At 33.5% G+C, this 72,089-nt stretch overlaps 3 protein-coding genes and 1 long non-coding RNA gene across 9 annotated transcripts in view; 3 read left to right on the top strand and 1 right to left on the bottom strand.

Annotated features, from left to right (window-relative positions):
- The window catches only part of LOC120082441 (uncharacterized), a 10,914-nt gene extending 9,875 nt beyond the window's left edge, over positions 1-1,039 (top strand). The window contains exon 15 of the mRNA XM_039037612.2: positions 617-1,039. Coding sequence (XP_038893540.1) covers positions 617-889 — 273 coding nt within the window. The 3' untranslated portion in view covers positions 890-1,039. The remainder of the gene's footprint in view (positions 1-616) is intronic.
- Positions 1,040-35,968: 34,929 nt separating this feature from the next.
- LOC120092264 (uncharacterized) lies at positions 35,969-37,656 on the top strand. The gene is made up of 2 exons (XR_005485978.2): positions 35,969-36,986; positions 37,383-37,656. It is a non-coding gene; the product is annotated as an uncharacterized LOC120092264 (long non-coding RNA).
- Positions 37,657-40,014: 2,358 nt separating this feature from the next.
- On the bottom strand, positions 40,015-43,602 carry LOC120070196 (delta(24)-sterol reductase-like). 6 transcript variants are annotated; one of them, XM_039022057.2, is made up of 3 exons: positions 43,419-43,602; positions 40,939-42,211; positions 40,015-40,680 (listed from the first exon to the last, which is right to left on the bottom strand). In XM_039022057.2, exons 2-3 carry the CDS (start codon positions 42,184-42,186, stop codon positions 40,225-40,227), a joined length of 1,704 nt encoding a protein of 567 aa, XP_038877985.1. In that variant the 5' UTR covers positions 42,187-42,211; positions 43,419-43,602; the 3' UTR covers positions 40,015-40,224. The 6 variants fall into 6 exon arrangements, with proteins under 6 accessions (XP_038877985.1, XP_038877986.1, XP_038877988.1 ...); XM_039022058.2 differs by having other exon boundaries at positions 43,208-43,584; XM_039022060.2 differs by having other exon boundaries at positions 40,939-42,208; positions 43,419-43,575.
- Positions 43,603-50,717: 7,115 nt separating this feature from the next.
- LOC150038544 (serine/threonine-protein phosphatase 7 long form homolog) lies at positions 50,718-51,763 on the top strand. The gene is made up of 4 exons (XM_090313567.1): positions 50,718-50,724; positions 50,808-51,172; positions 51,251-51,337; positions 51,428-51,763. Exons 1-4 carry the CDS (start codon positions 50,718-50,720, stop codon positions 51,761-51,763), a joined length of 795 nt encoding a protein of 264 aa, XP_090169693.1.
- Positions 51,764-72,089: the final 20,326 nt, after the last annotated feature.

The following is a 72,089-nucleotide window of genomic DNA, read 5'->3' on the forward strand; positions in this document are numbered from 1 at the left end:
GGGAGAAAATTTGGGGGCGAGAATTATTATAACTAAAAAGAGATATAGGTCATAGGGGTGTCAGGAAGAGAGTAAGGGATACAAATACTATATGATACATCAAGAAGAAGGTGGGAAGCTAAGTATCTCTTCTGAACAACCTTATTTATTTAGTTACAATGGTATGAGTTTCTTATCAGGTTGTTGTGAGTTGTACCTTTTTATTTTTTTAGTACAACAACTAATGGGATTGAGAATCGAACCTCCGATCTTTTGAAAAGGAGGTCATATCAATTATCATTGAGCTAAGCTTATTTTGACTCTTGTTTTTGAAGCTTTATACTGTTATTTTAGATTCAGAGTGTTATGTATCAGTTGTATTTTAATGTATAGTATCAGAGACACTTGACTCGCGTCTTTTTTCCTCTAAATGGCGTCTTTGTTCTCTTCCTCTGCTTCTTTGTCTACAATAAACCACTACCTCTTTTCTCAACCCTAATTCTCTTCCGATTCCTTTACTCTCCCATGTCTTGAACCTGGTATCAACCTGACATTTCTATTTTCAGTCATGTCAGATGTCACTGCCTTCACTCTGTGATTTCTGAAATTTAATTTTGATTTGTGTTTCATTTTGCAGCCTACAATTTTCTACGACCACTTCTATGATTTTGGTATTCGTGAAATGATCAATGAGTTAATAGAGGTTCGACAACGTGCTGGGATCCATTGTCGGAGCTCGGTTAAGATATATCATGCAAACAATGAAGGATATGTTGCACAGGTTGGAGATACTTTGGTAATGAAGCTTGGACATTTTGATTGGAATCCCTCGAAGGAAAATCATTTGGATGGGAACTGGCAGAAATTTGTTGACAAAGGATCAGATTACCAATTGTGGCTGAGACAATAATACTCCTTTCCTTTCTACAATGAAAAGGAGGGATAATGTGTGTCATTCTTCAAATTGTACAAACATTGTACTTCAAGATATATATATATGCTAACCTCACAAAACTCAAAGATATATTGAAATAAGATTAGCAAATCAATTTTAATTTAATTATATTATAAATTTTTTATTTCCATAGCGTTTAAAAATTGTTTTAAATAATTGGTGGATGATAAATAATCTATCAAATTAAGTAATTAAAATAAATATATGTATTTTTAATTGTCTTGAAAGTAAAAAAACATACTTTTTAATATTAATAATAAATTCATGTTAGTTTGAGTTGACTCGATTATTTTTTGTGAATCCATAAGTCATTCCAACCAATAAAATTTAAATGAATTAAATAATGCAACAAAACCCAAGTAAATTGACAAAAGGCCCAACCCAACTCACATGAAAAACCACTCCCTCACTACTCACGCAAAAGCAACCGCACGTTGCAACCAAACCACGATTAATTGTTCGTTGCTAATGGGAAAAAAATGCGCAACTCCTTCATCTTCAACCTTCATTTTCAAACGCCTGTTCTACATCTTCATCTTCTTCTTCACCAATCGATTCTTCTCCATCTTCATTCTTCTTCTTCACCACACGCACAACCCGTCTTCTTTGTCTCACCCACGATCATCTCACAATAAGTGATCTGAAAATGGAAAAAAGAAGCGAAAGAATGGAATCGAAAAGGAATAATAGGTTTGAATTCTCACCAAAGGATCGAGCAATAAACGATCTAAAAATGGAAAGAGAAGCGAAAATGGGGAAGAGGAGGGATATGAAGAAGTTGGAATCGCATTTGAAAGAGATGGGAAACTCAAATTTGCATCGCTATCAAAAGAGATGAAATTGAGAATGGGCGGGGTTGGTGCATGCACTATGGTTGGGAGAAGAAGCAAAATGAAAAAAAATTGAAATTAAGCAATGAAAAATAGTGATAGATAATGCCTATCGTTATGTATCGTAGATAGACAATGATAATAGTCTATCATTGTCTATCTTAAACTACTATCTTGTCTATCGGTGGACATTAACATTTATTTCTTTTATCATTCAACAACATCAAATTGAATAACGTTATAGCCTCATCCAAGCAATTGTTCATTGTGTACCCACTGATCATAGTCTATCATTATCTATTAGTAAAGAAAGCAATAGTTTTCAATCATTATCTATGTTTTCTATTATTATCTATCACTAATAGACAGTGATAGACTACTATCGTTGTCTATTAATAGACATCAACATTTAGTTTTTTCCACTCAGCAACATCAAATTGAATAACGTTATAGCCTCATCCAAGCAACTGTTCCTCGTGTACCCACTGATCATAGTCTATTACTGAAAGATAGTGATAGATTACAATCGTTATCTATCAGTGATAAAAAGCGATATATTTTTATCGATAGACATCAACATTTAGTTTTTTTCCATTTGACAACATCAGCAATTGTTCCTCACGTACCCATTGATCATAGTCTATCACTAATAGACAATAATAACTTAAAGAAGATAATTAACAAGGTAAACATACGATCAAGAGGAAGAAAACGTTAGTCAATCAAATTCTCAAAAGTTGAAGAAGAAAAATCACTGAAGAACTTAAGTTGATTCAATTTGATTGAAATTGTGCAGAGGGCTGATGGGTGGAAGCATGTCTCGAGTTGACTCAATTTGTTTTATTAGAGTTTGAGTACTTTTCTTCAAAGTTTATATGAGATTAAAAAGGTTTTGTGAGGTTCTATCAATATATATGTTGAATGAACTTAAAACAATATCTATCAGTGTCTATTTGATGTGAGTCTATCAGTATCTACCTATGATATACTATGATAGTAGTCTATTCATGTTTATCAGAGATAGACACTGATAGAGGTCTATCAATGTCTATCTCTTATAGACCGTGATAAAATTTTATCATGATAGACAGTGATAGTAGTCTATTACTTATTGGGATTGGTGTCCTAAATCTATTGTATTTTCGTAGTTTGTAAACATTTGTAAACAAATTGTTATTAATAAAATAATTGTTATTTTATGTGCACTGACTCAATCCAATAAACTAAGATCCTAGATTATTTTATGTAACTAAAACATGTATGTGGAGACATACAGGTGAATCATGTTTAAGTAATAACCTGAACGGTTTGTAGTAGATGGATAAGGCTGGATACCTTATCCTGGTAACACTATGGATACGACCCGCTTTGTAATGATTAGAATTGTTATAAAGTGTTACAAATGATTTGATCCTGATCATTCATATGAAGACATATGAGTGGGGTTTCTTATATAAAAAGTTTATATAAAACCAGACCACAAAATGATTAGTCTCTTTTTTTAACACTGTTGCTAGAAGAGATTTACATTTCACTAGGATAACCATAATATTGGGAATGTCCTAGAACTCGCAGTTTGTGTTAAACATTCTATTTGATCAATAATAATGACTTGTTGATTTTGCATCTTATTATGAAAATCCAATAAACGCATCCTTGGCTATAGTCTAAATGCTGTAACTTTATGTAGTGATATAAACAGGATCAAGTTGACAGTATGTATATGGATGAAATTGGGTATCTCATCCTGGTAACATTATTGGATGCGACCCACTCGTAGTTATTACAAGAAGTTGTAAGGTGCTACAAATGATGTGATCCACAAATTGTTCATGTTGAGACATGAGAGTGGGGGCATCCTATGCAATGAGTTTGCATATAGACTGGACCATGAAAATAGTCACTTTTTTTGTAACGACCGTTTACTGTTAAAACTGACTATTTCATTTATTATATAACCTAGGTTAACTCAATCTTAATCCTGAGCTAGCTATGAACTTCTGTTTGTTCAGGATTATCCTTTGATCTGCAAACGATGAGAATTGTCCAACAGCACTGCTCAATAAGCTTACCATTTTGGGGATAAGACCGGATGAATAGCTGGGGACATAGCTTTGCAAGATGAAATTCACTCCTACCCTATTTAGGGTTAGCAGATGGGTTGTTCTCTTAAACACTAACTCCAGGTCTTGAACAATCGGGGCCTCGCCTTCTCATGATAAGGAAAGGATTTGATTCATAGAGATTATGAATCAGAATTGTTCATTAGAAGATCAGTAGGAACTTAAGGAACAAGATGTATTCATAGGGGTAAAACGGTTTTTTTTACCTAGCTATGATTACGAACAACCTGTGAAGGATCGACTTACTGATTATGATTATTAAGTGGACATAATATATCTATAGTGAGGGAAATTCAACTATGGGCTATAGTGGAGTGTCCCATTAGTTAACGAATGGGGGTTAGATCGGACTAATGAGTTTAGCCAATTAATCTCGAATCGTTGGAGCCCATGATCTGTAGGTCCGCGAGGTCCCCCTACTAGCTCGTAAATGGATAAGCTTTAGGGTAGCTTGAGAAATTAATTTGAAATGTTCAAATTAAACAGAACAAGAGAATATATATTTAAATATGATTTAAATATATGGAGATAACTATTGTGCAAAAAATTAATTTAACATTTGATATTAAATTAATTAATATTTTAAATTAATTTAAGAAAATCATTTTTGAATTAAAATGGTATAAAATCATTTTATGTTTAAAAGAAAAATGGAAAATCGTTTTGCATGGTTGCACAAAACGGAGATTGAATTTTCTCCATTACCTTCATCTTTATGCTCACACAAAGGCCATTATCCTCTCTACATTGATTCTCCAAGTATGAGCTACAAGCCATGCATTCCACTTCTTTGCATGTTCATCTACTATATATAAAAAAGTTTGGAGTCATTTGTGGAGGATGAATGCAGAATTTTTTAGAGAAAATTTTCTGTGAGAAGAGACTGTCTTCTTTGATCGACTGCTGTGAGTTCTTCTTGGTTCTTCACTTCTTTAAGCTGTTCTTGAGTCTCACAACTCTGCCTAAAGCTCCAAGAGAATATTAAGGAAGGCTTTGAGGTGGTTCACGATGATATCAAGTGAAAACTACTGTTGTACACAGATTTCTTGGAGAGTTTATCAAAGGTATGATCTTAAAACCCACTTTTTAGAAAATCATGCTTTAGTTTCTGCCAAAATTAGTGAATTTGAATGCTTATGGATCCTTGATACTTCCGCTGCATGTTATTTAACTTTTTCACATAGGTGACTTGATCATAATCCTGAGTGAGTTGCGAACTCTTGCCTTTGAAAGCAGACCTTTGATTTGTATGGGTGAGAGTGGCTAGATTCACAGACTCAATAAGCACACCATTTTGGGGATTCGTCTGAGTGGGAAGCTAGAAACTCAATTATACATGATGAAATTCAGTCATTCCATTTGTTAAGGAAAATAGATGAATTGCTCCTTTAAGGGCTGATTCTGGGTCTTGAACAATGAGAACTCTCACCCTCTGACTGGCCAGAGAGTGGTTTAATTGTAGTGAGACTATGACTAATTATTCATTAGAGGGATCAATGGTACTTAAAAAATTACATGTAACTACAGAGGTAAAATAGTAATTTTGGCGCAACTGTACTTACGAGCAATTTGTGAAGGTTAACGCGTTGTTGATTGGTTATATCCAATGGACACAAAAATATATCTATAGTGTGAAGAGTGCAACTGTCGATCTTTAGTGGAGTGACCGACAGTTAATGAAGGTTGATTAATTTAATGGAAGAGTTTAATTAATTAATCAACTAATCAAGTATCATTGGAGCTTCAATCTAAAGGTCCATAAGGTTTCATCATTAGCTCAATTAGAATAATCAGAATCAAATTAATTTTGAATAAATTTGAATCTTTCAAATTAATTAAAGGAAATTAATTATATTAGATATCATTAATATAATGTATATGATACATTATAATATAAACTTTTAGTGAGAGAAATAAATATTTGAATATGATTCAAATATTAATTATATAAATATGATTCATATAAAAACTATAGGTTAAAATTAATATGAATATGATTCATATTATTGAAGGAAATCGAATCAGAGATTTCCATGAGCAGTGGAAAATAGATCATTCCAAATTACAATCATGAATGAACATTACAAATTACAGTCGTAAACAAAACATACAATTATGCAATCAATACAGAAATTACATCATGAACAATCAAATAAACAAGGAGAATGCTACGAACGTTTGTCGATTGGTCTCCACGCTCCTTGCTCACGAACCTCGAACGCTTGAATGACACGACCACAACACTGCACGAACACTTCGCACTTGTCCTCAGCGATCGCCTCGGTCACAAATAGTCCAACAAGAACACGAACAACCTCCACAGAACCTCAACGGTGTCGAGTTAAGTAAGACACCACCAAGAAGGTTACCTTGGTATTCTCGATGTGAGAATCCAAAGGGTGGGCTCTGTGTGAACTTGGAATGAGGCAGATGAAGGAGGAAAGAACAATCATGTACATGATTAGGCAAGTGGGAGAAGATAGAAGCCTATCACATAGGTCGATGCCCAATCATTCAGCTAAAGCTAAGCGACCGTCTAGCAAAAGCTAAGCGATCGTCTAGCTCAGTGTCTGTCGCCTACAAAACACTACACTATCGTTTACTTTGCTCAAGCTGCCGTTTGATAAATCAGTATATACTTGACAAGCTCCGTGAGTTTCTTTTTGCGAGAGAGAAAACTCAAAAACAATTTCTGCTAAAAGTTTCAAAAACTTACTAAAATTAGGAAAACAATTTTCCTTTTAACTCATGGTTACCATGAACAACCAATAACCTCCCATTCAATTGGTTATTAGAGAAAAATATTTAATTATCCAATAATTAATATTATTATAAATATGAATGATAATCAACTTATCATATTATATTTATAACCTATAGATTTAATATTTCATCTCATCAAACATATAAACCATATTTCTTTTTCTATTCCATTGTACTTAATGTAAATCTCATTTACATCAATCCTCCACTAGATGTATCTTTCATACCGATTATATCATATATAATCAAAATACCTCTTGTCAATTTGAACATTTCAAATCAACACCAAGAACTGATCCTCAACTGAATCCATTGAGCTACCAAGGGGACCTTATAGACATGTAGCTCAAAGCTCCAACGGTACGTGAATAACTAACTAAATTATTTAGTCACGGGATCCACCTTCCATTAACTACCAGGCACTCCATTAAAGATCGACAGATGAACTCTCCTTACTATAGATATATTATGTGTCCATCTTAACCAATCAGTAGTGCGATAACCCTTCACAGACGCTCGTAAGTACAACTCGGCCAATAACTGTTATGCCCCTATAGTTACATCTAACTTCTTAAGTACCACTGATTCCTCTAATAAACATAAACTATGACTTAGTCTTCTCTTCTAAAGAGAAGTTGTGGTCACTATGTTCAAGTCCCAGAATCAGCTTTTAAGGGAGCAATCTCTCTACTTATCCCTGCTTCGGGAAAGGAGTGAATTCCATCTTGTGGATTGAGTTCCCAGCTCCCAGATCAGACAAGTACCCAAAAAGGTAGACATGTTGGGTTGACAATCTGGCTACTCTCACCCATACTAATCAAAGGACCACCCTCAAAGGAAAGAGTTTCCAAAACACTTAGGATTGAGGTCGTATCACCTATGGTCGTTTAGGTGAGATGTAAGTCTTTAGTATCAACAACGTTATATACAAAGTCTAGTCATCTCGTGGTCCAGGTATTATACAAACTTTTTATATAGGACACCCCCGTTCACACGTCTCCACATTAATGGTGGTTAGGATCTACCATTTATAGTAGTTTACAACACTTGCAAACCTCTACAAAGCGGGTTGTATCCGTAGTGTCACCAGGATCAGGTATCCCACCTTAATCCTTATACTACAGACCTATTTAGATTATCACTTAAGTCATGATCCACTTGTATATCACATGTCATGATCCACTTGTATATCACATATACATGCTTAAGTTCACATAAGATAAACAAGGAGCTTTGTTTATTGGATATGACTAAATGCCAAAATTAAATTACATTTATTTTATTCATTAAACAATGTGTATCTTTACAAAACAACAAGACTCCAGGAGAATTAGGACACCAATCCCAACAATTAATACTATAGGTTATTAATTATAGGTTATATTATATGTGATATAATATAAACTATAGATTATATGTTATATGTGATATAACATATAGTTTGATATATATATATATATAAAGTCGGTTATTATATATATTATTTAAAATTCAAAATTATATTTTAAAATTATTTTTTTGAATTTTAATTATAGGGAGGAAGTTAATTTCAATAACTACCCTCTCCCTTTATTCTCTTAACTAAGGACTAAGAAAGTGGAATGGGGTTTTCAAGTTTTTTGGGAGATAAGAGAATTATCATCTACTTCCTTCCAATTCTCTCTGTGTGCGTGAATCTCTGTGAAACTCTTTCATCACAATATTTCTCCTCTTTTCAAAAAATTGAAACATAGCGAGCCCACAACTCTGGTTCGATTCTCGTCCTAGAGAATAATGAGGAAGCCCAAGTGGTGGTGTTCCTTTTAGTTTGCTGTTGCTGCATTGGTGAGACTAGAAGGGAGAAGAAGATTCGTTTGTGATCATGTTATGGTTTGGAGAGGAAGCGAAAAGACCAATATCTTCAAAGGTGAGTCTCGATTCCCTTTCTCTTCTATAAATCACAGTTGTAAAAAACATGCTTGATGAATTTTGTTTATCAATTTTTTATCCTCTGCTTTGTTCTTTCTGTAAAATGTAAATTAGGACTCAATTGCATTCATGAGCTTCCACTATGGGTGTTTGAAATCTTTCAATTGGTATTAGAGCCATCTGTAGTCTCAATTTTTCATTTTTGAATATTAAATCATAGTATGATAGGTATTAGATATGCATTTTGATATATGTTTTGGATTTGTGCACATTGGATGTTTTCGAGATTGGCATTAGTTTTTACTGCTTTCAATTTGTTAGTATGTAAGAGCCTGTTGTATTTTTTAGCATAATTTTCTTGCCGAGTCTGTATTTAAGTCTGTGTCATTATTGATGTTGATTCAGCTTTAATTTGGAGAAATTCAAAGCAAGAATGGATGAAGAAGATGAGTATTTCTACCTTACCGCGTAGGGCTAGAGCGTCGCGACATTCACCCTACGCTATAAGACAGAAAGGCCAGGGTTGCAACGCTTCAGTCGCAGCGTTGCAACGCTGTCCGTAGCATTGTGACATGCAAACAACATAGCGCTATGCTACGGAGAATTGAATGTTAGCGTCAAAGCACTGACGGAGAGTGTTACGATGCTTTGGATGTGAGGTGCGCAAGAAGTGAACGTTCCAGATCGTGTGTTTGAGTCCCATCCGCGGAAGTTGGAGTAGTTTTTCCTATTTTTAAATTATTATTTTCAATAATTAATGAATTATTTATTTTTCATTAACTAAATTAATATGTTATAGTAATTTAATTAATGTTTAGGATACCAATTTCGGTCTAATGTTGCTTTTATATTAATTATACATGTAATGTATGGTTTTATAATTATATAGCATATTGTATGCCATAGAGTATAAAAATCTCACCATAGGATAAACATTATTTAATGTATCATTTTAATATAAATGTTATATTATAAAGTTGCATAATTTTCTTGAGCATGCTTATGCATCATATTGTATAATAGTTATATTATATGAATGCATGCATAAATAATATTTCCATGCATCATTTTATATTATAAATGTTATAAAATATAGTATGGATGAATGGTTGTATGTTATTTTATTTTCATTGCTTTACTATATAATTGTTATGTATGTTGTAATAAAAATGGAATGCATGATGCATGACACCATTTTATTATAATTGTTATAATTTTTAAAGTATGTCATTAGATGCATGTACAAGTTTTAATTGTTTCATCAAACCTTATAAGAGTTATAAGTTAAATGAAATTAGAATTAAAATCTATAATAAAGAGTTGCATACAATTAAATTAATTTTAAAATGGTTTAAAATTGATTTAACCGTTAGACCTATGTTAATATTATTTCTAATATGATTAGAAATAAGTTTAGTCTTTCATTCCGGTTAATAGGACTAAATTGAATTTGAATAAAAGATTAAATTTATAATATATTTATCTATAAAGAACTTTTGTCTAAGGAAGGTTCTGCCTAAGCTGGGTATTTAAGCTGATAGAAACGGAATACCCCTACCTGGGAACCGGCTTGGAAGGTGAATTAGATAAATATATTATAAGCATGCAATGAATGATTAATGTTTATTAAAGTGTTTGATAAACAAGAACCATTATTGTTACTATCCAATGTGATAAATTAATTAGTCGAACTTACCTAAGTAATAAACCCTAAGTTTTAAAATACTCAATGAGAGAAAAAGATGTATATGATACTGAAGGAAATTGGAACTGAGATTTCCATGTGCAGCGGAACAAGACTATTCCAAATTACAATAATAAATGAACATATATTTATAGTTGACTTCAAAACAAACGGTTATGCGATTATACAGAGAAATTACAACATGAATAAACTCAATAAACAGAGATCAAACTCTACGCACATATGAGAATGCGTCTCCACGCTCCAATGCGCACAGCTGCTCGAACAACAGCAACCTCGAACGCCCGATCTACACGACCGCAACCCAGCACAAACACTTCGCACTCGTCCTCAACGATCTCCTCCGTAACACGAATGGCCTCCACAGCACCACGAATGGCCTCAAGAAAACCTCGACGGTGTCGAGTTGAGTCTGATATCACCAACAACGTTACCTTGGTATTCTCGGTGTGAGAATCCAGAGGGTGGGCTCTGTTCGGACTTGGTATGAGGCAGATGAAGGAGGAAAATACCGATCGCATACACGACTGGGCAAGTGGGAGATGGTGGAGACCTATCGTATAGGTCAATGCCCAATCGTTTAGATAAAGCTATGCGATCGTCTAGCAAAAGCTATGCGATCGTTTAGTCTATCGTTTAGCTCGGTCTGTCGCGTACAGACTCTACACAATCATTTACCTTGGGCCAGCGATCGTCTAACAACACTATGCGATCATTTAGTAAACACTGCACGATCGTTTAGCTCGCACCTGCACGATCGTTTAGCTCGCCTAGCCATCGTTTAGTAAATCTGTATTTACTTGATGACTTCGTGAGTTTCTTTTTACGCAAGAGAAAACTCAAAAACCTTTTCAAATGTTTGTAAAAACTCATTTTTTCAAAATAGGAAACCAATTTTCTTTTAAACTCACGGTTACCATGATCCAATAACCACCCACTACTTTGGTTATTTAAAAGAAAAATAATTAATTATCTAATAATTAATATTATTATAAACATAAATGATAACCAACTTATCATACTATATTTATAACCTATAGTTTTAATATTTCATCTCATTAAACATATAAACCATAGTTCTTTTTCTATTCCATGGTACTTAATGTAAATCTCATTTACATCAATCTTCCATTAGATGTATCTTATACATCATACCGATTATATCATATATAATCAAAATACCTCTTGTTAATTTGAACATTTCAAATCAACACCAAGAACTGATCCTCAACAGAATCCAAGCTACCAAGGGGACCTCATGGACCTGTAGCTCCGAAGCTCTAACGGTACGTGAATAACTGACTAAACTCTTTAGTCACGAGATCTACCATCCATTAACTGTCAGGCACTCCACTAAAGATCGACAGCTGAACTCTCCTTACTACAGATATATTATGTGTCCATCTTAACCAATCAGCAGTGCGAAAACCCTTCACAGATCGCTCGTAAGTACAGCTGGGCCAATAACCGTTATACCCCTATAGTTACATCTGTCTCCTTAAGTACCACTGATCCCTTTAATGAACATAAATCATAGTCCTACTATGACTGAGTCTTCTCTTCCAAAGTGAAGCTGTGACCACTATATTCAATCCTTGGAATCAGCCCTTAAGGGAGCAATCTCTCTACGTATCCCTGCTTCGGGAAAGAAGTGAATTCCATTTTGTGGATTGAGTTCCCAGCTCCCAGATTAGACAAGTCCCCAAAAAGGTAGGCATGTTGAGTTGGAAATCTGGTCGCTCACTCCCATACTAATCAAAGGACTGCCCTCAAAGGCAGAAGTTCCTAAAACACTCAGGATTGAGGTCGTGTCACCTATGGTCGTTTAGGTGAGATGCAAATCTTTAGTATCAACGATGTTATATACAGAGTCTAGTCATTTCGTGGTCCAATTCTTATACAAACTCTTTGTATAGGACACCCCCGCTCTACGTCTCCACATGAATGATCAGGATCTAACATCTGTAGTAGTTTACACTTGCAAACCTCTACAAAGCGGGTCGTATCTATAGTGTCACCAAGATCAGGTATCCCACCTTAATCCTTATACTACATACCGATTTAGGTTATCGCTTAAGGCATGATCCACTTGTATATCACATATACATGCTTAAGTTCACATAAGATAAGCAAGGAGCTTTGTTTATTGGAAATGAGTAAATGCTAGAATTAAATAATATTTATTTTATTCATTGAACAATGTGTATCTTTACAAAACAATGAGACTCCGAGAGAATTATGACACCAATCCCAACAATCTCCCACTTGTCCTAATAACTCGGGAGACTAATGTACAATATACAATAAACTAGGACATACCCCAATATCATCTCCCACTTGCTCTAGACAAGATGCTGCATGTCCCGCAAACCCAGACTATCCAGGTGACCTTCGAACACTTTAGCCGTGAGGGCCTTTGTAAAAAAATCAGCAACATTGTATCCCGTAAGGATCAGATCCTTAGCTCCATACATAAGCATGAAGTCCCTCATTCTCCAAAGATACTTGAGGATTATCTTGACCGCCATCCAGTGATCAAATCCTCCATTTCTTTCTTAAAAGACAACAAATCCTCGACCCATCATTCGTAATGACGTTTTGGGCTTCAGTCAAACCCATGTAACAGTCCGGTGGGTTCATAACACTCTCACTACGTCGAGGCCGTCTCAACTCTTGAGCTGGTTGACTAGACGTTCCGACCTCAACAACTCTTATTGATCTGTCGGTCTATTTAACACTCTTGTTGAACCCTTAGCGGTCTCAGTCTCACTTGAGATCTCACATAAAACGAGCTTACTTCGTGGCTTATGATTCCTCATGTGATCTTCTTCCAAGAAGATAGCATTGATGGAAACAAACACTTTGTTCTTACTTGGATCATAGAAGTATCCTTCTCTCGTTTCCTTGGGGTAGCCCACAAAGAGGCAAACCTTCGAACGCGGTTCCAACTTCTTTGGGTTAGTCGCTAGCATATGTGTTGGATAGCCCCAAATCCTGAAGTGGCGTAAACTACCTTTACGGCCTCTCCATACCTCAAATGGTGTTTCAGAAACACTTTTCGAGGGAACGTTGTTCAGGATATAACATGCAATATGCACTGCATAATCCCAAAATAAGTCTGGAAGATGAGCATAACTCTTCATAGACCGAACCATGTCCAACAAGGTCCTGTTTCTCTTTTCTGATACACCATTCTGCTGAGGTGTACCAGGGGCTGAGAGTTGGGACGCAATCCCATGTTTTTATCATATAGTTATGGAATTTGAGGTTCATATACTCTCCATCACGATCAGATCATAATGTTTTTATCTTCTTACCTAACAAGTTTTCAACTTCAGCCTTATACTCCTTGAACTTGTCAAGGGCTTCAGACTTACGTTGCATTAGGAAGAGATACCCAAACCTTGAATAATCATCTATAAAGAGATGAAATATTCATACCCACCTCGAGCTCTAACATTCATTGGACCACAGAGGTCTGAATGTACAAGCTCTAAGGCTTCCTTGGCTCTGTAACCTTTTCCAGTAAAAGGTCGTTTGGTCATCTTGCCTTCGAGACATGATTCACATACCGGCAAGGAGTTTTCTTCTAAACTCTTTAGAAGTCCACTTTTCACCAACTTCTCAATCCTATTGAGGTTGATGTGACCTAACCTTAGATGCCAAAGATGGGCGTTTTCCTTTGGAGAAACCTTTGGTCTTTTAGCTGTTGTTGCCGTACTGAACATTTCAGTGTTAAACAAGGCTTTTATGACTAACGTCTTAGTACATATAAGTTATTTTCCATTGAACCATAACCAATCTCCATTCCATTCTTGAAAATAAACACTTTATTCTCAGAAAAGGAGATGTATAGCCTTGTTCAATGAGACAAGAAACCGAGATTAAGTTCCTCTTAATATGAGGAACTACAAAAACATTATCCAGTAACAGATAACGTTTCTTGTCAACAAATAACTTCAGTCTGCCTACAGCAACAGCTGAAACAACCTCACCAGTACCGACTCGAAGAGTCATCTCTCCCTGTGGCAACGTTTGCCAGGAACTGAATCCTTGGTAAGAGGAACTGACATGATTGGTAGCACATGAATCAAGGATCTAGGCAGAATCATCATTCTCTACAGACATGTCTCCAAGACCAATAAATCATATTTACTGTCTTGTCTCCTCTTTTGGAGAGTAGTGGGATGGAGGTCATTTGCCACAAAATTCGTTTCACACGATTCTTTCCACTGTAATAAATCGGTCATTTTTAAAAGCTTTAAACGGAAATACTAACGAGTTGCTGAAAAGAAAAACACATTGACCTACGTTAGGTTTTAAGCAAATACCCATTGTAAAACAAAACAACATCCAATAAGGTTTTAGCAAAACTAACATGAACCCCGTGTGACATCTAGTTTCGCAATGACGCTTCAAAGGTTTAGGACAAAAGCCGCCGAAGGGAGGTCAGTTATCCCTCCTCTGAATTGAGAAGATCTCAACCAGTCATTAATACCAGAATAACTCTTGCTTCCTATAACGACTAGCCATCATTGATTTGGCCAAGAGATCATTAACTTACTTAACAATCTCCCGTAAGTGTGACCCGCCATTTTAAGCCCTAGAGGTCCATCCCAAAAGGCCAATCCGAAGGGAAAAAATCTGATTGGGGCAAAACCTAAAGCAACCCTATCCATTTCTGGAGTTCACCTTGATATTGACCAACTGCACAAAACCCATCCGAAGGGGGCCACATCGAAGGCGACACGAGGGCGTACAGAATGATCTCACGGTGTGAACCAATGACAGAGACCATAGGACGTGTTCACACACCCTTCACCCACTTACTATAAATACTCTCTCCGTTCACCTTGATATTGACTCATGCAAACACCATCCGAAGGGGGATGCATCCTGGGCATCTCGAGCCAAGCATGAATCTCACAGTGTGAACATACAGGGAGAAACGTGAGTGGAATCATAGACATATCTGATATGCCTCCTCCTCCCACTGAGTATTTTATAACCTAGGGTTTAGCTTACTTAGAAAAAACACGGCTAAGGATTTTAACTAAGTGACTTTTAGGTTTTCCCAAGAGTAACTTTTACCTTGGATAGTTGAACAACTTTTGATCATCATCCATTAAACTCTTTAACGGAGTCTTTGACCAAAATCGTCGCATGCTTGTTGAAAATCTATCTAATTCACCTTTCCAGGTAGGTTCCCAGGTAGGGGTGTTACGTTTCCGTCAACTTAAGAATCCCAGCCTAGCCAGAACCCGCCTTAGACAAAAGGTCCCTTATAGATAGGTTTACAACAAATTTAATCTTTTATTCCAACCAATTTAATCCTATTAAACCGATTTTAAAAGATTAATCTAGGTTACTAAACTCTTTAGAACCACTTGAACTTAGGTCTATCTCAATCCAATTTTAAAACCCTTTTAAAAAACTTGAGTTCACCCTAAGTCCGCATGCAACTCTGAATTATTGATTTTAGGTCTAATTTCCTTTATAACACTTATAAATGGAAACAACCACAATGCTAAGCTAACACATGCAAGGCATTCATAACGATTATAAACAGCCTAAGTGTCATGCTCAATGCATTGTCCATTCATTGCTACTTCTTTTATATAACACTTATACAAAACAACAATGAAACAAGCAAAACATGCTTCCATTCACCCTTAGACTATAACACTTATAATAAAAGGATGATGCATGATAATGCTCACTGCATGCAAAATATAACTCTTATATTTCATGATGCATGCACATGCTTTCAAGTAATTTCTTCATGCAAGATTATAACATTTATAATACATGATGCATGAATAATTGCACAACCTAAGGTGGGTTTTAACTATATGACAAACACTTTGACATATAAGTACCATACATCACATGTATAAGCAATAAAAGTTGATGAACCGGGTAAAATTGCCTTAAAACACAAAAGGAAAGCTAACTATTACAAAGACAAGGAGTCTCCAGTTCAAACAGGCGAACCGGGTCTTGAACCGCTCGGCAAAGCATCGCTTCTCCAACCATCCATCGTGTACTAAGCACCCCGCGATCGTCTACATGATAAAACAAACTCTTTGCTCTATCGCTTACCAGCACTCCCAGAGTTAAACGATCGTTTAGTACTATACGATCGTCTAGAAAAATCCAAACGATTGTTTAGTTATTACAACACGATCGTGTACCTTTACTAAGCGATGAAGCCTGAAGTACACGATCGTTTAGCGCGCTCCGCACAACGCCCGCCTTCGCGATGTCTAAGCGACTACGATGCCGCGAAGCACCATCGCCTAAGCGATCGCTTAGCTAGCGTCTCGTATCGCATACGTACGATCGCATAGGTAGTAACTAAGCGATGAAGCTTGCTAACTACACGATCGTCTAGCGCGCCTTCTACTAAACGACAAGCATCGCATGCTCCCACTATGATCCTACCTCTAGCGCCTATGCGATCGCGCAACCAACGCCAATATGGTAAACGATTTACCCCATCGCTTAGCATTAGCTAAACGATCGATTAGAAAATACTACACGATCGTCTAGAAAAAAATCTAAACGATCGCTTAGTAAAATCCCTACGATCGTTTACCTGAGGCTACACGATCCGACCAATGCTTGGTCTTCTTCTTCGTTGAGAATTGCATCGCCATGCCAAAGCTTCATCACGAACGACTCGACGAACTCGAACTTTTCGAATTACAAACTCGATTGCAAAGTTAATTTCGCCCAAAAACACAGGGGCCCTTACAATTAACACTTTGTAATACGAAAGCTTTAACAAAAAGGCAATTTAAACCCGAAACGTTCATCAAATTCATCCACAAATGCAGAAAACGGTTAACTACAAATGCAGAAACCCACCGCGACTGTAAAAAGCGTTCAATTCAGATCTGTAATTTGGAATATCAGAGAACCTGGCTCTGATACCAATTGAAGGAAATCGGAAATGAGATTTCCGTGAGCAGCGGGAACAAGACTATTCCAAATTACAATCATGAATCAACAAATATTTACAGTCGACTTCAAACAAACGGTTATGCAATTATACAGAGAAATTACAGTATGAATAAACAAAAATAAGGACAAACTCTACGCACACAGTCTCCACGCTCCGTTGCGCATGAACGCGAACGCCCGATCTACACGACCGCAACACCGCAAACACAGTACGAACACTTCGCGCTCGTCCTCAATGATCTCCTCGGTCACGAACTCCTCCGCAATTGGCCTTCACGGTGTCGAGTTGAGTCTGACACCACCAACAAGGCGACCTTGGTATTCTCGGTGTGAGAATCCAGAGGGTGGGCTCTGTTCGGACTTGGTATGAGGCAGACGAAGGAGGAAACAACGATCGCGTACACGACTGGGCAAGTGGGAGATGGCGGAGACCTATCGTATAGGTCGATGCCCAATCGTTTAGATAAAGCTATGCGATCGTCTAGCAAAAGCTATATCGTTTAGCTCGGTCTGTTACAGACTCTACACGATCGTTTACCTTGGGCCAGATCGTTTAGTAAACACTACACGATCGTTTAGCTCGCACCTGCACGATCGTTTAGCTCGCCAACCATCGTTTAGTAAATCTGTATTTACTTGACGACCACGTGAGTTTCTTTTGCCGAGAGAAAACTCAAAACCTTTTCAAATTTTGTAAAAATTCTTTTTAAAATAGGAAACCACTTTCCTTTTAAACTCACGGTTACCATGATCCAATAACCACCCACTACTTTGGTTATTTAAAAGAAAAAGTATTAATTATCTAATAATTAATATTATTATAAACATAAATGATAACCAACTTATCATACTATATTTATAACCTATAGTTTTAATATTTCATCTCATGAAACATATAAACCATAGTCTTTTTCTGTTCCATGGTATTATGTGTTCATCTTAACCAATCATCAGTGCGACAACCTTTCACAGATCGCTCGTAAGTACAGCTGAGCCAATAACCATTATGCCCCTATAGTTACATCTGTCTTCTTAAGTATCCCTCTAATGAACATAAATCATAGTCCTACTATGACTAAGTCTTCTCTTCCAAAGAGAAGCTGTGGCCATTATGTTCAAGCCCTGGAATTAGCTCTTAAGGGAGCAATCTCTCTACTTATCCCTGCTTCGGGAAATGAGTGAATTCTATTTTGTGGATTGAGTTCCCAACTCCTAGATCAGACAAGTCCCCAAAAAGTAGGCATGTTGAGTTGGCAATCTGGCTACTCTCACCCATACTAATCAAATGACTGCCCTCAAAAGCAGGAGTTCCCAAAACACTCAGGATTGAGATCGTGTCACCTATGGTCGTTTAGGTGAGATGCAAGTCTCTAGTATCAACGACGTTATATACAGAGTCTAGTCATCTCGTGGTCCAAGTCTTATACAAACTCTTTGTATAGAACACCCCGCTCCACGTCTCCACATGAATGATCAGGATCTACCATCTGTAGTAGTTTACAATACTTGCAAACCTTTATAAAGCGGGCCGTATCCGTAGTGTCACCAGGATCAGGTATCCCACCTTAATCATTATACTACAAACCGATTTAAATTATCACTTAAGGCATGATCCACTTGTATATCACATATACATGCTTAAGTTCACATAAGATAAGCAAGGAGCTTTGTTTATTGGATATGAGTAAATACTAGAATTAAATAACATTTATTTTATTCATTGAACAGTTTGTATCTTTACAAAACAATGAGACTCCGGGAGAATTAGGACACCAATCCCAACAGATACATCAATTTTTCTACTCACATTCTCCCTTAAAGTTCATACCGTGAGACTCATGCTTGGCCTGGAGGCACTCTGGGAGCGTCCCTTTTTAAATGGTGTTTTCATGGGTCAATATCAAGGTGAATGAGGAGAGTATTTATAGTAAGTAGGAGAGGGATGTGTGTCGACATGTCCTACGGTCTCCTTCATTGGTTTTTATCATGAGACCTTCTTGCACGGCCTTGAGGTGCCTTGGGAGCGTCCCTTTTCGAATGGTTTGTACATTAGGTTAATATCAGGGCAAACTCCAGAAATGGATAAGATTGCTTTAGTTTTTTCCCTAATTGGATTTTCCATTCGGTTGGCTCATTGGGGCAGAACTCTAGGGTCTAAAATGGATGGTCATACTTACAAGATATTGTTAAGCAAGTTAATGATTTCTTGACCAAATCAATGGTGACTAATTATTATGAATAAGAGTTATTCTGGTCTAATAATTTGTTGAGAGTGTCTCAGTTCAGTGAAGGGGTGATTGAACACCCTTCGGTGGCTTTTATCCTAAATCACTTAAGCATCATTGCAAAATTTAGATGTTAAATATGAAAGAACTCTTATTTAAGAGTACTTACGAGCGGAGGCGGATCTTTCCAATTCATTGTGATAGAATTACCACATATACATTCAAATATACTAATATACATTCATAATGCTAAAGAGATCAAGAGATCATACCACTTGAAGATTTCTTCTTCATAGCGAGTCTAAAACCCAACCGTCTACCTCGAACAATCACCACCCGAACGGAGATGACACCACCACTTAGAGCCCTCAGTATTCTTGGAGTGAGAATCCAAAGTGTGGGCTTTGTTCGGATTTGGTAGAGGAGAAGAGGAAGAAAGACTGTACACAACGATCAATCAAGTGGGAGATGAGGTCGTCTATCACATAGACAAAATGCTTGATCATTTAGGTGAAGTATACGATCGTGTAGGAAAAAGTAAGCGATCGTCTAAATGATTGTGTAGGAAAAGGGTAAGGGATCGTCTAAACGATCGTGTAGGAAAAACTTAGCAATCATCTATACGATCGTTTAGTAAATATCGAGAGCTAAACGACCTCTTAGAAAAAAGTAAACGATCGTTTAGTAAATAGCGCGCAAAGGTGTAATCGATAAGCGATCACTTAACAATATCGTATAGGTAAGCGATCGTGTAGGCACTATCGTATAGGGACTAATTTTCTAAGCGATGACACACTATTTAACACAATGTCCGCGCATCTCATGCTTAACACACCGTGAGCTATTTATGCATCTTAAAGTGATCTTTCAACACACTCGTCCATTATTAAAATAGAAAAGACGCCGTCCCATTTCCCTTTTAACCGTCCAATGAATGTGATCTCATCATATTCATAACATATTAATTAATATCATATATTAATTATAGTATTTTTCTTCCACTAGATATAAATCATATTTATATATAATTACCTCCAAATTAGTATATCTCATACATAAAATTAATTATATCATATATAATTAACTAGTTCAATTATATCATATATAATCAAACTCCCTCTTGTCAATTTGAACATTTCAAACTGACCCAAAACTTAACTCTCAACTTGTATCCAAGCTACCAAGGGGACCTTATGGACCTCAGACGCGAAGCTCCAACGGTACGTGAATAGCTGACTAAACTCTTTAGTCACGATATCCACCATCCGTTAACTGCCAGGCATTCCACTAAAGACCAACAGTTGAACTCTTCTTGCTATAAATATATTTCTATGTCCATTAGATATAACCAATCATCAGTACGATGACCCTTCACAGATGCTCGTAATTACAGTGGGCCAATTTACCGTTTTGCCCCTGTAATTACATCTTCCTCCTTAAGTACCACTGATCCCTCTAATGAACAATACAACATAGTCCTACTATGTGTGAACACCTCTCGTGCCATGAAAAGGTGTCTGGTGCCACATTGTTCAAGTCCAGAGATCAGCCCTTAAGAGAGCAATCTATCTACTTACCCGTACTTTGGGGAAGAAGTGAACTCCATCTTGTGAAGCTGAGTTCCCAACTCCTAAATCAGACGAATCCCTAAAATAGTAAGTTTGAGTCGGCGGTTTGGCCACTCGCACCCATGCAAATCAAAGGATCGCCCTCAATGGCAGGAGTTCCCAACTCACTTAGGAGTAAGGTCATGTTACCTATGGTCATCCTAGTGAAGTGAAGTCTCAGTCATGAACGGAGTTATATGACAAGACATTAACACCTTCAAGGTTAAGTCTTATACAAACTCTTTGTATAGGACGCTCCCGCTCGTACGTCCACTACTCGAATGATCAGGATCAGACCATCTGTGACAAGTCATAACATTTGTAACAATTCCACAAAGCGGTCCGCGTCCGTAGTGTTACTAGGATAAGGTTTCCCTCCTATATCCATATACTATAGACTATTTTGGTTGTCACTTAAGACATGATCCACTTGTATGTCACTACGTACATGCTTAAGTTACATAAAGACAACAAGGGATATTAAGTTTATTGGTTTGTGGTAAAAATAAAAAAAAAATCTAAATGTGCAAAGTCAAGAAGTGAAGTAAATATCATATATATTATACATCACAAATGTTCATACAAAGTTGTTTACAAACTACAGGACACAGGACTTTAGGGCATAAACCCCAACAAATAGGGTTCATTAAAATTTTGCTAAATTGATTGGATTTATAAAAGTTATGCTAAAATCATGTAGATTAATTTGTTTCATTTCGATAATATGTCAAGTTTAGTTCTCTCATTGATGTCTTTAAATTGGACCAAAACTAATTATACAACTTGGAAAGATTCACTTATAACTATTTTCATGGTTGATGACCTACATTTCATCTTGACTAAGAAATGTCCTTCAGTCCCAACATCTGATGCAACACGAAGTGTTCATTATGCATATGAAAAGTGGACGAAGGCCAATGATAAGGCCTGAGTTTACATTTTCGCAAACACACCTGATGCATTAGCCAAAATATTTTAAGAATGGTCACTGTACTTCAGATCATGCAATCACTACAAGAATTTTTTGGGTGAGAGTCCTCGGAATTTAAGCGGAATAAGGTTGATCTTTACGAAACTAGTAATGTCAGCTCCCTATATGAACTCCAGTCCACATTGAATGTCAAGGGACTAAAAGAGGAAGCAAATGTTGCCAACTCAAATGAAGTGTATAAAAAAGATTCAACTTCTAAGGTAAAACTTAGAGTTTATAATAAAGAGTTTAAAGCTGATCCTACTCCTCTTCTTAAAAGGAAGAAATCCAGGGACATTTAATCTGATTTGCTTGTCTTGAAAACATGCTTAGTGGAGAATGATGAGTCTGCCTGGATAATTGATTTAGGAACCACTAACCACATATGTTCTTCCACTCAGGGTTTTAATACCTGATGTTGCATTCGATGTAGCTAACATAATCTGTGATAGAATTACTATAATTGATCTAACTGTGCGCTAAGTTGTAGTTAATCATGCACTGATCACAAGTTTTCTTATAGTTTGCCAAATATAAACAAACTACAAATTTCTTGATGTGAGCCGAGTTCGAACTCAGGGATTTGTAACTACGAATGTTTGGAAAGTGGCGTGTGTGCGATAAGGACTAAAGTAATTGTAGTAGAGTAAAAAATCATGCGATTAAAGAAACTATGCAATGAAACTATCTAAACAGGTAATGAACACTTCGAGTTTAATTTTGAGAAAACTTAGAGAGACAACAACTTTAACATGTGTAAAAAAAATGTATTGGAGAAGTAGAGTTTGGGGGGAAGTCTATGCCTAGTTCCTAAGTTTAGCTTCAAGGATAATCCAGGCTTACAACATTCGTTCATCACACACCTCTTGGTGGCTAGCCACATTTGTCATATCTCTATAACACATGAATGATGTTGCATTGAGCATAAGGTTGTTTTCATCTCTAAAAATACTTCTTATTTTGCTTAATGAGATCCACAACTACTTGCCCGCTCGGGCATTTGGTTATAGCTACTTGATTCAATGAGTGATCATAGGCAAGCATTTAAATAATCATATACTAAGCAAACATGATTAACCCTTAAAGAATCAACTTAGCTCATAACATTAAACTCCACCTTACCCCGATGAGATTAGTTACTCATGTTAAATGAAAAAGTGATGATAAAGATAAAAGAGATAATGAGAGTAGACATGATGATATATAGATCAAAATAGAAGTGTTGTTTACAAAATGATTAATTTCTTAAGTACACAATGTAACACAATAGTAAAGATAAGAAGAAAATGATGATAGGCTCGTTATCAACAATCTCTTGCATCAAATAGATGTAATGTCAAGGCTGTTGGTGACAAAATGGTGGTATAGAGTGGAGAAGGCCTTCTCAAGCTCGTGCTCTGACGAAGTTCCGGCGGTAGTCGGAGGTGGTTTTTAGGAGTGAAGGATTCTTAGAAGAATGCTCAATTGTGCTCTTGCTTGGGATCACAGAATTCTCAGACAAAAATTCTGATCCTTTGACATTGGCATTAAGGCTCTATTTATAGAGCCACCCGCTGATGACTTCGGGGATCCCCCAGTGATTAGTTGCTATCCCTGACCAGGTAGGTGAGAATGTCAGCGATGTTATCATAGTTATCATTCTGAGTTGTGGTAAAATATCCATTGGATTACGTCAGAGATCCCAAGGCATGCGATCAACCGCTTCTTCCTCGGGTGTGAGCTCGACACATGCAAATAGTTCCTACGATCAATTGCAAAATAAAGCACTTCGGCGTAGATTAACTCATGATATGCTTTCAATAGGGATTTTAAATGTACCTCAACGTAAATATATTTTTAAGCATGAATTTCTAGTATTATTAACACATATTTTGCTTATCTAACTTCATTATTCTAAGAAAAAGGCTACAATAAGTTGTATTTCTAGAACTTATCACCTAAAGACAATTGGAAGCTGAAGAGATGACTTTTGAATTGGTACTGGACAAGCCATGTCAATTGTTCCTGTAGGCAGGCTCAAGTTAATTTTGAACAAGAAACAATATATGTTATTAGATGATGTATATGTTGTTCCTAATATGAAGAGAAATTCCATCTCTGTCTCTTGTTTGGTTGAACAAAAGTACTCTCTTTCTTTTTTTAGACAATAAAGAGTTTATTTTCAAGAATGGAATAGAGATAGGATTTACTTCAATAGAAAGTATCTTGTATGTACTAAGTCCGTTAGTTACAAAGGCTGTCTTAAATACTGAAATGTTTAGAATGACAACAACTACCAAAAGACCAAGAATTTCTCCTAAAGAAAATGCACACCTTTAGCTTCTAAGATTAGTTCACATTAATCTCAATAGGATTAAGAGATTGGTTAAAAGTGGACTTCTAAATAGTTTAGAAGAAAACGTTTTACCTGTATGTGAGTCATGTCTTGAAGACAAAATGACAAAACAACCTTTTACTTGAAAAGGTTATAGAGCCAAAGAGACGTTGGAGCTTATATATTCAGATCTCTGTGGTTCGATGAATGTAAAAGTAAGAGGAGGGTACAAATATTTAATCTCTTTCATAGATGATTATTCAAGATATGAGTATCTTTACCTAATGCAACACAAGTCTGAAGCCCTTGAAAACTCCAAGTAGTATAAGACTGAGGTTGAAAACTTGTTAGGTAAAAAGATAAAAACACTTTGATCTGATTGTAATGGAGAGTATATGGACCTAAGATTCCAGGACTATATGATAGAACATGGAATAACGTCCAAATTCTTAGCCTTTGGTACACATCAGTAGAATGGTGTATCAAAAATGAGAAATAGAACCCTATTAAACATGATTCGGTCTATGATAAGCTATGCTCAACTCCTTGACTCATTTTGGGGATATGCAGTAGAGACAGGCGGTGGAAACTACCAAGCTGAAGTACAGTAGGGGCAGAGGGAATTTCCGGTGGAGCGGTGAAATGTACGATTAATTCGTAAATCGCATCATTTTCTAAAAATTTTTGTTTATATTTTGAACAATATTCCCTCAAAGAGTGTTTCTGAAACACTGTACGAGCTTTGGAGGGGTCGTAAAGGTAGTTTACGCCACTTTAGAATTTGGGGATGTCCGACACATGTGCTAATGAAAAATTCAAAAAGTTGGAACCTCGTTCAAAAGTATGCCTATTTGTAGGTTATCCCAAGGAAACGAGAGGTGCGTATTTCTTTGATCTAAATGAGAATAAGACATTTTTATCGACAAATGCTACCTTTTTGGAAGTGGACAACATAAGGGACCACAAACCATGAAGCAAAATAGTATTGAGTAAAATTTCTAATGAGACTACTAAGACTTCAACAAGGATTGTTGAAGAGGCTAGTACATCAACAAGAGTTGTTGATGTTGGTTCATCTAGTCAATTGCATCCATATCAAGAGTTGAGATTACTTGAACATAGTGGAGGGTTATGAATCCACCTGTTCGCCAATGGGTTTAACAAAAGCCCAATGCATCATATCTGATGATGGAATTGAGGATACATTGTCTTACAAGAAAGTAATGGAAGATATTAACAAGGATAGATGGATTAAAGCAATGGAGTCTATGTACTTCAATTATGTCTGGAAGCTTGTAGATCAACCTAATGGGGTAAAACTTATAGGTTGTAAATGGATCTACAAGAGAAAAAGGAGTGTAGATGGAAAGGTACAAACCTTTAAAGGTAGACTAGTGGCGAAAGGGTTATACCTAGGTCGAAGGAGTAGACTATGAAGAAAATTTCTCACCTGTTCTCATGTTAAAGTCTATTAGAATTCTTTTATTCATTGCCACATATTATGACTATGAGATATAGAAAATGGATGTCAAAACTGCCTTTTTGAATGTTAATCTTGAAAAGACCATCTACATGAATCAACCAGAGGAATTCATTGAGCAAGGTCAAGAGCAAAAAGTTTGCAAGTTTAATTAGTTAATTTATGGATTGAAATAAGCATCTCGATCTTGGAATATGAGTATCACGATCAAATCTCATGGCTTTGATTAGAATGTTGATGAGCCTTGTGTTTACAAGAAAATTGTCAACAATTCAGTAGCTTTCCTTGTGTTATATGTGGATGATATCCTACTGATAGGGAATGATGTAGGATTACTGACATATGTAAAGAAATGGTTAGCCACCCAGTTTCAAATGAAATATTTGGATGAGGCGTAATTTGTTCTTGGGTCTGGATCATTAGGGATCGTAAGAACAAAATGCTAGCCTTGTCTCAGGCATGTATATTGACAAGATGCTTGTCAGAAATTCGATGCACAATTACAAGAAGGGTTTATTACCTTGTAAGCATGGAATTATATTGTCTAAGGAACAATGTCCTAAGACCCTTCAAAAGGTTGAAGAAATGAGACAGATTTCTTATGCATCGGTTGTTGGCAGTCTTATGTATGCAATATTATGTGCCAGACTTGACATTTTCTATACAGGGATTGTCAGTAGATATAAACCCAATCTAGGATTAGATCACTGAACAACGGTCAAAACAATCATCAAGTATCTACGGAGAACGAGAGACTATATGCTTGTGTATGGAGCTATGGATTTGATTCTTATAGGATACATGGACTCTGACTTTTAGACTGATTAGGATTCTAGGAAATCCACATCAGGGTTAGTGTTTACTCTTAATGAAGGACCTATAGTATGACGAAGCATCAATCAAGGATGCATTAAGGACTCCACTATAGAAGCCGAATACGTAGTTGCTTGTAAAGATGCTAAGGAAGCTATTTGACTAAGGAAGTTCCTTATAGATTTAGAAGTCGTTCCAAATATGTTTTTGCCCATCACACTTTATTGCAATAATAGTAGTGTTGTGGTAAATTCAAAGAAACCTAGGAGTCATAAAAGAGACAAACACATTGAGAGGACATATCACTTGATTCGAGAATTTGTGCAACGAGGTGACGTGATAGTCACGAAAATAGCTTGAAAGCACAACATTGCTGATCCGTTTATGAACGCTCTCACGACTAAAGTGTTCAAGGGTCATCTAGAAAATCTAGATCTACGGGATATACGACATATTGTCTAGGGCAACTGGGAGATGTTATTGAAGTATAGTGTATGCCCTAGTTTATTGTATTGTTGTATTGTGTACTTTATTGTGTATTGTACACTCTTCCCTTAGCTTTAGGACAAGTGGGGGATTGTTGAGATTAGTGTCCTAAATATCTTGTATTCTCGTAGTTTGTAAACATTTGTAAACAAATTGTTATTAATAAAATAATTGTTATTTTATGTGCACTGATTCAATCCAATAAACTAAGATCCTAGGTTATTTTTGTTGGAGTATATTAGCATGCAGCGGAAGCAACAAGGATCAATAAACATTCTAATTCATTAATTTTGGCTGTAAATGAAGCATGCTCAAACAATAATAAGAGGGTTTCAAGTCATACCTTTGTAGAACCTCTTGAATCTCGAATTCAGCTACAAGTCTTCTCCAAATCTTCTTGTGAACCACCTCAAGATCTTCCCTACTATTCTCTTGGAGCTTTAGATTGAGTTGTGGGACTCCAAATAAGCTTGAATGTAGGGAATTTGAAAAAGAAGCTCACTGATGCAACTTGAAGAACACTTCTTCAACCTTACAAGTTTTCAACAAAACTTCAGCAAGTACATCAGCTACTGCATGCCTGATTTCCACTTCCATCTTCTCTATTTATTGCAAGACAATCATGCATAGAAGAAGACTGCATGAGATGTAGCTCATGCTTGGTAAATTGAAGCAAGAGCAAGTGGGTTTTGAGTGAGTTACTTCATGAAGGTGAGTGGGATTTTCCAACTTTTATCATTTTGTGTTTTTCCAAAATCAATTTTAATTTTAAAATTGAAAACTTTATTAATTTTACAAAATTAATTTCATAAATTAATTTTCTAATAAAATTAATAATAAATAAATAAATAATTTAATTAATTCTAATTAATTTAATATCAAATATTAAATTAATTTTACACAAATTCCACCTCCGTAAATTTAATATTTAAATTATTTAAATATTAATTAATTCTCCAATTACGTTTAATTCTGAAAACTAAACGCGTAATTATATCACATATAATTACTAATTCCCTAAATTCTAATTTGAACGAGAGAACGAGACGAGCGAAAGCGAGAGACATAGTGATTTGTGAGTGAAAAAAAAAGAGAGAACAAGACGAGCTAGAGCGAGAGATATAGTAATTTGTGAGTGAAAAAAAAGAAGAGAGAGAGAGACATGTGAGAGCGAAACTACTTTTCCACGTGCGCGCGATTATATTTTGGTAATTTCACTCGAATTTAACGTCAATAAAGGGTCATTCAGCATTTTTTTTTCAAAAACCGGATCATTTCACATTTTTCACCTAATTTTTTGCTCATCCATCCCGCAGACCCAAATTTGAATTCATTTAAACAAAATACAACACTAGAATGAGAAATGTAGTTTTTTTTAGTGGCACAAAATATATAATTGATATACTATTTTATATCATAAATAAAAATATATCAACAGTATATCTAATATAAATATTCATTGATACCTAAGTTCTTTCATAATTTAGAAGATTGGTGTATCCAAACATGTCGTAAAAAAAAAAGAAGAATAAATATAGGTGTGCATCTTGAAGTACAAGTTATATATACTTATGGTAAAGGAATGTGTTTTAGATATATATCAAGCCCCAAGTCAAAATTTATATAAAAGATAAAGATTGATGGGCACATATTTTATTTAGTCATGCTAGGCTTTATCTATAAGTTTAACTCAAGAAAAGAACAACTTTTTCTTTGCATCTAGTGAATGTTTAGCTCTATTTATTAGGACATCGTGGCTTCTCTATCATGAAATGGTCTCTTAAGTTTAGAGAATAATAAACGTGTTAGCTTTAATGAGAGTAATATATATGTACATTGAAGCACTAGAAATTAGTATAATAAAGCATTTAGTAAATAAATATAATAATCTTTTGATAAATGTAATCTTGTGATATACATTTTCCAAGTACAAGTATATTGAAGCACTTGTAAATTCATTCTACAACTTTTGGCATCATGTGCTTGTCTAAGTTGTCAAAACCATGCAATAGCAAGTTCAACTTAAATAGTTTTATCTATATGGATGATAAATTTCTATTATATCTAACCACCATCATATTCAACAATATATAAAAAGCTACATTTTTTCTGTGTAGCATATCATATTTTTAATTTTAAATATAAATGTCCATTTAAACCTAGTTTATTGGATAAGATATCTAACGCTATCTATAAAGTCCATGACTCAATTTATATTTCTACAATGGTTGAACTTAGAGAAAAGAAAGAAAAACAAAATGAAAAATCTAAGATCCCATTTGATAATCAATTTATTTTTTTGTCTTTTTTTTTAAATTTATTTTTGTTTTCTCTCAATCTTCCTATCATGATTTTCAGTTTTCCTTCAATAAATATCTAAATAGAAACGACTTTTCTTAGGCTCATTTGATAACCATTTAGTTTTTGGTTATTGAAACTCTATTTTAGATTTTTAGTTTTTCAAAAACAAAAATCATTCATATTTGGTAATTTTTTTAAAATTTTTTTACAAAAGAAAAAAAAAACAAAAAACGTGATTTCTAATTGTTTTTAATTTTCATTTTGGACTGTTTTTAAATATAGAAAAATGAATCAAAATATTTACAAAATATAGCAAAATTTTGGAACTATCAATGATAGATTCTAGTAGACACTGATAGACTTCTATCAGTGTCTATCAGTGACATTGATAGACACTGATAGAAGTCTACCAGTGTCTATCAACGTCTATCATTTATAGTTATAAAATTTTGCTATATCTTGTAAATATTTTCAACAGTTTTACCATTTGAAATAATTTCCCTTTCATTTTTTTTAGAAATTGAAACAAAAACATATTTTTTGAGAAAAAATTAAGGATGATTTTTTTATTACTTATTTAGTTTTATACTTTTTTTTTTCTTTAATAAAAATGAAATCAAACTATTATTACAATATCTTTCCATCAAATATACATAGTTATAAAATTATATTTTTATTTTTAACGTTTTTTTAAATCATATTGATAAAAACATTATCAATTTTTTTATGCACGGGTTAATCACAAATCAAATGGACAAAAATAAAAGAAATAAACATATTGATAAAATATAAGAAAATAGTTTCATTTCAAATACAACAATGAAAATAATCCATCTAAACCCAATGAACGTTATTTACTTAAGACAACATTGTTTCCGATATGATACTAATGTGTCATGAATAATCATCTCTTAAGATAGGACGAACTATCAATATGTGAATGCAACACTTCAATGATACGACACAACAAACAGTATAATGTGTAAATACTCATTATTGTATATAAAAGAGATAAGAATTTAGAATAAAAAAAATATTGTGAAACTATTTTACATTCAATATAATATACAAGTGTAAAAGAAAATAATCAATTTCATATAAGGGTAATTGCAATTGGTAACATTTTTAAGAATAATAACCAAATGTATAACATCATATAAAAAAAATTGCAGATATGGACAAGTCTATCAGTGATAGACTTCTATCGTTGATAGACTCTTACCAATGGTATGACCTATCACTGATTGATTATTTAAATTTGGCCATATTTACATTTTTTTTAATATTGTGTTATATCTGTTAATACCTTGAGTTTAATGTCTATATTTGCAACAGTCCCTTCATATAAAGGGTGAAGGAAAAAAATTGTATCACTGGGATTTGATCCTAGTGTGAGAAGTGGAGGACAAATGCTTGGTAGAGTGCAAATGTCGTTGAAATCCATGACAAATTCTTTAATGTATTAAAGAAACAAAAAGAAAGAAAATTTGTACACAACAAAGGCAATGTACTATCCAAGATATTAGAGGAGAAAACGGTTTGATTCAGTATTCAAACCCCAAATCGAACCGAACCGAATTTGTGACCTTCTCCAAGAAAAAGTTCATTCTAATGTGAGAAGTGTTGTTTAGTTGGTGATGGTTCTAAAATTTTCATTTTTAAAGATCTTTGACTTTCCTAGAGAATCGACATTCAAAATCTTCTTTCAAAATCCCTCAGCTTTTGACTAGACAATGGTGAGTGTATTGAACCAAATGGAGTTTGGAATGATTCTAAGCTAAATGCATTCTTAATAAAAGAGAAGAAAAATCATTGTGATGATACTTGGGTTTGGCATTACTCAAATTCTAAGGCTTTTTCTTCTCGTTCTTCTTCATCATGGGCTTCTCCAAATTGGCTTCCTCCTCCAAATGGCTACTATTGTTCATGGATCAGAATTGGCTATGAACCTCGATCTTCATCTTCTGCAGATTGAATCAGATTCCCTCATGGCAATTAGGGTTCTCAGTGGTGTTCTTCTTCGTATAGTAATGAAATTGGGGTTTGGTGTGATAAAATTAAGGCAACTCTTTAACTTGTTACTTCTTTTTCAATCAACCACATTTTCCATAATTGTAACAATTTAGCACACTCTTTGGCTTCCTTTGGAGAATCCTTTGTACTTTGGATGGACTCTTTTCCTTTGTGGCTTTTGTCTTTAGTTTAGAAAGAGCTCAATTCACTTTTAATGTCTTCTCCTCTTTAATGAAACTTCTTTCATTTCAAAAAAAAAAAAAAAGAAAGAAAGAAAGAAAGACTGTGCACAAGAGATGACGAGCATGAGTACGTTTGGTTTCAATAAACGGAAACAGTTTTATAAAAACGTTCTTTTTTGGTTTTTAAAATTCCTTGACTAATGTAAATACGTTTTTAAAATTGTAAAAACAAAAAACTCGGTTTGTTACCGAACGTACCTGTTTTTCGAAAACCTAAAAACCAAAAACAAAAAATCAATTAGTTATCAAATGACCCCTTAGTTATCTTGGTTATATATATATAGAGAGTTTTTCACATTTTGGTTTTGTTTTTTAAAAGATTTGTAGACAATATGGACAACATACATAAAATTTTAGTGGTAAACATTTAGTAAAATCTAAGGGGTTGTCTGGGAGCTCAACATGAGATGGTATATCCCCACATCCTATATCATCTCAATGTTTGGAGACTCATTATACTATCTCATCGATTTTAATTGTTTGTGTGCCCATTTTCGGAATGTGTTTTGTATCTTACCGTTATTTTCTTTCCGTGTATCGTATATCATCTCAATGCTTGAACATACTCGTTCATACTCGATCAAAACTCCTAAAACATCATAACTCTCTAGACATCAGAACTCTCCACATCCTATATTATCTCAGCGCCCCAAATAGTCCCTAAGTGACATGACAACCCTGTATGGAGATTTGCTCCATGGAAGTGATACCCATGGGCGTCAATCTGACTCTTTTCTTCTTATTTTATCATCCTATTTTTTATATATTTACTCATTTGCATGGCCAAAAGACACGCACTGCCATTGCTTTCAAAGGCATGCACCGCCTAAAAGCTTCTTAGTTCAACCTCTTTTCTTAACCCGACCTCGTTTCTTAGTTCGACCTCCTTATCTCAACCTCATTTCTTAGTTTGACCATCTCTCAGTGGACTTAGTTGTACTATCTTTTTAGTTGAAATGAGTCGAACTCACTAGGGATGTTCTTTGAACTCCTTGGTGTCAACTTCAATTGGCCCTAATTAAAATTAGAGTTCATACTACATATTGGACTCTCAATTGTCACCGTTGTAAACCTTTTTTTTTGTTTGTTAAAACCATGTCTAATTCTACTATCTACGTATATAATAATTAAAGTCTTCATTTTATCATTTGAATATAGAGACCAAATTTCTAAATAGTTTAAAGGATTTATATTTCTTATAGAAATTTGAATAGTGTCCAATTAGATGACAGAGTTTTGATTCCAATCCCCAATATATAAATATAAAAATGAATCAATTAAGTAGATATAATATTCGAAATTAAGAATATTCCAACTCTTACAAGAAACTGACAGCTCGACGTTCCTACTTCATTTCTGTTTTTTTAGTTTTTTTTTTTTTTTTTTTTAAAAAAAAAAACCTAGTGCGTTTGGTAAACAAAATGATTATTTTATCCCCGGCGGAAAAAAAAGAATGAAACATAAAAAACAAAATTGAAAACAAAACAAAAACTAAATAAAAAAACTCAATTACTTATTTGTTTTTTTATTTTTGAAAATTAATGATGTAATCTTTGGAGTTAACGAGGAATTATGAATGAACCATAAGAGAGGATTCTAAAGATATGAAGGACATCTTCCTTTTCGATAACTCTTAAAAACAATTCAAGACAAGTAAAGATAGCATTGTCATGTTGTAGTGGAGGTAAAAAAATGCAAAGGCATCGTGTGTTGAATATTTTAAATTTTAGTCCAAATCTTAGGCCAGAATTGTTACAGATAAGTTTATAAAAACGGGAAAATTTCACGAAATGACTCAAAACCCAAAAACTTTTCTACCAATGATCTCTTCCTAAAAACTTTTCTATCACAGACCTTTTCCTCATGTGAAATTTCAAAATTATCCCAGTTTTTAAAAAGCCTTCAGACCGCACGGTGAACGCGTCTCTACGAATACTTTAAGCGAGCATTTAGATATTACTAAGCGATCGGATAGATATTACTAAGCGATCGGAGAGATATTACTAAGCGATCGGATAAATATTACTAAGCGATCATTTAGCTAAATGTTACGCAATCGTATAGAGAATACTAAGCAATCGTTTAGCTATCCACTATAGTTTTTATTAAACGATCGTTTAGAGAATACTAAGCGATCGTTTAGCTAACTGTTCCGCGATCATTTAGATATCCATTATGAGATCGTTTGGCTAATACTAAGCAATCATTTACTTTTTGTTATGTGGTCGTTTAGATAATACTAAGCGATCGTTTAACTAACTATTCCACGATCGTTTAGATATCCATTACGCGATCATTTAGTAATTTATAAAGCGATCATTTGGCTAATACTAAGCGATTGTTTAGGTTTTGTTATGCGATCGTTTAGATAATACTAAGTGATCGTTTAGCTAACTGTTACGCGATCGTTTAGTTTTCGTTTAGATAAAATTGTGCTAAATTTCTATAATACAATTAGTGTTGTACATTTAACTAAGCAAATAAATAACTAAGCGGTCGTTTAGATAAATTTATGCTAAAATTACATATTGTACAGTATAATTGGTATTGTACAGAATATAACTGGTACTAAAATTTCATATTGTATAGTGTAAATTTGTACAATATGATTGGTGTTGTACAACCGGTGGAACGGGAGCAGGTTGGAACAGTGGAATGCATTAGAACCGAAGGCATCACAATCGGTGGAACGAGAGCAGGTGGGGTTGGAACGTGGATGTTAGGTGTTGAAGAAGTTTGTCCATATCCATGTTCAGTATTGAATTGTTAAGTACATCTAGGTTCACTATTCCGACCAAACCAAGCTTCACTTCGGTTATCCCCCAAGTTACATGGCTCAATATGATCATCAATTGAAGACATGGTATGAATTGGATTAAATTGATTGGTTGGATTGCAATGCTAGTGTACTTCATGATTGTTAGCAGGTGTAACTGATACAAATAATGACATCCGGGATGCCTCATTGCCTTCTAAAAGGAAACTAAGATCTTCATCGTCGACTATGTCAATTGAGGGAGTCGGGACTAACAGATTGTAGCAACATTTGATGTGTATATCAAACATATCCGGATCGATATTTAGTTGTTGGTGCATCATACTCACTAATTCACTGACTGTTATATCATTTCTGACTTTCAGACCTTTCATATGACCACCAACATAATTTCTTCTGGACTCATCCTAATCCCCACCAAATCGTACAAAGATGCGAAGTAGCACCATTGATCTACAATTGGATAAACAAATTATTGATAAGTGAACGATCGTGTATAAATTACTATGCGATCGTGTATAAATTACTAAGTGATCGTATATAAATTCCTAAGCGATTATGTATAAATTACTACACGATTTGGTAATTTATAAACGATTGTGTAGTAATTTAATGCTAAACGACACTTATTATGAAATTGTTTTGAGAGAAGAAATCGAACATTGAATGAAGGGTTGAAGAAACCGTTGAAGGAAGAAGAAATGTGGACTGAATCTGACGATTAAAGCTATGAGAGAAAGCTATCAGAGAATCCGAAGATGTTGGGCTGAAACTCTAAGAGAAAACTACGAGAGAACAATGAGAGAATTTCGTGGGGAGTTCGACGATAGAAAGTGAATAATGAGAGAGATGTTTCATTCTCTTCGGAATATTAGTTGGGAATAAATGTTTTGGTGGAATATTGGTGGTGTATTGAATGCACATTGAATGAAGGACGGAGAAAATCGTAGAAGGAAGAAAAAATGTGGCGGTCTGAAGGCTTTTTAAAAACTAGGGGTAATTTTGATATTTCGCATAGGGAGAAGATCAATAGTAGAAAAGTTTTTAGGAAGAGGTCATTGGTAGAAAATCTTTTGGGTTTTGGCTCATTTTGTGAAATTTTCCTATAAATACTCTACTTCTACCTATATAAGTTTGTTTGTTTGTTTTTCATTTATTATCCACTTTCAACCAATGTTTTCGAGAATCAAGTCAAAATTTGAAAACTAACGAAACAGTACAAGAAAAACCACCTTTCTTGACTTTTGTAATTTTAAATGCTTGATGTTTTTATGAAAAAAATGTCAAAAAATAGGTGATTTTAAAGAAAAAAAAGTCAAGAATTGATTTTAAAAAACAGGGGTTGTGCATTTTTTCTGGAAAATATAGTACTTGACGTTTTAAAAATGTCAAGTTCAATTAATGGATTCTTAATATTATAAAAACGTAAAAAATTGTAGAATATACAGGGCAGCGTTTTAACGCTACGAATTTTGACGAAAAAATGAAAAACTTGCGTGCCTCACGCAAACAGAGTTGCAACACTCTCGATAGCGTCCAAACGCTATAACCTATATAAATAGAAACAACGACAACCATAAAACGTTTCTGCGCCAAACACAAATTGCCCAACCTTCGGGTTAGTTCATGATTTTTTTTCAATTCGATTGTTCTTCAAATTCATCTTCCGATCCTTAATCGACGCTAACGGAATCCAACCGCCATCCAATTTTGCAGTCGAATCGGAAGATCTCGATTTCCATTCTCAGATTCAAGATTGTTCCACAGAGCATTTGGGTTAGTTCACAGAGCATTTGGGTTAGTTCAAGGTTCATTTTGATCCATTAAATAATTTTAGTTACTCTTTTGGTTGTTTTGGATTCTGTATTTGCTATTTTCACTTTTGGTTGTGATTGTTCTTCGCAGGCTTTTAGGTTCTCGAGTTAGGGTTTTTCCCCCTTTGATATGGTTTCACTTTTATTACGCAGATGTTTTTGTGTGTTTCTGCACTACGCTCATAAATTTTGATATGGGTTCTCGTGATTTTTACCTGCATCATCGGAAATATTGGAGTGTGGTATTTGTTAATCGTCGTCTTCAGTTTGATTGTTGTTAATTTTATTTAATATTACCCGTTTTGATTTGGTCGGTTAACTGTCATGAGTTTTTTTATCGGTGTTCGATTACGAAAAAGACTCATGCCTAAGCAGATTGTGTCAAGAGACTTTGTTGATGATTGTTAATATCAATTCGTCTGTGTGAGCCTTATTTTTCTAATAAATTGGGACTGTTTTGTGTTTATATTTTGTTCTCTCTCTACACAGAGGTGTGGGATTAACAATGTTATGTTTAATTAGTGAAGAAGTCGGGGACTGTTTGAAGAGAGAAGTTTTACATTTATCCTTTGGGATTTCCTTCTCTGTCCCTGTATGATTGGAATATTATGTTTTGTCTTTGTTTCAAGGGTTGTCTTGCTAATTGGATATTTGGTTTCATTGCAGTTCACTTGACTGTGGTTTTTTTCCCTTTCTCATTCTTACAATCGTCTCAGGTACCTACAAACTTGGACACAATTAGATACAATATTCTCTCTGTAAATTAGCTATTTCAGATGTGTTAAAATCAATATGGCTTCTTTAAGTGTCAAAACTATCTGAAGGACGAAATTGTCAAATTTCAAGCACTTTACGAGAAATTCACAAAAGAGAAAACTTTGTTTAGATCAATCAATTAAGAAGGTTATCCATCTATCCGTTCATCTTTGTGTAATCTTGTAGACTTTATATCTTGTTTTGTTGTTTTTAGTTCTTGATAAATTTTATTTTTCTTCAGTTTCTTCATCTAATTTGTAAAGTTTGATTTTTTTTTGAAGTTATTTAGAATAGATTCAAAGTGCTTGAATTTTAAGTTATTTTGTTGAGTTTTAATGATTTATGGATGTATGCAGCGACTGTGTCCTTTGGAATGAACATTGGACTTAACTTGAAGCTCATGAAACAAGACAATAATTATATTGAATTAGAGGAGGATCTTAATCCCTCTTTCTTGTTGTTATGCTTTCAAATGTATTATTCTTGATTCATTACGGCCTTCTTGTGAGAGCTTCTGTCGATAATTTCTTGTTTTATTTTCTATTTTTAGCCTCAACTGGAGTATAAAAATTACATTATGAGGAAATCCAACAGGTACGAGCCATTATGCAGTGTGTGTTCATCTTTCTAGATCTTGTGTGCATGTTCTTTATGTCACTCTTGCTTTTTCTTTAAGTTTTAGGACTTTGTAGGTTATGGTGCTTAAGTTTAGTAATTTTAAGTTATTTCAATCTATATGTTGTAGTTTTGGTATATTATTTCATTGATGTAAGTGCTAAAAGCAACGAGTTCAAGGTGAGCTACGTTATTCTTGCGGAGGCAAGAGCATAGTGAGTGAGATTTGGCTAGGATTACTTCATATGAGATTGATAGGTGTAATTTTTCTTAATTGTTCATAGAAGGGATGAGGGTTGATTATAAAATAGAAAATGTGTTCATATGGGGGTTGATAGTTGTTATACTTTTGAAATTGTTGATATGGGGTTGTCTATAACGTTAGAATTGTTCATTTTGGGTTTTTCATATCCTTTTAACTTAGAAATGCTTCACAAGGTTGTAATATTGACAATGTTAAAGAAGTGAACTTTTGATAAAGATATTAATAGAAATTTGGTTAATATATAAGATTGAAAGTGCATGTATTGTTTATTTGATTGATGAATGTATGCCATATATATACCAAATGTGGTTGTTGGATCAAAATACATGAGCAATTATAGGTAAAAATGTCAACATTATAAATTTTTTTAAAAAAATCACAAGCAGGCTTGACATGTTGAACATGTTAAGATTATAGATATTCTGGACATGTTTAACACGCCAAGAACTCCCATATTCTTGACGTTTCTAATATGTCAAGTATGATATATCTGGATGTTTTTCATTGTTAAGTTAAAAAATTTCTTGATGTTTCTTCCTTGTCAAGAACGCTCATATTCTTGACATTTCAAACATATCAAGTGTTAGTGTTTCTTGACGTTTTTTAAATCTCAAGTGTGACTTTTCTTGACGTTTTTAAAACATCAAGAAAATCGACATTCTTGACACTAGCTTCCTTGATGTTTTTAAAAACGTCAAGAAAAGTCATTCGTGACATTTAAAAAATGTTAAAAAACATTGTATTTGTAGTAGTGAAAAGAAAAGTTTTAATTTTTTTTTTTTTTTTTTTTTTTTTAAAAAAAATTTGGCTAAGAATTCGATTTTTTTGCTTAAGAAAAATAGGGAAACTATTATAAGAAATTGAGAGAAAATAAGTTCAATTTTCAAAAACCAAAATAAAAAAGCAAATGGTTACCAGGCTTTGAAACTTATTTTTGTTGTTAAAATTCGATTAAAAATTCAATTGTTTTTTTCAAAAAGATGAAAACTATTCAAAACCATAACTTAAAAATTTAAAAGAAAAACAAGCATAATTTTAAAACAGAAGAAAAAAGCAAAATAATTACAAAATGAGATCTTTGGCTTCTTACTTAGTTATATAAATTATTTTATCTAGCTGCAGGTGTAATGCAGAAACTATAATTTATGTTTACGACTAAATTATAAATTTATTGTGTAATTTTGGATAATTGTGTTTATTTAAAAAATTTTAAACAAATTCATTACTCTTAGGATAATGTAAAATAATTCTATTGCACATAATATTCTAAAAACTCTTATAATTTCGATCTTACGAATATGTTATTAACTGTCTTACTTAAAGTTAATGTGAACGTGAATTTAACCAATGAATAATATATTTATTTTTTGTACAACTTTGTAGAAATAGGAGATCAAACCTCTCACTTCTAGATGAAAGTTTGTGCTAATTATTGTTGAATTAAACTCATCTTGACAATCCATGAATAATAATTTGACACCATATAATATAAGAGAATAAACTAATTAAATAAAAATAGAAATGAACTAGCAAGCATAAATCAATTAGAGTGATATTTTTGCCAACCTACCCAATCAAAGTTGTTGAACCCATCTATTCCTAACTTTATTCATTTGTCTTATTCATTTAGCTTGAATTTGTTTCCTATCATCTCAAATTATATTCGTTATTAACCTAATCAAAATGCCATAACTTTTCGATCAAAATTCAAAGTTCAATAAAATTATAATAACTTTGAATCATATTAAACTATATTCGTTACTACCCAATCAAAGCTAACATTATTAATTATGTATAAATTTATTAGATCAAAATTCAAAGTTCAATAAAATTATAATAACTTTTCGACCTACAATCTTCTAAAACTCGTAAAACACGTATAAAAATGGTTTGAAGTTAGGTGTTCAAGTTTGAAAGTTAAAAGATAGTTTCAAGATATTACAAGATAAAAAACAATACAAAATGTGTGGATTCACTCTAAATCACTTCAAACACGTCTAAAAATAATTTGTAGTTAGGTGTTTTAAGTTTGAAAGTTGAAAGATAGTTGTCAAATTATCACCGCTTCGAAAAGATAATGCAAATTGAACAACACAAGTATAGAGCTATTTAATAAATTGGATTTACTCTTTTAACCATTTTTTTTTCTCTTTTCAGTTTGGATATTACAATATACAATACAAATACAACACAGTTGAAATTTGAATTGAAAAATTTCAAAGGCAAGACATTATTAAATACAGAGAAACCAGAAACAAAGTGGGGTAAAGTACAAGAATGCTACTAATTTGTTTATTGTGTTCACTAATTCACAACCATCACTCAGCTGCCTGCTCTACATCAACATAAGCAGTTTCAGCTTGAGCTTTTTCAGCTTCCTGGACTTCCTTCTCAGTCTTCCTCCCTTTTTTACATTTGTAATACACATGCATAAACGTCCCTATGGCTCCATACTTCTTTCGGCACGCCTCGTAAAGTTCAGGATCAAACATTTTCCAAAAGTCTTTCTCGCTCATCTCCGTCACTGAGTGCTGTGGTTGGAAACCATGGATTTCAATTAGCCAGTTCTCCATGTTGTGAACTGCCTGAGCACCGTCGTAAACTTCGCCCCTCAGAACGGGCCCAGGAGCGTAATACACTCCAATGTCTGTGTACATTTGAGCATAAGGAGTGTCTCCCTGCTTCAGTTGTAGCTCAAATCCTGGTTCAGGAGACACCATTGTTTTCATTGGGGGTTTAAACAATCTGTGGGGACACAACCATAATGGGTACACCTGCAGATGCAAGGATTTAAGAATGTAACCAATATAATACTCCAAACATCCCAAATTCTAATTTGAATTGCTACTAGTAGTAGTAAACAACCCATAGTTTATTTAACCAGACAAGCTTAAGATATTCAATTTGGATTGTTTTCCCTAACAAAACAACCAATTCTTGTTCTTCCTTGGCATGTTACAAGATATCAACTCTAACGTTCAAGCTAATAGAGGACTATTATAAATAAGTTCAAAGGAGAAGAAGAAAATTACCTCCATCTCCCTGTGGATCCACTCCAACGTATCCCCGATTCTTCGAAGAGGCACGAGCATGTCTTGGACAATATGCATCTCATGGTAATAGTTTCTGATAGCTTCACCTTGAGTAGCCTTCAGTAGGGAGACCTTGGGAGGCATCATCCATCCCAAGAGAAAACGAAACCACCATTGATCGGCGAATGGAAGAATAAGCTTTCCCTCCCAGTACAAAGATCTGGTGTGCCTATGATAGTAGTCTCTTGTTGGGATATATTCCACAAACTCCCCCTTTTTCAGTGCTTTTTGTGCATGCTGGTAAAACCAAGGCTTGAACCACCAACCAATGCTGTTGATCACATTCCCTTTCTTCTTGGCCTCTTCTTTGGATGCATATCTTCCTGTCATGCACACAGCTTCCGTAGGAGAATAAATCATGGTTTCTACGAAATCGGGAACTTTCTCAGGGTTATCTTGATCTAGATCTCTAGGTGTAAATGAGTCCATGTACGCCTGCCCAATCTCTTGTAGGTCGCCTTTCACAGGTAGGTACGTAAGCTTCATATATTCCTTTATATGTATAAGCTTGATCTCAGCAGACACAAGAAACCCCAAAGTTCCTTGAGACCATGGGATAGCATAGAAAAGATCCGAGTATTCGTTATCCTTGGTTGCTCTTACGACCCTGCCATCTGCAAGAACGATCTCGTAGGCCACAACAGTATCAGAGAAAAGGCCATAGATATGGGAGCTTCCTTCAATGCCATAGCCATTGATGAGACCACCAACAGTAAGATCATCAAGCTCGGCCACTACTGCAAGTGAAAGGTTCATCGGAATTGTGGCTCTAGATATTTGTCCCATGTTCACATGGGGCTCAACTTTTGCAATCATTCTCTCCTTGTCAATGTCAAGTATGTTCCGAAAAGCCGATAGATCAACCTCAAAGTGGCGTGCTCGTTTGTAGTCAACATTTCGCATTCCCACCGCAAGCCAAGGCTTGCGGGCAGTGCAGACAAGACCATCCTTCGAAGGATTTCTCTGTTTGAGGCGTTCGACTACTTTCTGGACATTTTCTTCATGTTCAATCTGCCGCTGCTTGTAGGACTTCCTCTCCGATCGTTTGTCGCCAAGATATTGGATGAAGTAGAAACTGAATGAGAATGGGAGAACTACAAAAATAACTATGATCCATCGAAAATTAACCAAGATGTCCACCCAGCCTTTCTTCCTCTTTTGTGGCTTGGAGGCCTCAAGGTCTGTCATTATGGCGAATCAAGATGCTTATCTGCTGCAATAAAGACAGGTAAAAGTCATAAATTGATAATGAGTGAATTAGTTTTCACTAACTCTTCATCATGTTCCAGAATTACAAGTTATATAAACCCCAACTTGAACTGTGAGGCGACAAATGAAAATGATTTCATATAAACCAGATAACGTGGTATCAAGATGCCGATAAACTATTAATAAAATTGCTCAGAAGTATTAAACTTGAATTGACATGACCCTGTTCACAAAGGTAGTCTTAGAAATGCAAGATGGATACCCCAGCGAGATCGAAAAAATAGTTGTCATGAAAGTTTCTACAATTGGAAAAGAAAAAGCAAAGAAGAAAAGTGGAATTTAACCTTCTGCATATTTAACAAAACAAGAAGTTTCCAATTAACTCAGAATCACAATGGCACATAAAGTTACTCAAATTCCAACAGAGACACAGCTTGAAATTAAGTGACCATTTAAGGAATAACAAATATGCTGCTTAGAATTTATGTTTGAAGTTCATAGATAAAAGGATCTAGAACAAATTATATGATCAAACAGCAAAACTGGTTCATGATATCAAAGAAGAGAAAGGTATGTGCATGTAAAACACCAAGGAGAAAACAAAGGGGACTGGAAAAGGGGCAAAACCTTCCACTAGCAGCAAATACCCAAAATCCAACCTATAAAAACCAACACAAACAACCAAACATAAAGAACCATCTATGACTTACACAACAGAGAAACTGGGTGGAAAGTGAAAATGGCCACATCTTGTTTTACAATATATGAGCAAATCAAGAAAAACACACTGAAAGCCAACCCCATATGGATGATTGAGCAAAACGACATTTCAGTTCAAATTGAGAATAAGGACAAAAGAAAACAATCAATGAGAAACTGATTAGAGAAAAGAAAATTTCAGTGTGTAGTTCACAAAGTTCAGTCTCCAAAATTTTGTGGCATCCAAATCTCTAAACATTTTCCCAGAAAACTAAATCAAACCCATTTCTTAAACGCTCACCCAAAATCCCCCTTTCATTTTCTTTCACACCCACAGCAAGAAACAAAGAGAACAAGCTCCTAAGCAGCGATAAACAAGCATCGATCATGAAAAGAAGCAGTAAAATCACAAGAACGAACAACCCCAAGAAGAGAAAAGGGGATTTTGTGAGGAATGAAACAAGATTTGAGAGAAGAAAATGAGAAGGAAAGAAGTGAGAATGAGAACTGACCCAGAAAATAATGGAGCAGAGGGGAAAAGAATAAGATGGAAGAAGTTATGGAAGAAGTGAAAATGTAAAGAGAAGGATTTTGAAGGAGAAGGAGAGTAAGCCAAGCCAAGTGGCTAGCTGTTAACTGTTTTAGACAGCAAAGCAACGAGAGCGGGACAATATATTTAAATATTAAAATAACACAATATAATTTCATTTCTCTCAATTATTATTATTATTTTCCCTCTCCCCTTGACCTTAACAGCTCAGCTCACTCTAATTATTTTAATCTAAAAGGAGTTTTTGGGACTGGTTATTATAATCATGAGTTATAATAGTCTGTGTTTGGAGTATAAACTATTGAGACAATTGCAAATATAGACATTAGACTGAAAATATTAGTTGATATAATATAATGTAAAAAAATTACAAATATGACAAAATTTAAATAGTCTATTAGTGATAAACCATATTATTTGTACAAGTTTATCAGTAATAGATCGTATCACTAGGAAGAGTCTATCAATTATAAAATTCTAAGTCTATCGTTGATAAATTTGTAATTTTTTTAAATGATGTTATACACTTGGTTATTATTTCCCTAAATTGTAATTACCCTAAATTATTTTAATCTGGTCTATAATAGAGTTTGGGAAGTAAATTATTTTAGTCTAGTTAGGAAATAGTAAACATTATAACAAATAGTGAAAAAAATTATAAATAGAAAATAATAAACATGGTCATAAATAGTAAATATTGTAACAAAAATAGATTTCAAATATAGTAATACTGGTAATAGTTGAAAACACCAACTATTATAATTGAAGCTAAAAAAAGGAGTGAGCTGAAGTTGAGGCTGAAACGCCTAAAGTTTTTTTTTTTATTGAAATTTTTTCTTTTTAGATAATCAGTTGTTGTATTTATACAATTTTTATGGGAAAAAAAATGGCGAATGTGAAAAATCTTATTTCTTGCAAATATATTCTCTTTATAATTAATTAATTATATCATGTAAATCTGAATATAGTTGGTATCAATCGGGAAAACAATTTTAATGTCCACCACCACATGTATTAGATGTAATAAATAAAGAAACGAATTGAGTATCATCCTATTACTAACAGAAAATATATAATAGATATACTATTTTGTATCATTGAGAAAAATACATGAATGGTATACCTAATATAAAATATAGTCACTAATACGAAAGTTCTTTTCCGATTTAGAATATTGTCATATCTAAATTATATTGTAAAAAAATAATAATAAAGAATAAATATAGGTGTGTTTCTTGAAGTACAAGCAATATATGTGCTAAGGAAATATGTTGTAGATATATATGAAGCTCGAAGGTCAAACTTTATATCAAAGATAAAGATTGATGGACATGTTTTTATATTAAGTGATGCTAAGATTTTATCTCTAAGTTTGACTTAAGAAAAGCACATCTTTTGCTTTGCATCTACTGACTCTCTTTAGTTCTATTCATTGAAAATAAATGTGTTAGCTTTAATGACTTAGACTTACATACGTATAGTCATGCATACTAACGACGATTTTATAACAAACATTGAAGCACTAGATATAATTCTAATGAAGCATACGAGGTAGCTAATATTTTAGACAATAAATATAATAATCGAGGGAAATAGGTCAATTTAGTCCCTAAATTTCCAAAATATATCTTCTTAGTTCCTAAGTTTATAAAAATAGGTTTAAAAGGTCATTGAATTACTTTTTGTTTGATTTTTTAAAAAATAATTATATGATATTTAAATTTTTTTAAAAAAAGTTTTAGAAATGATGTGATTTTTTAAAAATTATTTTTCTAATTTAAAATGTTATAATTATTTAAAATAATAAAATAAAGTTATTTGAGGGATTTTTTAAATCTATTTTTAAAAATTCGGGGACTAAAAATATATATTTTTTAAATTTAGAGACCGTTCTACAACTTTTCAACTTTTTAAGTAGGTTTATCTATTTGCATGCACTAAAATATGGATGATAAATTTCTATTATATCTAGCCACCATTTTTCTATGTAGTGTACCAAATTTTAAATTTTAAATATAAACATTAGGTTCTATCTGAGTCAATTCATATTTCTACAACGGTTGAATTTAAAATTTTTTTTAAAATTTAAGACCCATTTAATATATATATATATATATATATAGTTTCTTATCATGATTTTCGGTTTTCTTAAATAAATATTCAAATTTGTAAGTTAAAATCTAAAAATAGTATTTTTTTAGTTATAAAAAATTTTTGTTATCAGATTTTTTTCCACATTTTAGTTTAGTTTTTTAAAATATTTATTGAAAGTGGACAACATACATGAAAATATAATGGTAAAAATAGAGTTCATGAAGTTAATTTTAAATAAATAAAATGATTATCAAATAAAAACATTTTTTAATGGAAAAAATTTGGAATTTGTTTATGCTTACTTTTGTTCAATATCATACAAATAATGGAAGGCTTCATTTTATCATTAAAAAATAGAGACCCAAATTTCCAAATAGTCCAAAGGATTTATATTTCTTAAAGAAATTTGAATAATGTCCGATTAGATGACAGAGTTTTGATTCCAATCTCCAATATATATTTATAAAAACGATTAAATTAAGTATATATAATATTCGAAATTAAGAATATTCTAACTCTTACAAGAAACTGACAGCACGACATTCCTACTTAATTTCTGTTTTTTAGTTTCCATAAAGAAAAATAAAAAAAAACGTTTGGTAAACGAAAATAACTATTTTATCCCCGGCCAAAAGAAAAAAAAAAGGAAGAAAACAAACAAGGAAAGTTTATTTGATAATTATTAAGCCCCATTTACTAATTATTTGTTTTTTTATTGTTACAATTTAATAATGTAACCATACAAATTCATGAGGATATATGAATGAACGAGATTATGAATGTAAGATTGTAGTGAAAGATACTTCAAGAATATAAATGTGTAATTAAGAAAGACTTTAAAAAATTGATGACTACTATGTTAACTAATAAAGTGCACCTTTTTTTTCCTTTGTGTTACTCTTAGATGTAATTCTAGATAAATAAAGAATGACATTGTCGGGTCATAGTGGAGATAGGGAAATGCAAATACCATCATATGCTGAGTTTATATTTTAAATTTTAGTCTTGTTAGTGCACTGATATTAGCTATATTTTTCTCTTAAAGGTAAGATGTTGGTCATAAAATTCTACATCTTATCCCCGGTTGTGTCAAGCATGTTGCTCCATCTCTTGCGTAATTTGTCAAAAAAAAAAAAAAATTCTTGTTTACATTTGTACTTCTTAGTGTAGATTGTTTTCTTCAGTGGTAGAAACGATTTTGATTCATATTTGTTTTCGTTTCAAAAGAAGCTACTATTTATTTTGCACATTCCCCCTTAGTTAGAGTTTACCCACTTTCGACTATTCAATTGGGATAGTGTTTGAGGAAGTTGTTTCTGCGCAGAGTGAAATTTGTTAGATGACCTTGTAGAAGATTTATGTGTTTCTCTCTATGTATGAGAATTTTGTTATAGTCTTTTAGATTAAGTTGTTTTCTTAAAAACTCGTAGATTTGTATGAGTATCAAGAACTTTTATGTATTCTTGTATTGAGGTCTTCTTTAAGGAAACCTATGCCATTTGTTTGAAGTACTCTTCTCACAAGACAATGAAAGATCATGACTATATTTGAGAGAGAGTCTAAATTATAGTGCACTAAAAGTTAGGTTGTGATGAGTTTCTATAGAAGTTATTCAACAGATAAGTGTTTTATTGTAATTACTTAACTTTATGTTAGTGAAACCTCCTTTCTTAAGGCATACCACCGTTTGGATGTAAGTGATATTACACTGAACTGAATTATCAATTTCTGTGCCTCTTTATATCTCTTCATTGTTTATTCTGTAAGTTTGTCATTCATCTTATTGCAACATTGTGTGTGACTTGTGACGTTCTATGTTCAATTCACTTAGTTTCAAGTATGAGTCCTGGACTTTGAATGTTACAAATAAATTTATAAACATCTCCTTTCACATATAAGTTTCTTTTGTTTCGTTATCCATTTTTTACCAATAATTTTAAAACTCAAGTCAAAATTTGAAAACTAATAAAATAGTTTTCAAAAACTTAAAAGAAAATAATAATAACTAAGAATTCATGTGTTTCTTGAAAAATGTGAAACCGTAATAAGAAATTTAGGAAAAAATAAACATATATTTAAAAACAAATAACTATAAATAAAATTGTTACTAAATGGAACCTTTATTTTAATTTTTTTCTATAAAATAAGCTTATAAATATTAGTTTTAAATTTATTATCCACTTTCTACTGCTATCGTTTTGAAAAACTAAGTTAAAAATTGAAAATTAAGAAAACTCGTTTTCAGTAAATAGTTTTTATTTTTAGAAATTCACATAATTAAAAATTGGAAGAAAAGAATCATTTAATTCAAAACACACACACAAAATAAAAATGAAATATTAGTCTTCTAGCTTGAATTATCTAGATGTGTAATGCTTAACCTACAGTTTATATTTATGAGTAAATTATAAGTTTTGTGTGAGTTTGGACAATTAATGTTTATTTAAATTCAAAATTGTTAAACAAATTATTGCTCTTTTAGTTTTGATCTCACGATAATTAAGCTAGGTTCACTTTGGTTTATTATATTTAAATTAAACATGAATTATTTAGCCATCAAAGAATAATTCGACACCATATATACAAGAGAATAAACTAATTAAATAAAAATAGAAATGAGCTAGCAAGCATAAATCAATTAGAGTGATATTTTTGCCGACCTATCTAATCAAAGTTGTTGAACCCATATTCCTAACTTTATTTATTTGTCTTATTCATTTAACTTGAATTTGTTTCCTATCATCTCAAATTATATTACTCATTAATCTAATCAAAATGTCATATTTGTTATGGAATTGAAGAGGAGAACTATAATAATAATAATAATAAATAAAAACTAAAATTATAAAATTGGACAATGAAAATTATAGTTAAATTTGATGTAGATTTCTCACCAATAGGTTCCACAAAATACTACTATTTATAGACAAAATGATAAGTAGGATGTGAACTTATATGAATACCAAACATGAATAATTACAAGGTACATAGACAATATGAAGGGTAATACGACTTGGAACACTAAACAATAGACATCTATTTAGTATTATAATATTCATAATAATATTATCGTTTAACTATCATTATCAATTATATATAAATTTATTAGATCAAAATTTCAAAGTTATTACAACTTATCAGACTATAGAATATAGCTCATTAGATACAAGGTTTTCTTTTTCTTTTCCTTTTTTTTCTTTTTTTTGAAAAAAATACTTTTTAAGTCTTTGAATTTTAAGGAATAGGTGCATTTAGTCTTTATAGTTTCAATTCAACAATTTTAGTCCATCAATTGAATAATAGATTTAAAAGGTCTCTCTTTTCATTAATGGATTGTTTTCTATTATTTTAAATCTATTATTCAAAATTGATGGACTAAAATAGTTAAATTGAAATTATATGTACCAAATGGACCTTTAATATTAATATTGTTGTTTTCAAAACTTATTAGAGAAATATTGTTGTTTTGGGAATTCGAGGCTAGAGGTTGAACGTTGAGAACTCGACGAACAAAGAAAAACTTGGAAACAATACATAAGCCGAAACTTCAACCTTCGACAAGGGAAATCTCGCGAATCTCGCTTAGGTTGTCGAAGGTTGAAGTTTCGACACACATCCACCCTCGAGATTGCAGGTTTATTACTTTCCTTTTTCCCTCATAGAGGAAATAAAGTAATGAGATGATATACTATATGTATCTGTGTACTCGAGCTGCTTCTAATAACTTATGCATTTTGTTATCATTTCGAATTAGATGGAGGCTTGTGGGATTGACGTGAGGGGTGGGGATGACTATATTTCTGGGAGCGAACTCTAGGCGAATATGAAGCGCATGGATACAAGTTATGCCTTGGAATGAAAGACAATTCCGAATTAGCTTTGTCTATGAACAAAAAAAATAGATCCATAATAAAAAAAAAAGTGTTTGTGATTGTTCCAGAAGAAATGAAAGGTAGTAATCATTAATGGAAAAATAACAACAATAACAGAGAGAGCGAGATATTGAGAGAGAACGAGATCTTAGGCGAGAGCGAGAGCGAGAATGAGAGTGAGAGAGCGAGAGCGAGTGCGAGTGGGAGAGCGAAAGCGAAAGCAAGAGCGAGATCGAGATCGAGAGAGTGAGATCTTAGGAGAGAGTGATACTGAGAGAGCGAGATCTTAGGAGAGAGCGAGAGTCTTCACTTTATTTGAACTTTCCATAGAAATATATATAAAAAAAAGAGAAAAAAGGTAATAATCGTAATAATTGAATAATCATCAGACAATAAATTGAATATATTAGATTATTATAATGTAAAACTTTATTGATTACAAAAAAAAAATTGAATATACAGTAGATTATTATAAAAAAATTGAATATACACTAAATTATAATAAAAAAATTGAATATCAATAAAATGAATATATAATAAAAAAATTATTTATTATTCAATCCCTAACTATCTGGAGCCCGTCTTAGTAACGAAGGACACTTCCTTCGATTATGTCCTAACTGGTTACAAAATCCACATCGTTGTCGAGTAGCTGGTTCTGTCCAATCCATCTCATTGTGATAACGTGAACTTTTCAGGTGTCAGTATATGTTTATCGTGTCGGGCGTCAGTTTCAAATTCAAAAGTTCAACAAAGCAATTGAAGATATCAAAGGAATAAATCGGAGCTGTCTAAGATTTTTTGACAACATTAGTTTAGAGCAATGGACTTGCACATGATGGAGGATTCAGATATGAGTGGATGACGACAAATCTATCAGAATGCATAAATGGAGTCCTCAAAGGAGCTCGAATGTTGCCTATAAATGCTCTTGCTCAGATAACATTCTTCAAATGTGTGAACTATTTCGAGAAAAGAAGAGCAGAAATAAGGGATGCCTTGGAGCGTCAAGATAAACCCAGGACCTGTTGATTCCGATGTTTTGTACGACCAGTCCATTCATCGATCATATGTTGTATGGCGAGATCGTACTATTGGAGAAATATCTTGCAGACGTCGAGAGGCAAGATTTATTCAGTTGGACTGACATCTGATCATAGCCTTGGTCGAGAGATGGAGGCCCGAGACGCATACATTCCATATGTCTGTTGGAGAGTGCACTATCACTCTACAAGACATAGAAATGTTGTTGGGGTTACCTGTTGACGGTGAGCCGGTCAACGGAGTGATGTACAATGACTAGTTAGAAGTTTGTCAACTGTACCTCGGTGCGACCTCACCTACTGACAAGATTAAATGATCGAGGTTAAGTTTAATATGGTTAGGAACACAATTTCGTGAGCTCACAGATGATGCAGACGAGGAAACCGTCATAAGATATGCGCGAGCATATATACTACAAATGATGGGTGGAAGTATGTTTTTAGATAGATCAAGTCATTTTTTTCACTTGATGTTCTTGCCACTATTAGCTAACCTCCATGATGCAGGGCGGCATTCGTGGGGTGGAGCATGCTTGGCATGGTTGTATAGACAACTATGCAAAGCAACAAGACTTAAGGTTCGAGAGATAGCTGGGCCTCTCATACTTTTGCAACTATGGGCTTGGGAGCAATTTTCAACAAAGGCTCCACAACTACATCATATTAATGATGCTCAGTTAGTTAGACGAGCCTACGGTTCTCGATATGTTGTTTTAATTCAATTTAATTTTTATATCACTGATCTAGTTAATTTAAATTCTAAATTATCAATTTAAAAATTTAAGTGGAGAGACAAAATTTGTATGACTAGGACAGCCACACATGTAGTCAACCAGTATAGATACATGTTTGATCTACTTCAACCTGAACAGGTACATTACACTAAACCTAATTGATTATTTTATTCACATTTTTATTGTATTTGTCTTTAATATTCTCTAATATAATATTTTGTGTTTCAGGTTATTTGGGAGCCGTACAAAATTATTGTGCATACTTTGCCTAATTTTTGTACGAATGGTCAAAACATATGGCGGACGATGAGTCCTCTCATATGTTTTCACATTGGTGAGTGGCATCTTCCTGACAGGGTGATGAGACAATTCAGTTTTCAGCAGGATATCCCATCGTCTTGTAATACTGAACCCCTACTGCATGATATTGACATAAGGACTGGAGATTGGTCCGAAAAAGTTGCACATTTGGTAGTGCGATGGCACTATCGTGCAAGGTTTATTGCAGTGGGGGTTTCTCTTGAACAGTTTGACACAGATGTCACTCCAGAATATATTCATTAGTATAATAATATCACAAGGCGCTACGTCACTCGTCCGGGAGCAGCTGTGGGTCATCTGGTAAATGAACGAATATTATCTAATTTTTTAATTTAAATTTATTTTAAATATTGTCTAATTGTTTTATAATTCACAGAGATCGAACAACAGTAAACTCCGTGATGTTACGAATGATTCGAACCAAGTTCTTGCTATATGTATTGACAACCAAAACTATAAGGAGAAAATTCATTATAATGTACGATATACCTATTGTTCCTCCACTAGCTCCTAGACGTAGAGGACCTGTTCGGGAAGAGGATGAGTTTGATGAGATTGCACATGATGTGGAAGAGTTGCCCCTTATGACGCAGACGCAGAATTAAACTGATTATGTTAGTCCGATGATGATGATGCCAACATTTGGTTCAAGACATTATGACTCAGAGGCTGGTCCTTCGTCTTCATACGTGCATGGACATGGTCGGGGTCGTGGAGAGCATAATGAATATTTATATTATGAAGTACCTGCAGAGGTACCAGAGCAACATTAAGAAGAACCCGAGTAATCTCAAGTTCGAAGTCGACGACGACAACCAGCTCGAAATCGACGACGTCCGCCTTGTGAGACTCATTGATTTTTGTAATTATTTTTATATAAATGAGATATTTAATTTACATTTTTTTTTTATGAGTTATTATTTTTTTAATTTATTATTTTTAAAGTTTAAATAAAACAATAAATATTTTTAGAGTTTTTTTTTATAAAATGGAAAATTAAAAAAAAGAAGAAGAAAGGATTAGAAAGAAGAAGGTGGAATGTGTAATAATTAAAAAGGAAAAAAAGGAAAATTTGTACGGTATTCCCGCTCTCTATCAAAAACTCGCTCTCGCTAAAACTCTCGCCGTCTCTCATAATCTCGCTCTCAAATTTGATTGGGAAGTTCAGTGGCAAAAAGAAGGAGATTCATTAACTCGTTATTTAGTCAGACTTGTTGAGGTAACAAAATCCGTTTGAAAACAACAATATTTTCCTAGAAAAAAAAAGAAGGTCGAGGGTAGGGTTCAAAATTCGACCTATCTAGGTCGAATTTTCAACCCTCGACTTATTTAAAACCACAATATTTTTACAAATAGTTTGAAAACAACAATATTTTTCTAAATAGTTTCTAAAAGTACAATATCCTTTTAATTTTTCCGTACCAAGACCAAAACGGTATTTTTTTTCCCTTTTTTTCTTTACCTTTCCTATTATCAATTTAAGAATTCATAAAAAGAATATTGTTGCTTAAAAAATAGACAAAACAGGTAATTTTAAATATATTTTGGTAAAATATGTAAATTTTTTTTGTCTTTTGTGGAACCAATCTCTTCAATAATCGAATTGAGGGCCCACAACACACTTAACGAAAAACTAACGGAAAGTTAATTGGGTTAATTCGAACGGTGAGTGATTCAAATTTGAAAATTTTACTTTTTCTTAATCAAATAATAAAGGATATTATCAGCTTTAATAAATTATTATATAATTATGAGATTTTTTAAATATAAAAAATATCTAAAAATATTTAGACTTTATAGCAAAAATATCATGCAGTTTTTTTTACGAGAAAATTAAAAGGATATTGTCCTTTTAGAAACTATTTAGGAAAATATTGTTGTTTTCAAACTATTTGTAAAAATATTGCTGTTTTTTTTTTAAAAATAAGTCGAGGGTTCAAAATTCGACCTAGATAGGTCGAATTTTCACCCCTCGACCTTCCTTTCATTTGTATGTCGAACTTTGAACCCTCGACCTTGCCCTTCCTAACATTATTATTGAGTCTGTTTATTTATCATTCCGGAGACTTTCCTATATCAAAAGATCGTATTTCTAAATTTTCATAAAGTGCCCCTGGAATTCCTTCCAAAGCTTGTTGAATAATTTTTACGGGTTCTGTCATCTCAACAAGTCTGACTAAATAACGAGCTAATGAATCTTCTTCTTTTTGCCACTGAACTTCCCAATCAAATTCGAGAGCGAGATTATGAGAGAGAGCGAGATTTTGAGAGAGCGAGAGCGAAATAGCGAGATTTTGATAGAGAGCGAGAATACCGTATAAATTTTCCTTTTTTTTTTTTTTAATTATTACACATTCCACCTTCTTCTTTCTTTCTTTCTTCCTTTCTTTTTTTTTTCTTTTTTATTTTATAAAAACAATTTCTAAAATATTTTATTATTTTATTTATACTCTAAAAAGAATAAATTAAAAAAATAAAAACTCATAAAAATAAAAGAAATTTAAATTAAATATCTCATTTATATAAAAATAATTACAAAAATCAATGTCCCACAAGGCGGACGTTGTCGATTTCGAGCTGGTTGTCGTCGTCGACTTCAAACTTGAGGTTGCTCGGATTCTTCTTGATGTTGCTTTGGTACCTCTGCAGGTGCTTCATAATATAAATATTCATTATGCTCTCCACGACCCCGACCATGTCCATGCACGTATGAAGACGAAGGAACAGCCTCTGAGTCATAATGTCCTGAACCAAATGCTAGCATCATTATCATCGAACTAACATAATCAGTTTGACTCTACGTCTGCATAATAGGGGGCAACTCTTCCACATTATGTGCAACCTTATCAAACTCATCCTCTTCCCGAACAGATCCTCTACGTCTAGGAGCTGGTGGAGGAACAATAAGTATATCGTACATATAATGAATTTCCTCCATATAGCTTTGGTTGTCACTACATATAGCAAGAACCTGGTTTGGATCATTCGCAACCTCACGGAGTCTACTGTTGATCGATCTATGTGAATTATAAAACAATTAGACAATATTTAAAATAAATTTAAATTAAAAATAATTAGATAATATTCATTCATTTACCAGATGACCCACAACTGCTCCCAGACGAGTGACATGGCACCTTGTGATATTATTATACCAATGAATATATTTGTCACTGTGTCAAATTGTTCAAGAGAAACCCCCACTGCAATAAACCTTGCACGATAATACCATCGAACTAATGTGCAACTTTTTCAGACCAATCTTCAGCCCTTAGATCAATATCATGCAGGTTCAGTATTACAAGGCGATGGGACATCCTGCTGAAAACCGAATTGTCTCATCACCCTGTCAAGAAGATGCCACTCACCAATGTGAAAACATATGAGAAGACTCATCGTCTGCCATATGTTTTGACCATTCGTACAAAAATAGGCAAAGTATGCATAATAATTTTGTACGGCTCCCAAATAACCTAAAACACAAAATATTATATTAGAGAATATTAAAGACAAATACAATAAAAATGTAAATAAAATAATCAATTAGGTTTAGTGTAATGTACCTGTTCAGGTTGAAGGAGATCAAACATATATCTATACTGGTTGACTACATGTGTGGCTGTCCTAGTTACACAAAATTTGTCTCTCTACCTAAATTTTTAAATTGATAATTTAGAAAATTAACTAGATCACTGATATAAAAGTTAAATTGAATTAAAACAACATACCGAGAACCGTAGGCTCGTCCAACTAACTGAGCGTCATTAATATGATGTAGCTGTGGAGCCATTGTTGGAAATCGCTCCCAAGCCCATAGTTGTAAAAGTATGAGATGCCTAGCTATCTCTCGAACCTCAGGTCTTGTTGCTTTGTATAGTTGTCTATACAACCATGCCAAGCATGCTCCACCCCACGAATACCGCCCCGCATCATGGAGGTTAGCTAATAGTGACAGGAACATCAAGTGAACAAAATGACTTGATTTATCTGAAAACAGACTTCCACCCATCATTTGTAGTATACATGCTCGCGCATATCTTATGAGGGTTTCCTTGTCTGCATCATCTGTGAGCTCACAAAATTGTGTTTCTAACCATATTAAACTTAACCTCGATCTTTTAATTTTGTCGGCAGGCGGGGTCGCACCGAGGTACAGTTGAAAAACTTCTAATCAGTCATCGTACATCACTCTAGTGACCGGCTCACTGTCAACAGGTAACCCTAACAACACTTCTATGTCTTGTAAAGTGATAGTGCACTCTCCAACAGGTAACCCCATGAGTCTGCGGACTCTTCATCAGCAACGACAAACGCAAGTGGAAGTAGATGGCCGTTCGAGTCAATTGATGTAGCAATCAACAGTTTTTCTCTATATTTGTCGTACAAGTGTGTACCATCTATCTGAATGATCGGCCGACATTTATTAAAAGCTTCTATACAAGGACCAAATGCCCAAAATACAGAAGTTAGGATAACATGGCCTTCAGTAAGCGTTTTTAACTCTCCACTTTACACATGTTCCGGGATTAGTCTACTTAACCATATATAACCACCTGGGCAACAATTTGTAAGACTCATCCTAATCACCGAACACTTTAGCCAACACTTTTCTTTTTCCCTCCCATACCCTATGGTAAGGAACATGATATCCAAACTTTGATTTGATGTCGGACTGTAGTTGTGCCACACTGATAGATGGTTTTTCTCTTACGGCGTCACAGAACTCCAGTGCAATCATTGATGAATCCAATTGCACATGACTTTGACTTAGTTCTAAATAAAAACATGTATACTGCTCATCATACTTAGTGATCTCGAACAAGCCATGTGATTTTTTTCTTTATTGCACGAAGTCTCCACTTGCAACCTTCCTCCCACTTCTTACACCAAATTGTCCAAATCATCGGTGTAGATTCAACAACCTCGTATGGTGCGTGACACTTTATTGCAAAATATTTGACTGCGTGTTGTAGCATTTCCTTGTCTTGAAAAATCATTCCTTTATATAATTGCATATTATCAACGTCCACAGGAGCTACAATTGGGTCATGTTCCCGAATGCTATCTAGTACATTCATATCCAAATCATTGAATGTATCTGAAAGCATCTCATGTTCACGACCATCAAAATCCAACTCTTCAAATTCGTCATCCGTTTCTGTTTTGAAGTCTCTGTACAATTGTTAGCCGCCATATCTTCATTATCACATGGCGATGCAACTGACTCCGGATCAGGATCGATATATTGAGTTGGATCTTCAAACTAGTTAAATGATGTATCAGACTTCACTCCTATCATATTTACATTTGCATATAAATGCACTACATTTGGCACTGGCATTGCCATTGAGAACATCAAGTTCATAGCTTGTGCATTCGAAATAGGGAATGACATATATCTTATTGATCCTGATGGTTCTAGATTGGGATGTCTATATATTATTTCTATGATTTGCTCCCATATCTACACTAAGGAACATCCCAACCATTTGAATGAATTATTTAAATACAATTTTACTGTTCACATTTATGGTAAAACTCCCACTTGGTGGTTGGTCATACTCAACTCCATCAATACCATCAATCATATTATCATTTGTAAACAACAAAAATCCCAAGCATTTGCCTGCCATTTTCTAAAAAAAAAAAAAAAAAAAGACAAACATCAATTTTTTGTATTATACTTTTTATAAGAAGTATATTAAAAAATATTAAAATTTTTATTTTATAAACATAAACTTTTTAAGTTTTACGAACATCAACTTTTTAAACATAACAATAAATTAAACTTTTTATAACTATTTTTAAACATAGCAATAAATTAAACTTTTTATAACTATTTTTAAAAATAACAACAAATTAAACTTTTCAAATTAAAATGAGGTAAACTTTTTAAAACTATTTTTTTCAAATTTAATACAAAATAAAAAATTAAATTAAATTAAACTTTTTCAAACTATATTTTCAAAGTTAATACTAGAAAATATCAACTTATCACAATAAACATAACAACAATAATTATGAATAAACTAAAATTTTCAAACTATATTAAACTTTTAAAACTATACTAAACTTGTTAACTATCACAATAATTTTGTATTAAACTATAAATATCAACTTCTTAAACATAACAATAAACTAAACATTTTAAATAAACATCAAAGTTAATACTAAATAAATCAAATATCATAAGAATAAATTAAACTTTTCAAATATAATAAGTTCAACTCACAGATTCGACGATAGTTCTCTTTTTTCCTTCAAAGTGACAACGTTCACCCTTTTTTCCTGTTATTTGTTATCTGACAACAATTACAAATTTTTTTAAAAAAACTAGAATCTATAAAAAAATAATAATATAAGAACAAAAATAAAATTTATAATTATTCTTAAAAAATATAAATTTAATAGAATAACGAACCAATATAGTTGTGTGAGAATAACTTGTATTAAATGAAATACAAGAAGAGAAATGGAAATGGAAATGGGAGGAGAGGAAAATGATTTCGAAGGCTTATTTTCGAAGGCAGTGAGGGGGCAGTGAGCAAATCAAGGGGAGAGAAGTGAGCAAAATCAAGGGTAGTGAGTCTTCAAAAATTATTGAGGGAGTGATTGAGGAAAAATGAAGAGGATGGTGGTTTAAAAGAATGTAGGTTGAGTGTTGAACACTCGACCCACAGGTTTAGGGTGGTTGAAAAAGCATTAAGGCTATGGTAGAGGGGCATGAATGCGTCAATGAATGCATGGAATCGGAGTAAGGGAATCGGATAACGTCAATGCATGCAGAGAATCGAAGCAGAGGCAACATGGTGATATATATGCACTTTTTCAGACTTATGGAAAGTAAATAAAGTGAAGACGATTTCCATGTGGCAGACCACGTCAGTTGACTGGTTCACAGTTTAATCCATGTGGCAGACTCAATCTCGCTCTCTCAATCTCGCTCTCTCCTATAATCTTGCTTTCAATCTCGCTCTCTCAATCTCGCTCTTTCCTACAATCTCGGTTTCAATCTCGATCTCTCCTAAAATCCCGCTTTCCATCTCGCTCTCTCCTACAATCTTGTTCTCTCCCACAATCTTGCTTTCAATCTCGCTCTCTCCTACAATCTCGCTTTCAATTTTGCTCTCTCTTACAATCTGCTTCACCCACTTATCTTCCTTGTCGAAGGTTGAAGTTTCAATTTATATATGCTAGAACTTCAACCTTCGACAACCTAATATAAAAAATTAGCGAGATTCCCTTCTAGAGCGAGATCCTCATCATAAAATTAGCGAGATTTCCTTTTCCTTGTCGATGGTTGAAGTTTCGACTTATGTATGTCGAAACTTTAACCCTCGACAACCCTAATTTACGTATTGTTTCCAAGTTTTTCTTTGTTTGTTGAGTTCTCAACGTTCGAACTCTACATTAGTCAAATTCTCAACCCTCGACTTCTAGCCTCGAAATCCCAAAACAACAATATTTCTCTAATAAATTTCAAAACAACAATATTTCTCTAATAAGTTTTGAAAACAACCATATTAATATTAAAGGTCCTTGATTTTACCATATTTTTAAAACTAAATTTAAATAACCATTACTAACTTAAACACTATATCTAAAAATATTTTAACACTTTTGTTGCAAATAAATAAATTTTAATTATAATTTCCAACTAGAAAATTATTTTAAGTTAAAAAGTTGTTGAAAATATTTATAAATAATAGTAAAATATCACAGTCTATCTGCATAGATCGTGATATACCACGATATATTACTATATGTGTTTACCATGACATAGATAGTCTATCGCAATCTATAGTGGTCGAGACAGTAAAATTTTGCTATATTTGTAAATATTTTGGTTCATTTTCCTATATTTGCCAACTTGTATTTTTTTTTTCAAACAACTTGATGTACTAATACTATTATAAATATTAAGGACCTATTTGGATTAACTTATAAAAAAATGGGTTGTTTCGAATATAACAATATGAATCTAAATATTTATATGATAAAACAAAGTTTCACTGATTATCGTGGTCTATTACAAATAGATTGTGATATTTTGTTATATTTGTAATATTATCAGCAATTTTGTCGTTTAAAATAATTTCAAAAAAAAAAAAAAAAAAAATCTTTCTAAAAGTTGACTTTAAGTATTTATCCTAAACTAGCTTATTTTATAAACTTATTCTTTCAAATTTTATTTTGAATGGTTGTCGAACACTTGATCTTTTTTTTCAAATGACTAATTTTTTAAATTAAATACTTTAAAATATATTTCAAATACACCCTAATTTTATTCAGTATTAGTTTATTATTTATCTTTTTAATAGAGTATGTTAACATTTTCTTGTTAATTTTAAAAATATATAGTCAAATTTGGATAATCAAAATGCTAGACTAAACTAAAATAGAATTTAGAATATAGGGATCAAAATTGTTAAAAACAAAAAAGGAAAAAAAATGTTGAAAACTGCATTTCAGACCCAAAAAAATTCGACACTAAAAAATTTGAAGTATGTGTAAAACTTTTCTAATTCTATTCTTTTTTATAATAAGAAAAATATTATAAAGAGGTACAATAATTGGGGAAAAACAGTTTCTTGAAAAAAATAACGAGCTAAGCTTGAAGAAGAAAAAAATTGCAGCAGAAGATGAAGATCTGGGAGAGCAATTTCTCTTCCCTTTTCTGTATATTTGATCTCGTATATTAAATATTTTCCTCACACATAATACAGGGTAGTGATGTATAGATATATACACTTAGGTTTTAGAATAAGGACAAAAAATAACTAACAAATCTTCTGTATAGCTGGTAGAGAATAATTATATGGCAGAGGTTGTTAGGAGAGCATACACATCAGCATCAGCGAGAGTATACACACCAGCGACACCAACGAGAGCATACACACTAGCGACACCAGCGAGAGCATACACACCAGCGATACCAGTAAGAGCATACACACCAGCGACACCAGCGGGAGCATACACACTAGCAACACCAGCAAGAGCATACACACCAGTAACACCAGCGAGAGCATACACACCAGTGAGAGCATATACACCAGCGAGAGCATTTATATCAGCTTCTACATGGCTCATTGTCAACTGCTAACGAGGCAATTTGTTCTTCCTTGACATCCCCCCTCAAGCGAGAGGGTAAGTCTTTTAGTCCGAGCTTGCTTCGAAGGTAGACAAATGTATCAAGGGGTAAAGGCTTAGTTAGGTAATTCGCCAATTGTTCTGCAGAGGGTACATATCTAACATAAAGTTGATCTTGAAGGACAAAGTCACGGATGAAGTGCACATCTATTTTGATATGCTTAGTTCGTGCGTGAAAGACAGGGTTGGCAGCTAAGGCACCTGCACCCATGTTATCACACCAGAGAACAGGTATACCCTTTAGAGAGAAACCAATCTCGGTTAATAGATTTTTCACCCAAATGATCTCGGTTGTAGCATGAGCAATAGATCGACACTCGGATTTAGTACTAGAATGAGCCACAGTCATTTGTTTCTTAGATGACCAAGAAATGAGAGTCGATCCAAGATAGAGGCAATAAACAGCTGTAGATTTTCGATCATCAATACTTGAGGCCCAATCTGCATTAGAATAGGATGTTAAATTGAGGTAAGTATCACAGTTGATGGTTAGGCCAAAGTGGAGAGTCCCTGCAAGATATCTAAGCACACGAAACAAAGAGAGGAAAACGAACGTATAGAAATAGCAGAAGCTTGGGATTTGACAGTTGACCAGTGAATATTAGTAGGAGCTTTGAGGAATTGGCTAAGTTTATTAACAATGAAGGTGGTCCGGTCTTGTATTAGTGAGGTATTGGAGAGCACCAACCGTGCTGCAATATAGAAATGGGTCATGGAGGGTTGTTCCAATGCTCAAGAACAGAGAGGTGCCAGGTACTACAGGGGTTGGACAAGGTTTCATATGGTTGAGGTATAGTTTAGAGAGAAGCTCAGTTATGTATAGAGTTAGATAACCTTCCAATCTATAGCTTCTTAAAATTGGCCACACAAGATTCTGCCAAAGTAAAAAGTTCAATCTATCCATTTTGATGGATGTCACTTGGTTGAGAAGTTGATTTAGAGGAGGACCTGTGATGATTCCACTGCTGACAGCTCCAAAAAAAATAGGTGAGAAAAAGTTTGTAGAGGGTTGATTTGCCATAGCTTACCTGGTGCTCTGATACCAAGTTGAGCAGCTGTATGAGCTAAGCTTGAAGAAGAAAAAAGGTGCAGTAGAAGATGAAGATCTGGGAGAGCAATTTCTCTTTCTTTTTCTATATATTTGATCTCGTATATTAAATCTTTTCCCCACACATAATACAGGGTAGTGATGTATAGATATATACACTTTGGTTTTAGAATAAGGACAAAAAATAACTAACGAATCTTCTGTACAATTGGTAGAGAATAATTATATGGCAGAGGTTGTTAGGAGAGCATACACATCAACATCAGCGAGAGTATACACACCAGCGACACTAGCGAGAGCATACACACCAGTAATACCAGTGAGAGCATACACACTAGCGATACCAGCGAGAGCATACACACTAGCGACACTAGCGATAGCATACACACCAGCGACACTAGCGATAATATACACACCAACGATACCAGCGAGAACATACACACCAACGAGAGCATACACACCAGCGAGAGCACATACACCAACGAGAGCATTTCTATCAGCTTCTACATGGCTCCTTATCATCTGCTAACGAGGCAATTTGTTCTTCCTTGACATTTACAAATTGGAATATTTTAGGCGTACTTTGGAACGCTGAGTTGAGATAAGATGTCTGGTGTTCATATGTATGTGGAGATCATATATCTGCGTTTGGGGTGCAGAGTTATTTAGTCTAAGTTCATATGTCTACGTTTGTGTTGCAGAGTTGAGTTCATATGTCTGAGTATCTGATGCAGTTTTTTGAACCCTAAATAATATGCTTTTATGATTATTATTTTTGTTTTGAAACTTTTTTATTCAATAACTCTACCAATCTTTGTTTGAATAAAATATGGATTGCAATTTTTTTTCTTTTAATTTTTAAAACTTTTCTTTCTTTCTTCCTTTCTTTTTTGCGCAATGAACAACAATTAACCCATTACATTTCTTGTTGAAATATGGTTAAACAAAATGAGAAACTAAAGTGAAATCAAAATTTTTTATTCTAACTAATTTTTCTCTATGAATTTCATATCTTCTTCTTCTTCTTCTTCTTCCTATTGTTACTCTATATTTTTACTATGTCATGAATTGTAAATTAAATCTCCCTCATCGTAACAATCAGTGGAATGTCATCACATTTCTTTAACAGTTTCACTTTCATTTCCTCTACATTTGGAGGATCATCAGAGAACAAATCTCTATTTTTCACTAATTCTTACTGGAAAATGTCCTTGAATTTTTTTTTTTCATTTTATAGTTTTTTTTGTTATATGTTAGATACTTTTCAACTACATACATACTTTTTGTCTAAACATTATGTGAATTCATTACATATAAATATTGCATTTAATGTAGACAAAATATTTTTTTTATTTTTTTTATTTATATATATATATATAATCAACAACCATACAACATACTGTCATCAATCTTATAATAATTGGAAGTAGTTGTCGAAGTTGATTATCGAAGATGATTTTTGCTGGAGTTTATAGTTAGAGGTTGTTGTCGGAGCCTGAAGTTGGTCACATGAAGGTGTATTGGAGTTGGTTGTCAAAGTTTGTCATTGGAGGTAATTTTTTAATCTTAGGGTCGCCGAAGTTGATTATCCAAGATGATTTTCGCTAGAGATTATAGTTGTACGTGACTGTTGGAGCTTAAAGTTAGTCACATGAATGTGGTATTAGAGTTGGTTGTCGGAGTTTGTCGTCGAAGGTGGTTGTCGAAGCCTTGAGTTGGTTGTTGGAGTTGCTCGCTCAAAAGTGATCATCAAAGGTGGTTTTCATCGGAGTTTGTAGTCGAAGGTGGTTGTCGGAGCCTATGAAGGTGATTGTCGGAGTTGGTCATCAGAGTTTGTTGTCAGAGCCAATTGGTTGTCGGAGTTGGTCGTTGAAGCTATCATTAGAGGTGGTTGTCAGAGTCCAAATTTCGTCGTCGGAATTGTCATCGGAGGTAGTTGTTGGAACCCGAAGTTGGTTGCTGGAGTTTTTAATGAAGGTGGTTGTCAGAGCTCGAAGTTGGCGGAGTTGTCATCGGAGGTGATTGTCAAACCCTGAAGTTAGTTCTCAGAGTGTGACGAGCCATTGAAAACATGATAAGAATGGAGAGTTAGGGTGAGTGGTAAAATATACCAACTCAATTCCACCAACATTTAATGTTGGTGGGCCAAACAATGAGTTGATATATTATACAAATTCAACTCAACTCATGTTGGTGAGCCAAATACCTCCATAAAATCTTGCATTTGCCACTCGGTTAGTTTTTCATATGTCACCAGGATTCGTCTCTCGAAGAGACGGGTTCCATAGTTATTTTCTCTCTCTTTTTTCCTTTAAAAGAAACAACAATATTCTTCTTCTTAATCCGTCAGTTTCATCCTCAACTTTCACATTAATTGAACCATTAAAAAACGTTAAAAGAACTAAAGAAAATACGACACAATTGGCAACGTAATCAATAACACAACGACTAAAGCATCCATATTTCTTTTAAAAGATAAATGTTTTCTCTAAGGAGGAGTGGAGACTAGCTAGAAAACCAACACTAATAAAATATTCATCAAAATCTCTCTTCTTTTTACTATTTTTATTATTGTTAACGTAAATTATGGTTTATGTTTATGAGTCATAATCCTCTCAATTAATGTTTACTCTTCCTATTTTTTTTTTCTTGAATTCTTGGTATGCATTTAGTCTCTCATCGTCTTTATAAAAAGATACGTCGATTATTTAATAAAATACACAAAACAACATGGTTAGCATTTTTGCACTATTGATGTTCCAACATTCATAAATCCTTTGTCATTACTACTGCCCATACTAAAATTATTTTTTTTAAAAAAATTCTGTGAGATCTAACCCATCACCACCAGTCCTTCCAGACCCTCTGACCAGCCACCAACCTTTTTGATCTTGAATCACTTTTATTTTTATGGGTTTCAGTTTGTATGAGTTTATAAACATAAATTATAAACCATAATTTACGTTAACAATTATTATTATTATTATCACTGAAGGTGAAGATATGTGGGTTTGAGTCGCCAACTTCGAATAACAGAATATGTGCTTGTAGTCACTTTGACGTAAACATCTCTCTTAATAATTTTCACTAAAAGATGTATAATTGTTGTTGAATAAGTCCACAAATGTTTTTTTTTTTTTTTTTTTTTTTTTTTTTTTTTAATTTTATATGAGAAAATGTACATATTTTAGTATGTTCATATATTATTCGACTTCCTTGCTAATTTCATCATTATCATTTATTATTTTCTTAAATTAGAAGTTGGGTAAGTAATGAGAAAAATGGTTATTTTGTATTTCCTAAAATAAATTAGAGGTTCAAAACTAAAAGCAAGCGGTATGTTAAAGATAAATTATCACAAAAGAAGGAACATCACAAGACTGTTTGAGGGAAGGTTGAATGAAAAGACCAAGTTGATATCCCATGTCTATGGAAAATAAGGGCACAAATCCTACTAGTGTGATCATAGGAAAGGAAGACCAACTCCTGTCCCACAAGCCAATCCTATTGAGCAGAATGACATTATTACAGTCATGGTCGTGAAAACCAACCTTGGAAAATGAGTCTGATTAGACCTTTGACACTGAAACCTTAAGACACTTGTGCTTAAATCGAGAACTTTTTCATGACTTCTAGGATACTATCGACGACAAGTTTGTGATCATGGGTAGCTTTGCCACAGTAAGAGTACTTGGAAAAGGGAAGAAACTTGGTGCCTAGAAGTTTGTTGAATCAAGTTGGGCTTAGAATTGTTTTAAAGCTAACAAGATGGTTATCCTCACCTAAAATAGTGACTTTGTTGGTAAAAGGTACTTAGCTCATGACCTTTTTGTTTTAAACACTACTTATGTTGCTACTAAGATAAATGAAAGTACTTCCTGTTTTGCTTATATCGTGAAATCTATCGATGTGTGACATGGTAGATTAGTGATGACTGAAATCTATATAAATAAAAATAATAATAATTACAAATATTCAAGGTCAAGTGCAAGTTGACACTTGTGTCTCTTGCTAGAAATGTTCATGTTGCAATTTAAGCATTGATTTGAAGCTACTAGCACCTAGTTGAGTTTTCGATGAGGAGTTAGGGTACTCTCTCCATCCTTACTTATGTTCATTTAGATAAAGATTCAATATGCTTTGATTACTTCCTTATCCTATATAACACAAAGAGTCGAGGTTATAAGGACAATTGCCAAATTTTTATTTTCTTCTACAATAACTACAAGACATAGAAGAATGTGGACACTCATCAAAATGATTTTCGCAACTACAAAAGAAAAAAAAGTAGAAATTTTGATTTAGGAGCAATGGAGGTATTGCTTCTTCTATTTAAATTTTCTTGCATGTTGGTCAATTCTACAAATTGTGCATTCAATGTTGCAATGAGATGTGCTTCCATTTGGTGGATCTTTTAAACAATCAGAATCAAGTTCAAAAGGAATGAGCTCTTTTGCTTAAGCACTAAGCTCAACCTAAAAAAAAAAAAAAAACACATCAGGTCAAAGTTTATGAGAAAGAGATATTGTGGTCACAATGTAATCACAATTTCTAAAATAAAAATTAAATTAAATTAGTCCCAACAACAACGTAAAAAACTTGATGACCAAAATTTATATGAATGAAAAATATGTAGAATACAGATAGTAATATGGAAAGAATTCCAAATATCGTATCCCAATAAACTATTTATGCTATTATTTAAGAAAGAACTTTTCGATGTAAACCACGTGGTAACTGGTAAATAAGTGATTTTGGAATTGTTTGCAAATAAAAAGATAAACAATAATAAGAAAAAAGATTTCAAGTCAAGTTTCAACCCATGGATAAGTTGCCTTAAGCTCTTCAACCATGCCATGTCGACGTCGACCAACTATGAAATGAGAACAACTCCTATTCAGCCTTGTTTTAAAAGTATCCTTTAAAACCTAAGTAATTAGTGCTATATTTCTCTAGCTGATTAGATCTTACATAGTTTCATGTAATCCATAGATTCTACAGTGTGCCTTATTTGGTCACGTGACGTTCTATATCTAGGCTTTTAAATCTCGTATATTTTTATGAGATTTGTTTATATCTTAACCTTCTAAACAATAAGATTCAACTAGCTTGCTAATTTAAGTGACCAATTCAAATTAATAAGATAGCATAAGTTTGAATAAAAGAAAGAGAAAGTGAGAATGATGTAATTTGATGCAATTGGATTGACTTAAACCATATTATCCTTAGGGTATCTACAAAACCAAATCTCTTAAAAAATTAGCTCATAAGTAAAGAAGAGTAAGAATGCTTCATTAAAATAAATGTAATTTTGGTCTAACTGTACTTACGAACAATTTGTGAAGGGCCATCACTTTGTTGACTAGTTATATCCAATAAACACAAAAATATATCTGTAGTGCGAAGAGTGTAGCTGTCGGTCTTTAGTGAAGTGCCTGAACAGTTAATGGATGTTGAATAATTTAATTAAAGATTTAATTAATTATTCAAGTACCATTGGAGCTTCAATCTATAAGTCCATGAGGTTCCCTCTGTAGATCAATATGGATTAAATGAGAATCAGTTTTGGATTAATTTGAATTGTTCAAATTAATTGAGAGAATTATTTATATGTGATATAATTAATTTTACTTAATTATATATGATATAATTACTATAATGTATTTGATACATTATTTGAGAGAAATAAATATTTGAATTTGATTGAAGTATTAATTATGTGAATTGGATTCATATAATTAAGTTTAATATAGATCGGATTTATATTAAATATCATGCATTGTTGAGAGAACGAAAACTATAGGTTATGTGTTATATTAGATATAACATATAGTTTAATATATATAATATGATAAAATAGTTATCATATATTTATATATTAAATTATTTTAATTTATTTTGAAAATTGTTTTAGGAGGGAGTTGTAACTACCTTCCCCCTCTTTTCTCTCTATTTATTGCATGTATGGATGTAGTGCTTGATAATAATAAAGCTCCATTATCAGTGCCAGGGAAAAAAATCCTAACCTGATATGAGATAAGTTAAGAAAGAAACTTGCTCGTAGTTGGATACTTCGCATGATACCCATGCAGGTAAGCCAAAACGAAAATAGGTTACCAGAATCAACACAATTTAAATAATGAAACAAAGATAACTCCACTGTCTAGCAAAAGTAAAAACTTAGCTAAGATAAAAGTTGAGTTGAGCCTAGAACACAACTATAGTTGGATGTCCGCATGACACTCGTCGGGGCAAGCCGAAATGAAGAGTGTAACCAATCCCAATGTTCTTTGAATCAAAATGGAAACCAAGCTCCTTTGTAAGTAATACATACTATTTTAGAAAAAAGGATGTAAAAAGAATTGTCTAAATCAAGAAAAGGACTTTTGAGCAGAAGTTTGTTGAATTTAAGACTAAGAAAGATTTACCCGAAGAAGCAACCAAGTGTTAAAAGGAACAAATGATTTTAAAGATTATGTAAAGCTGAAGCATTTTGAGCAGCTAATTAGCGCATCATGATGATGTAAGTGAGTTTGAATTTCTTCAGTATAAGATATGCTTGAGGACAAACATAATTATAAATTTGAGGGTGTGATAACTTGTAGAAATACAAGTTATTTGTGCCTTTTTCTTAAAAATATGTGACAACAGAAAGGAAATTTTTTTTGCCAATCATGGTGAAATTATATGAAGAAAAACAAAATTGTGCTAAGGTACTTAAAATACACCTACTGACTGCATTTCATGGTCAAAGTGTGCCAAAGTTTATGTTTTGTAGGAAAACAGAAATCATTGCATGCACTAATCCTTCAAGGAGAAACGCAATCGACGCATGCCTCGAGATTTTTGAAATCGTACAACAGATATTCTGACATACTTCCTGATCGTTGACCATGATGTAACACTGACGTTCTCAGCTACTTTGACAAATGATAGCAACCAATCAGAGCAGCATTTTCAAGATAGAACAACGCAGGACTCTATAAATAGAGCCTCATCACATCAAGTGAAAGGATATGAAGGCTGACAATCAGAGAGAACATTCTAATCCAAAATTCCATTTCTTTCTAGGAAGCTCACTAGAGAAAAATCTTGAGAAGGGATTTCACCACTCCATCCATCACATCTAGCCAGCAGTCATTACTACCATCATATCATATCAAGAGATTGATATTGATTGTGAATCCATTTCATTCCTTGTGTATTAACAAGTTGTAGAATTTGCTTGATTGATTTCTTGGACAACTTGCATTCGAAATATTCTCTTATCTTAATATTATCATTATGTTCATCTTCACTTTACTCCATACTCATGCATTCATCATCTCTTATCTCATGAATCACTAAACCTTTAGGGTAAGGGAAAGGTCACTTTTATGATTTAAATCACATCTTAAGGACATTAACACGTTTGCTTAACATATGGCAAAAGATATGTGCCTGCGAGAGCAGAGTTGAGTCATACAATCAACTCCTCAAAAGAGAAAAGTTGATAGAACTTGTTAAGCGAAGCAAGAAGTATTTCTAGAGATAGAAACAACCTTGCATTCTATAGCATTCCCATTTACATCTTATAGAAATATGACCATTGAGGCAACCACCAAAAGGTGTGCGCCAATCGGGAAAAAGAATCGTGGTTCTGCAATGAAATTTATTGATTCTTTAGTGCTTTACCTCTAGCCCTTCCTTCTCCATATAGATCCTTATTTAGTCTGCGGCTTTACTCACCCATCTCAACCTCACAATTGTTAGAACCTCAGTTATTTAGAATTTCATTATTTGTATTTATTTTATTGTCCTCGCAACAAACAACGCATATCTACACCTTTGCATGATTCCTTTTACTTCAACAACATCGCATCAAATCCCTGTGTTTGACCTTGGATCATTCTGAGAAACTTGCGATCTCGTTATACTTGGTGAGAGAGCGATAAAACTTGTGACAGGAACACTTGATTATCGCATATACATTTGACGCATAACACATATTCTTCAAACCATTGCATGATCATTGCATGACAAATAACGCATCAACAAAAAAATTTATCCTCAACAATGCTCTAAATATTTTCACAACTCTAAAAAGAGATAGAAGTTTTTCTCTCGAAAAAACAGTTTTTCCTCTCAATCACTTCCTCTCTTCCAAAAACCTAAGAGCCTACAACTCCTTAGTGATTCTCATCCATTAGAGAATACAAGAGGCTCTTTTCATGGTGGTGATCATTTTGATCGAGTTTGTTCATGACAAATCTAGTGAAAGAAAATACGTGAAGAAGAGTTCTTCAAGGGTTAGTTTCTATCTCCTTATTTATTTTTCTTAATTGTTTTTCAACATGCTGTATTTTATCATTAAATGCATATTATTCTGTACTTTTCTATAAAATTTTGAACCTGTAAAATTTAAAATTTGGGTCTAATCCCCGTTTCCGCTTAAGGACCTTCAAAGGTTTCTTTAATTGGTATTAGAGTCAGGTTGTTTGGCCCAAACTTTTCCAAATTTTCAGAATGATTTTTACAAAATTGGTGGGTAGCCTTCTGTATACGTTATTGTGATGAATGTTTGTGAATGTGAATGATTTACGATTATTAGATGTTTTCAGGATTGGATTATTTAGATTTATCACTTTCAATTTACAAATTGATTTGTAAGGGCTCCTATTTTGGGCATAATTGTTTGCGATCAAGTCTGTAGCTTAAAGTTTTGAGTCACTCTTGATGTTCCCGGTGTGTTTCGAAGGAAAAACAAAGAAACACTACGATGAGGAAGAAATCGCTGCTAAGAGATCGCTCAGCGTTTGTTAAGAGATCGCGTAGCGATTGCTACGAGATCATTACTAAGAGATCACTGTTAATAGATTGTTGGTGGACGGTTTGGTTCGACCAGTTCAAGGCCACGTTCACTTGTTTCGAACCGATTACTATTATTTTGTAATAGTTAGATTTTTTTAATTATTAAATTAATATAAGTATTATATTAATTTAATTAATTGTTTAGGTATCCAATCCCGGTCCAATAATTATTATTTTTCAATTATGCATTTGATGTATGGTTTATATTTATTATTATATGTTATAATGTATGCCATATAGTAAAAATTCCACCATAGGTTATGCATTTTATTCATGCATCATTTATATTATAAATGTTAATACATAGTTGTATGATTTTATTTTATAGCATGCTCATGCATCATATAATATAAGAGTTATACTATATGCTTGCATGCATTAATAACATAGTCATGCATCATTTATATTATAAGAGTTATAATATATAGTTTGGATGTATAGATACATAGTATGTTATTAATTATTTCATTACTTGAATATATGTGTTATGTATGTTTAGTAATGACATGAGAATTGCATGATGTATGACACTACTTAAGATAATTTTATAAATGTTATATTTTTATAAAGTATGTCACTCGATGCAATTGATTGATTTTAATTTGTTTCACTTATTTTATTATCGTTATAATTAAATGAATTTAGAAATTAAAATAAAAAAACCTTAGGTTAAATCATTTTTAATATAGTTTTAAAATATGATTCACATAGACCTAAGTTCACTTTTTAAATAAGATTAGAAATTAAGTTTAATCTTTTAATCAGTTTAATAGGATTAAATTGATTCTTAATTAAAAGATTAAATTTGTAACAAATGTATCTGTAAGGGACTTTTTGTCTAAGGTTAATTCTGTCTAGGCTGGGGTATGTAAGTTGATGGAAACGTAACATCCTTACCTGGGAACTTACCTGGAAAGGTAAATTAAATAGATTTGTTACAAGCATGCAATGGTTGATTGAGGTTTATTAAAGTGTTTAACAAACATTAATCAAAGTTGTTTAGCCATCCAAAGTGCGTGTTACTTTTGGGCAAATTAAACAAAATACTTAGTTAAAAATCAATAGCCGATTTTTCCTAAGTTAAATAACCCTAGGTATAACACTCAGTGGGAGGAAAATGGGGTATATGATACTTCATTTTACCTTTTCATGTTTCTCCCTAAAATTCACACCGTGAGATCTATACTTGGCCTCAAGACACCTTTTCTTGTGTCCCCCTACGAATGGTGTTTGTATAGATCAATATCAAGGTGAATGGAGAGAGTGTTTACAATAAGTGGGAGCGAGACGTGTGTCAACAGATCCCACGGTCTCTCTCATTAGTTGGTAGTAAAGTTTCGTATTCGGCCTCGAGGCACCTTTGCTTGTGTCCCCCTACGGATGGCATTTGCATGATTCTTTACCTCTAACTCCAATAATGGATAGGATTACTTTAGTTTTTATCTCAATCGGTTTTTTCCTACAGTTGGCTCATTACGGCGAAACTCTAGAATCTAAAATGAGGGGTTACACTTACAAGAA

Source organism: Benincasa hispida, chromosome 1, assembly GCF_027475165.1.
Source record: "Benincasa hispida cultivar pf3 chromosome 1, pf3_genome.v1.1, whole genome shotgun sequence".
In the NCBI taxonomy this organism is placed as follows: Eukaryota; Viridiplantae; Streptophyta; class Magnoliopsida; order Cucurbitales; family Cucurbitaceae; genus Benincasa; species Benincasa hispida.

Excerpts from the sequence above, each read along its gene's own strand:
- LOC120070196 (XM_039022057.2), bottom strand. The coding sequence starts at position 42,186 with ATGACAGACCTTGAGGCCTCCAAGCCACAAAAGAGGAAGAAAGGCTGG. Across the intron at positions 40,681-40,938 it reads GGATCCACAGGGAGATGGAG|GTGTACCCATTATGGTTGTG; the intron begins GTAATTTTCTTC and ends TTGCATCTGCAG.
- LOC150038544 (XM_090313567.1), top strand. Across the intron at positions 51,173-51,250 it reads GAGCCTACGGTTCTCGATAT|TGGAGAGACAAAATTTGTAT; the intron begins GTTGTTTTAATT and ends TAAAAATTTAAG. Across the intron at positions 51,338-51,427 it reads ATCTACTTCAACCTGAACAG|GTTATTTGGGAGCCGTACAA; the intron begins GTACATTACACT and ends TTTGTGTTTCAG.